At 37.1% G+C, this 72,089-nt stretch overlaps 2 protein-coding genes, 2 long non-coding RNA genes and 2 pseudogenes across 5 annotated transcripts; 4 read left to right on the top strand and 2 right to left on the bottom strand.

The window, feature by feature from the left end:
* Positions 1 to 10,978: 10,978 nt before the first annotated feature.
* LOC113351301 (cytochrome P450 76A2-like) lies at positions 10,979 to 12,018 on the top strand. Its single transcript, XM_026595315.1, has 2 exons — positions 10,979 to 11,299; positions 11,401 to 12,018. Exons 1-2 carry the CDS (start codon positions 10,979 to 10,981, stop codon positions 12,016 to 12,018), a joined length of 939 nt encoding a protein of 312 aa, XP_026451100.1.
* A 9,862-nt stretch (positions 12,019 to 21,880) lies between these two features.
* LOC113354680 lies at positions 21,881 to 21,980 on the bottom strand (annotated as a pseudogene).
* An 8,382-nt stretch (positions 21,981 to 30,362) lies between these two features.
* LOC113347939 lies at positions 30,363 to 33,252 on the top strand. 2 transcript variants are annotated; one of them, XR_003359338.1, is made up of 5 exons: positions 30,363 to 31,008; positions 31,426 to 31,839; positions 32,372 to 32,490; positions 32,617 to 32,749; positions 32,867 to 33,252. It is a non-coding gene; the product is annotated as an uncharacterized LOC113347939 (long non-coding RNA). The 2 variants fall into 2 exon arrangements; XR_003359339.1 differs by lacking the exon at positions 32,617 to 32,749 and having other exon boundaries at positions 32,867 to 33,226.
* Positions 33,253 to 37,452: 4,200 nt separating this feature from the next.
* LOC113347938 lies at positions 37,453 to 39,670 on the bottom strand (annotated as a pseudogene).
* A 6,187-nt stretch (positions 39,671 to 45,857) lies between these two features.
* LOC113353470 lies at positions 45,858 to 48,612 on the top strand. Its single transcript, XM_026597058.1, has 6 exons — positions 45,858 to 46,370; positions 46,480 to 46,583; positions 46,678 to 46,794; positions 47,037 to 47,566; positions 47,666 to 47,870; positions 48,060 to 48,612. The coding sequence occupies exons 3-6, from the start codon at positions 46,732 to 46,734 to the stop codon at positions 48,591 to 48,593; spliced, it is 1,332 nt and encodes a 443-aa protein (XP_026452843.1). The 5' UTR covers positions 45,858 to 46,370; positions 46,480 to 46,583; positions 46,678 to 46,731; the 3' UTR covers positions 48,594 to 48,612.
* A 14,028-nt stretch (positions 48,613 to 62,640) lies between these two features.
* On the top strand, positions 62,641 to 63,553 carry LOC113353469. Its single transcript, XR_003361304.1, has 3 exons — positions 62,641 to 63,119; positions 63,251 to 63,368; positions 63,480 to 63,553. It is a non-coding gene; the product is annotated as an uncharacterized LOC113353469 (long non-coding RNA).
* Positions 63,554 to 72,089: the final 8,536 nt, after the last annotated feature.

Here is a 72,089-nt window from a genome sequence, read left to right as displayed (position 1 = left end):
TTGGGATTAATTTAGAAGTATATACGTGGTCATTTTCAGGCATTGAGTTTTCACTTTGTTGGTTAATTTCTTCAATTGATTGAGATTGACCTTCACCTTAGGTTAAAACTTCTCTACCATCTCCAAAATTTTTTTTTATAAATTGTAAAATCTGATTTTGTTTTGATTTTGAGTTAATATAAGTAAAATTAATAATTAACATTAAACTTGATTATCATCACTAAACTAGGTTATCAATTATGAGGGTTAATTTGTCATTTCCAGTTTTTTTTTATAAGAAACATCTTGAATGATCATGTAATGACCCTTTTTGTCCTATTAGAATGCCACCCTATAACGGGTTACCATTTTAAAGGTGGGGAGATTGTGCCCTCCTCATCAAAGATTTTGCCTGTAAGTATTCAGAGCACACCGGAGAATTTCTTAGCCAGCTTCCATGATGCCTCAAGAATGAGATTGTCTCCCTCAGGCTGAAAAAACTTTTCCCTCAAGGGCCTCAACTGATCTGCTTAGGCTTCTTGCTTAAAAGAATTCTCCATGTTTGTACCATGGCAAGGATATATTGTTCAAATCTCATCGGTGCACCCAAGGTCAACACTTGCAAGGAGCACCTTACACTTAACTACCTTGAGTAGTTAAGTTGTACACAACAGGTTTTTGCTTAGCTATACGGTGAGGCAGCTTGTGTCATGTTTTGAATTATTTCCCGTGAATTATCAAGCAAAACCCAAAAGTTTACAAGTTATTAGCTAAAAAATCTTACATGAAAGGCTTCAGCATCATCATCAACTTGAGCATGCAGCTGCAGGGTTTTGGTCATTGTTGCTTTTGTAAAATACCTTCCCATACTTAACAAACAAATCATGCTGCATTCTTCACTTATGTGCTAGAAGTAAAATAAAAACATCCGAATAACATGTACAAAGAATAATTGAGGCCATTTTCGGATAGGTAAAATTAAGAGTGTGGTCTACTGACTCTACTCCTGTTCTTCTTCTTATATTGAAAGAAAAATATGACAGGGCTGCAGATAAGCTTACCAACAAGAATCTGCTAGCTGGCGATATATACTTGATCAGCTACAAGGATATACGACTTGTTATTTAATTTGAAGTTTCCAAAAATCACTCAAATCAAATCTTGTTCTTATTTCCTTCTAGGTGATATAAATATTATCAGCTAGCTAGCAGATCATCCAGATGATTATTCTTATTTACAGCCCGTCATACTTCTCTTTGAACTTAGTTTAATAATTTTCACTTCCGCCATCAACTTTTGTACCATCTGTAATTGCAACATGGAAAGAACAATATAGATAATTAATACGACGACACTGGAAAAAGGTGATGACTGATGATGGTGAACTTTGCAATCTAAAGAACCACCTCCTGGTTTCTTTAACAGCTGCGCTTCCATAGGTAACTTAATAAATAAGACTCCATAGATTAGATTAAGTAGGTTGATATGGAGCTGAAGTTTATTCAACTAGTTTTCAAGTATATTGAAGAAAATGAAGGTATGACCTTTAATTTATACTAACAAAAACTCATAATCTCTTAAGTAGGTGAGCTCACCTCATCTCAGCACTCATACTCTTGCAATTTACAAATATATATTTATGATGATAAACTGAATCTGTTGTGTTGATGGCATGCCACTCCATTATATGAGAATGTTACTAAAATGAGAATCTGTTTTCTTACTTTTTTTGGTGGTCCCGCCAATAAAATGAGAAAATAGTAAATGAGAAGGAAATATCTTTCTTTCACCTTGATAACAAGTAACAACCATACGTACAGGGAAGTGGAATCTGGTTTTGCTGTGAGTCATGTGATGACGAGCTGTAAAATTTTTGATAAGTGAATAATTTGGAACTCATTAATTCAATGTCATATTGCGATTTGGATACTTTTTCTTAATAATTTGGACACTTCTACTCAACGGGGGAGCTAGAAACTAGATTAAGGGGAAATCAAATTTTATTACGAGAGCAAGAAAGCAAGATTAGGCTTGGAGGAAAATCTAGACTTGAAAGGATAGCAAATACACATCCTTGCTTCTGGTTGTTAAATTGTTATTGCTAAAAAAGGGTTCGAGAATCTATTTCGATAGCTCTGTAACGATCACAATCGCTCAAATCCCACAATTAATTTGTGGACACATGTATACTATCCATATTAGAAGGCAACTTTTTGGGTATTGGTAGAGAACGAATACTTTCTAGGTTATTGAAAAAATCATAAATATTTATGTTATCTTTACACTTTAGTTTAGAATCATTTTTTGCCTTATCCTGTTGTATTTTTTCCCTTTTAACGAAATAACACATATGTGTACAATAATTAATCATGCCTCTAGGGATATCTGTGGTTTTACTATTTTATTTTATGTAATAACTCGTTTATGTATGCTTCAACTCCAGGTAAATTGAAAGGGGTAATCAATAGGGCTTTGTGTTTAGAGCAGCCCCTGAGATTTTCACCTCCAACTAGTCTTCTATGTAATTTTTCGTATAAAGAAAATCATATGCAATTTGGCTGTATTTATCCAAAATTATGCTGAGGGACACGAAGTATCGTTGGGGGTGATGAACCCTTTTTTATATTCCAAAGGGTGAAATGTTCTCCCCATTATGTCATGATGCATGATGAGAATTTGGAAACCCAGACAGCAGCAACTCATTCATCCAGATCACCATCAAGTTCATCAATCACTATAATTGTTACCACATCTCCAATACCGAGACAACCAGATTTACTCTGATTCAGACTCTCAAAGACCGATTTAGATTACCACTACTACTCAAAACACTTTGGATATTGTTTGGTTACTGTTACTGATAGTTGGGTCACAACTATCCTGATTGCATTAGGCAGTCTAAATTTAAAAAACTCCAGTTCATGTTATTCACATGTTCTAATGAACATTGGGTTGGATTTGATCTAGTCACTGCCTTGTGCTTTGACACATATTGGTGTTGTTATCCAAACCAGTTTGGCCCTAGTTGTTTGTTCCTCTCCTTTGCGAGAGAGAGAAGAAGGTCCTCTGAAACTGTTTTTAGGTACGAAGGAAATGATTTGATAAGCAAGAATTGATGGAGATACTATAACTTGAATGATTTTAGTGTAATCTTGAAAATTTTGTGTAAGGTTTTCCATTTCCAAAATCCGTTTTATCAGTATATTTTTTGGAAAAAAAAAAATCTGTTTTCTTACCTTTTTGGTGGTCCCGCCAATAGAATGAGAAAGTAGTAAATGAGGAGGGAGGTGGAATCTGGTTTTAATGTGACAGATCCTAATTATGAGAAAATCGGGGAATGACTGTGCACCAGAAGAACCAAGGATGTTGCTCCCTATGCCATGGGCTAGTTTAGATTGTCCCAGAACTTTGTTTCGATATGCACCAGGATGGTGTTGATTCTGCACGCCGACCGACATCCCAGGTGGGATGGGTTTTACCACTAATTATCCAGTCCTACCACTCCACCACCAAGATAAATTTCTCCCTGCCGTCTCTTCTTAGACCGCGTGTAAGAGAAACAAGAATAGTCATTCTGCTTTCCGCGTGCACTTCGTGTATTGTGTGGAAGTGTAGGGCGCATTTCGTGTAGATCTCTCTAATTTTGTAATTTTGTGGGTTGGCGTATTTTTAAGTTTAATAAATTGTCATAGTGTAAGTCAGCTCAATCCCGAAAGAAAGAAATTGTAGAAGATTTGAAGTTAATCATTTCTTCAAAACAGACGATGACCTCATCTTCGAAGCCAAGTCTTCTGTTCTTAATTGGATAGCGGTGACAGGCCACAGAGTGCACCTAAACTTCTCTCAATCCGTTCTTTCTGATTGGCAGATTATCTTTCTGTAACATTCTTCTTTTTTTGTAACTTTTTTTCTTTGCTATCATCTACCTCTGGTGGACTTGTTTGTATATCCCCTCTTCTTTTAATAAAATTCATTTTCGATCAAAGAAAAAAGACATAATTCTAACGCGTGAGAAGAAAAACAAATAACCTAAGATGATCAGAAGAGAAAAAAAACAAATAACCTAAGATGATCAGAAGAGAGATCTGGTTTTACGTGTCTCGTCTCGGTCTCCAGAGAGGGCTACAACTTTATATATATATATATATATATATATATATATATATATATGGTAAGTTAAGTTAAGCCCAAGTCAGAGCCATAGATTATCTATGCCACTGAAAGTGGTTAATTAACTTGATCTACTATGTATAAGACGCTCCTCGTAAGTGTTGATTTTAGATGCAGTTGATGAGATTTTAGCAATCCTCGCCATTATTCAGACACGGAAAAATCTTTTACTGGTCCAAGGAGAAGCAAGCACAAGCATATCAATTGAGGGCATAGTTTTTCAGCCAAAGGGAGGTGATCTCTCTCATCTTGCTGTTTAGGCATGGAATTAGGCGAATTAAGAATTTTTCGGGACGATAGTGCTTTGAGAACTTTGTCTAGTTTAGATCTTTGGTGAGGAGGGAGGGCACGAGATGCAATGAAACAACTACTTGCTGGGGCTCAGAGCCATCTACGTGCTAATCTTGCGGAAACATATTAGCTAACAAGAAACACTTGACCTCTTGGATTGCTCCATTAACCTTACTATGATCTAGGATAAGAAGAAGAGAAACAGAACCACATAGATGCAATCCATAAACAAAGCAACAAGAAGTAAAGTACTCACGGATTTAACGTGGTTCAACAATATATACAATGTGTGTAATATTGTCTACATCCACCAAACGGCTACGACCTCTTTATTCATTATAGAATCACCACTGAGAATTACACAACTGATTGACTAAATCAATCCATCGAATCACCACAACATGACCGAACACAAGAACTCTCACAAGCACCCTATAAGATCCAAAGTAGCATCTTCACCCATACGAGATAATGTTTACCACATTATCTACCACAACGAGACGATCTTCTCTGCACACCCTGATATATATTATCATGGACACCTTTAGCTCAACACCAATAATCTAATCCAGCACCACCAAGATGATCTTCTCCTCCACAAGATGTCTTACCAACATCTCCATACGAATACTCCATAACGACATATCTTCCAACATCTATAAGTATCCCATAAACACCATAATGATGTACTCCTTCCACCATTAGGTCTCTCACATAACCACCTCAATAGGTGGGATTAATCCCTCACATCTCTACGAGATTTACATTGAGGATTGCATGACTAAAACACTTATCCTAGACCTCCTTACATAGGAGTCACAAACTTGGTTCCAAAGTATTAGCTTCCTTGGTTTAGGAAACGAACTCATACTAGGAAACCATGGTCCATTAGGCAACCCATATTATATATGGAAGTTGACCCAATTTAGGAAACCCACCGTCTCCTTACAATTCTCCACCTCGGATCATGCATTCATGCATGAGACGATCAACTGTTATCCCTCTATCTTGTGAACATCGATTGCACCATCACTGGTTGCCTACATATCCTCAATAGGAATCAAACCTAAAATGTAGTTCATCCAAATTGTTCCATAGAACCTCCATCAGAAGAGAGCAAACCAAACTTGAACGTCACCAACTCAGACTTAACAATCCAACCTACCGGTGATTGCACAAATCTCCACCACGGTGAAAAATCTGACCATCTCAACAACTATCATCATATGATCATCCGTTATGCAACATCTTGAGAAACACCTTACTCCTTTATGTTCACAACTCCACATTGATTGGCACCATTCTAGGTGTATTGCATGCCAACTCAATCAGACCATACACGATCGTTGTCCATATGCTACCAATCTAACTTAGTTACAGTCATTATGCGCCTTTGATCCTTCGCTACCTCTTGAAACTTGCTCCACCATGAGCGCATATCCATCTCGGCCTGCCTTGCTCCACCTAAGTTAATGTTCCATTATTCTGAGACACTAACTCCAAGTTGCGCACCACATCCTTTAGGGCTGACATCCATAACTACTCGATAAGCAAATGAAACTACCACAGTAGCCTCCATGCGTCTTCCTAAGCATTACCTTAGCAGAACCATAGTCTTCATCTTCGTCTCTCAACTCCAGACGAGATGGATATGCGCTCATGGTGGAGCAAGAAACTAACCATGGTGGAGCAAGAAACTACTCGAGTTAACGAGATACTTTATGTTAGTTTGTAACAAACCAACCTTTATGTTAGCTTCCAAGAAACTAACCATCTTGTATGTACCAAAGCATATTGAGCATGACCCTAACTGCGCACCAAATACAACCAATCCACGGATCATTGCCACTGCGTGCCAATCTCGAGCTCATCTCTATGAATCTTGCTTTACAAGCCTATTTCCGATTGGATTATGATTCTACGACCATATTTCCCCAATTGAGTTTTACTCCTTTTAAAAAAGCTCATCATATCTTCAACCATTGCATACATACCAAACACGTGTCCAGCTTCACAGAGACTTCAACAACTGACACACCATCATTTTCTACATCACCTCAGAAACTTCAACGGGCTTTGACAACAATGTCCTTTTACAAGAATAATTGTCAAGATAGTTTTTTATCAATTTCTTAAGCAAGCATGTAGTTTCAACTTCATGACAGTCAAACCACAACACAATAAGACTCGGATAGAACTGTGACCATCGTCAAAGAATTCACTGATACCCTCTTAACAATGCATAAAGTCACACATTCTGTCTTATGCATATCCCTTTACCAATCTTGCTCCAAAAACGTACACCAACGTTCGAAATCTGATAATCCGTCCTCACACAAAGACCCAATCACACCCAGCCATAATATGAAATCTTCGGTAACTTCCTCAAGCTCCAAGAAATTCAAGACGCTGTTGTTTTTATAACTTGACGGAAACTATATCGTTGTTGAACAAAATTTCTCAATATAAATTTCTACCTTCATCTCTACAGGCTCTGTCACTATTGAAATCAATTTCAATAACTATAGCAGATGAGCAAACCCCCAAATATTATCATTGCTATAATGTTGCTCTCTCCAACAGAAAGTCTCACACTTGATCATCGGGAAATCAAATAGCCAATGCATAATAAAAGGTTGATGGAAAAACACGCCGAAATTGTAGCCCACTCGAATTCATGCACCGTGTTTTCTCCAAGTATTATGCACTAGCTCCCGTAGCCACACCACCATACACATTATAGTATTGTATATTTATTCTTTAAACTCTTGAAGTGTCCAAGCGATATCTTTTTAATTCCTCACAATGGGTCTTTACCAAAATAATAACGTATCCGCAACACAAATAGACCAACCTGTTTCTCACATCGGCCTAGCACTTCAACTAGCTCCGATCGACTTCAAATGGTGTATAACAAAAACAACTCTTCGACTGAACTTCATCGACAAGAATCAAAAGATCACAAACTATCTAGCTTCTCCATCGGAAACAGTACGAGAGAAACTCCAGAAAACATTGTTCACCCGACATAATGTCAAACTTCAACACAGATAAACGAACCCTAACAAACTGTGTCGACAAACTTCTTCTTATACAATAATAAGAATCCATATCTCCACCACAAAAAATATCACATCTCATCCAATGATCCATGTCCTGCAACTTATTTGTAGCCACGTGCTTCAAATACTAAGACTGAAATCAAACTCTTCACAACTGGAACATATCAAACCCTGGCCAACTAAAAATACTTCCAAAACGAAACCTACAACGAGATTGTCCCATATCCTTATTGTAACAAACAACTAAGGCAGAACGAGTATGAATCCATCTTCACATTCTTCAACTTCAGGTTAAATACAAGCAGCAGCATAATCCAATTGATGACGATAGATAACCAAATTATTGTTTCATTGGTTTGGAACAATAATGAGACTTGACATGCTTATATTCCATTTTTACTTCCACAAATATACAAATCAATATTTGTATCCCAACTATAATATTCTTGCCTTCTTGTGTCTTGCCAAACAAACACTGATTAATTGAAAACCAATCTACGCAGGTCTTTCAAACAGTTCCAAGAATAGTACGAAGTATAGAGAATAAATAAACTTACTTGAGCCATGCATAGGGTTTACGCTCCAATAAGTATCAATGTCAAATCTCCAATGGAGAGCACCATAAACATCAGGACAACAATTCTTGACCATATCGAATGTAGATCACCTGATATAATCCCATTCCTTTCGAAGTACACTTCACTTTGCTTTGTTCCCAAAACTGATGAAATCAAATCTCATATTAACTTGAAAACATCAAACTCTGCATCTTCAAAACCAGTAACATCAAATCCTCACATACTTGATGAAACCAAAAATTTCTTCTTCAAAAATTTCTTCCAACCATAAAATCCAAAACTTTCTCTTCAAATCTTCTATCCAACCTATAGATCTGATACAAATTGTTGGGGCAATTGGTATCTAACCTAAAATGCTCTGATACCAATTGTTGGGGCAATTGGTATCTAACCTAATGCTCTGATACCAATTGTTTGGGTTCAGAGCCATCTACGTGCTAATCTTGCGGAAACATATTAGCTAACAAGAAACACTTGATCTCTCGGATTGCTCCATGAACCTTACTATGATGTAGGATAAGAAGAAGAGAAAGAGAACCACATAGATGCAATCCATAAACAAAGCAACAAGAAGTAAAGTACTCACGGATTTAACGTGGTTCAACAATATACACAATGTGTGTAATATTGTCTACATCCACCAAACGGCGACGACCTCTTTATTCATTATAGAATCACCACTGAGAATTACACAACTGATTGACTAAATCAATCCATCGACTCACCACAATGTGACCGAACACAAGAACTCTCACAAGCACCCTATAAGATCCAAAGTAGCATCTTCACCCATACGAGATAATGTTTACCACATTATCTACCACAACGAGACGATCTTCTCTGCACACCCTGATATATATTATCATGGACGCCTTTAGCTCAACACCAATAATCTAATCCAGCACCACCAAGATGATCTTCTCCTCAACAAGATGTCTTACCAACATATCCTTACGAATACTCCATAACGACATATCTTCCAACATCAATAAGTATCCCATAAACACCATAATGATGTACTCGTTCCACCATTAGGTCTCTCACATAACCACCTCAATAGGTGGGATGAATCCCTCACATCTCTACCAGATTTACATTGAGGATTGCATGACTAAAACACTTAACCTAGACCTCCTTATATAGGAGTCACAAACTTGGTTCCCAAGTATTAGCCTCATTGGTTTAGGAAACCAACTCATACTAGGAAACCATGGTCCATTAGGCAATCTATATGATATATGAAAGTTGACCCAATTTAGGAAACCCGCCGTTTCCTTACACTACTCGCCACTACGGACAGGTATAAGCTGGATGTCAGTGTGTGGGGAAAACAATCTCATCAAGATATTTAAGAAAGGCAATTGCTGCGGATTCTTCTTCCATGCATCTAAAAGGATCTTCAGGAGTCAGGAGGGCTACAGAACGCAAGTCGAGAACCAGCCTGTTAACATTCATCCAAGCAGTGCTCTTTTTCAGCTTCAACCCGATTGGGTAATATATCACAGTTAGTGATCCCAAATGAGGAGTTGATTTGGATCCGACATTCTTTAAAGCTGCAGTCCCACAAAAATGAGCAAAAGAAAGCGGCGGTGAAGAACTGAGCCATTGTATGATGATATCAAGCGGCAAAATCATGGCATTTGAATAAGCGCTGTACTGCTTGATTTTTTTTTTTTTTTGTTCATTTCTATTTTTATGAACCTTTTAAGAACGGCATTAAGAGCAGAGAGTAGAGTTGAGTATATGATCAGTTCCATTCCGATCTTCAATAACAATAACTTCTTACATCAAATGGGCATTACTAGTTAAGTTTTTTCTCTAGCTGAAATGTCAAAACTGTATATGACTAATGAATGGGGATAAATGGAGAAGAAAGATGTTAGTCTTATGGATGAGATTTTTTCCGAAAGACTTAGGATCGCATTTATAAGCTAGAAGAATTTGGCAGGATTGTTGGGTTTGTTTTAACATGCATTGCATGCATTGTGTTTAGCAGGACTTTTAGGTTTGTTTAATTAACATGCATACATTGTGATCTCATACCACAATACATATGTGCTACGTTACCTAGGCTAGCTAATTTGAAAAGGAATTGTTCATTATGCTATGTTGTAAATTAATTATTAATTTATTATTGCATTAATTTACCGCCGGTTGTGAGATGCAGAACTTAATTTGAAAAGGAACGCGTTAAGATCCGCGCTATATATCTCTGCCTCACAAGCAAAGAATTAGTTAGTTATCCACACTGAAACCAATCCTGCACAATGGAAAATCACAACTCCATAGATGATATGTTTGTCTGGAAAGCCATTTTCCTTGCCGCGGCAGCTCCGCTGTTACTCCTGCTCGTCCATAGCTTTCTAAGCTGGAAAAATAAAACCAACTCAAGGCGGTTACCACCAGTTCCTTCAGGTTGGCCATTGATCGGAAACCTCTTTATCAGAAATCTCTTAAACTTAGGCGACAACTATAAGGCGCCACACAAAATACTGGTAGAGCTTCAAAAGGAATATGGACCAATTTTTATGCTACGTATGGTTGCAATGAATGTGCTAGTTATTGGTTCCGCAGATGCTGCTATGGAGCTATTCAAAAGTCATGATCAAGCTTTAATCAACCGTCATCCAAACCAGGCGCTGCAAGCATCAATTGATGATAACGCGACTCCTTGGTCTCCATACGGACCGATCTGGCGAATGAATAGGCGACTATATGCAACTTTTTTCTCTCGTAAGACGATGAATAACACTTTAGGTAAACGAAGACAATTTGTAGATCAGATGATATAATGGATATCGGTAGAAGAGAAGGAAGGTAAAAGTGTTGAAATAAAACACTTCGCTTTCGTTGCCATTCGCTAATTTATTGGGAAATCTCTTCTTTTCTAAGGATGTAATGGATCTTAAATCTGCAATTGGGAATGAACTCTATCAACATCTCGAAGAGATTGGATTGGCAATTACAAAGCCTAACGTAGCTGATTTCCTTCCATGGTTCCGAAATTTAGACCCACAGAATTTGGCCAGCAGAACAAAGAAGGCAATTCATGCATGTGTAAACATCATTGATGGATTTGTAAAGGAGCGAAGGAGCAAGGGTGTTTTTGGCAATAAAAACGAGGGCCAGGATTATTGGGATTTGTTAATGGACTTCGAAGGCAATGGCAAAGATGAACCAAGGAAACTGTCAGATGGACAAATAAATTGGATCATATCTGTGAGTAAGTTCATAAATTCGGGGAACATCGTACCACTATTGCTCAACCATATATATATATATATATACCGTTGCTAATAAACTTTTCTAATTTTACGTAGGAAATGTTTATCACTGGAATCGACACACTAACCACTTCCGTAGAATGGATAATGACAGAAGTTATCCGCAAACCAGAGGTAATGAGGAAAGCCAAAGATGAGATTTCCCAAGTTGTTGGAAATAATAAAAAGATTGAAGAAAGTGATATTGAAAGTTTACCTTATCTAGGTGCAGTGATTAAAGAAGCACTGAGATTGCATCCACCAGCTCCTTTCCTTATACCACGCACTACTATTGAAGACACAGAATTCATGGTATATATTATACCCAAGGACACAGCTGTGTTAGTTAATGTTTGGGGTATTGGGAGGGATCCAGCATTATGGGATGATCCGTTCTCATTCAATCTTGAACGTTTCTTAGGAAATACTACGGATTACCGCGGGAAACATTTTGGATTACTGCCGTTTGGAGCTGGAAGACGTATATGTCCTGGCATCTCCATGTCCCACCAAATTCTTCACATTGTGGTTGGGTCATTGCTTCAATCTTTCGACTGGACCCTCGAATATGGCGTCACACCTGAATCCATAGACTTGAACGAAAAACTAGAGACGACACTGCAAAAGTCCACTCCTTTAAGAATAATACCGAGAGCATCGGCTCTTGCAACATGACATCAAATACTCGGCAACGTTTGGAATTCATGATAGTCATCCGATTCCCATGCATCCATGAATGTTACAGTTTGGTTTGTTCTGAATCATCTACATACGACTCTCTTTGGGCTAATTTGTTGTACTTCTTCTGTTCACTTAGGGTTATATAAAGCTCGCGCATATTTAATGATGGGATACTTCTTGCGCGGTGCAGTTCACAAGTGCTAGTTCTGCCTGTTGATAATGCCACCATTTTTACAACAGGCTCAGCTTCACTACTACTTTCAGAAGGTCTCATTATCCATTGTTGGATCATTTAAATAATAGAGGTATCATCAATGTTGAGAAGAAATTAAATCAGAATAACACATTTCACAATAATCGATACCATATAATAACCAAAAAAAAATCATCCCCATGACTAACAATATTAAAGTCTCCTACGCAATAATCTGACCTTCTTAGCTATTAAGCCTGCTAAGGAATTACTTTACCTAAGAAAAAAAACAAAAACCAAGTTCATATTACTACTCCCAGTACAATACTAATTATGCATAGAAAATCTTGTGATATAGCCTTGCTCCTGCAGATGACCAACCGTTTGTCAGAGACGAAGTCCACCGGTGCCTTGCAATCCCTGGACAGCTTTCCAGCAAGGAGCAAGCCTTTCTGCTTCCCCATCAATCCTCATCTGAATCTGAAATCTGAAATAAAGCCAATTCTCTATATAATAATAAAGTTTTCTAGAGCGTTCTCATTTACCGGAGCTCCACGTTGATTCTAACTTCTGGTTAATTCTAGCCCCACCGTTTACTTATTTTTTTGATAATAAAATGTTGAATTTAAATTAATATAATATTATTTTTCTAAAAATAAGATAACTAAATCTAGAAAAATCTTCTTGCCTCGGATAACAACGGTTTAATTTCCATTAAAAAAATCATTTATTTTTTTAAAGGAAATTTATCTGATGTGGCACAATGGAAAACGTGGAAAATATTTTATGGTTCCACGAGATCTTTTTTAATTGAAAATGATTTTTTATTTTTTAAATCAATTATCTTTAAAATAACAATGTTGCCAAAAATAGGTTAAATCAAAAATCAACTACACATTCACGACTTCATCTTAAAAATCAAAAATTAGATCAATCATGCATCAATCACATAATTAATGAATTAAAATAAAATGTAAAAAAGGGTTCTCCAATGTCTGATGTCCAGTTACAGTTCTCAAAATCATTATTTTTCTAATTACAGTTCCCTTGTATCAATTAAAACTAAAGAATAAGATTACACTTCTGATGAAATTTAGAAAAAATAAAATAAAATTGGCCGTGGATACTAATCTTTGAACCCGATGTTGTGTCTTTCTTGTAAATAAATTCTACAGTGATCATGTTCAAAAGTAAAAATTACAAAATTGTTAGAATCTGAAGAAAAAAAAATTGAAGCAAGAATTGAAATCTAAAACGAGCTAATACAAAAACGAGCTACAAAAAATTCAAGCAATAACAAAATAATAAACCTCATTTTTCATATTATTTTCTTTAATTTGTTCATACCATAATTAAAAATAAAATATGTCTAAAATAACTAAATAAACTAAATAAAGCCAATTTCTAATTTTGTTATGTCTTGATACCTGATATAAAATAAATATCTTCGACCACTAATTACGGTGATATGAAAATAATACAGCTTTCTAAAATTACAAAAGTTTTATACTCTTATTAGGGTGTAATTTCTTAAACTAAGGATTTTTTTTCCCAAATCGAAACATAGAAAATAATTTCTAATTTTTTTATGCTCGATATTTTTTGGCAAAGATATTACGACAATTAAGGTGAATATCCAAAAGGGATATTTTGAGTTTGGGTCACATAAAAGTGATCAGAGTTGTATTTAGGTCACGGAGAAAATTTAATTAGAATTTGGGTCACAGTACCGTAGTTGACCGGCTTGACAATTAGAATCTAGTTAAATGAGTAAATGACAAACATAATAACAGAGTTTGTTTTATTTACTAACCCACCCATCTACTTCTGTTAGACACGTGGAACCATCAAAATACTTATTTTAGCGAACGGTTGAGATCAAAACACTTAAAGTTTTTACTTCAAACTAAACAAACAGATAAGGTCTCTTTTTCCAGGGTTTTATGTTGCGAATAGGATCTACAAACTGAATCCTAAAATTGATTGCCAATGGTTGATTTGAGTTGATACAAGTATTGCTACTTTTCGTTTTACAATATTCTGTAGCTAAAGCTGGTTTTGAGTTGTCAAATTGCTTGAGGAAGGTGAGTAAACAAAAACCCTAATTTTTATTGTTTAATTTGGGATTTTGGTTGCGAGACAAAATGGTAGTGTTAACTGGGTTTGAATGAATGATGTGATAGAGATCGTCGGTGAACCAATAAACAAAGACAACGATTTGTATGATGATTAAAAATTTGTAAGGAATCAGACTAAGGAATTTATGGTTGATGAGGTTTTTATGAATTGGTCAAAGTGCATTTTCTAAAGTAATCAACGACAAGGTAGTATTTATCTTGGCCATTGATTTGTATGATGATCAAGGATTTCTGTCAAGTGAGATGCAGAAGTTGGCAATGAAGAGGATGTTGATTTAGGTGGTCAAACAAAATAGAATGATATCGTCCTCTTCTTCATTTTTAATTTGGATTTGTAGAGATGGTGCTTCCTGCTGGTTGTACCGGAGGTTGTGGGTTTGAAAATATTACAACCCAACCATTCTTCTTCTGTCGAGGTAGTGGTGGTTGTTTCGGAGGTAGTGGTGGTGATAGTTGTGTTAACGGCAACATAACAGAGTCAAATAAATTAATATTAATTTTAAAAAATAAATTATTTCTTAACAATTAAGACGGTCAACGACGGTCGATGACCCAAACTCTAATTAAAATTTGTGGGTGATCTAAACGCAATTCTGGTCACTTTTATGTGACCTAAAGTCAAAATATCCCTATCCAAAATCATAAATATTACAAAAACATTTAATTGATGTTGTTTCCTAAATAGAGTTTTTTTTTTAATGAAATCTATAGGCTTGATGACTCTCTATATAAGCACCCAAGCAAAGTCCAAAATTCATAGTTTCCATGTTGCTTTTTTTGATTTTTTTTCGGGTTGCTTTTTTTGATTTTGTGATCCATTTTTTCTTCTTGATGGGTTTTTTCTCTTGCGATTTAGGGTTAGTTCTTTGTGTGACCTTTATTTGTTTGTTTTTGTTCCCCAGGTACCCTCGAGTTGTTGTAACCGGGTTAATCTAGCAACACCAAGGTATAAATTCATTACGCTAATATTGTTCCGATATCAAACACTGAAATCATTCGGTTCACTTTTCGATGGTTTTTAATCTTTTTCATTTTTTCTTAGTGATGCAGACGATTAGTGTCAATTGTTTTTGGGTTTAGAGTTTTTGTTATATTCGTCTTTGATTTTCTGACAGATGCATAACTGATTTTTGTGTTTTAAATCTTCCCTTAGAAAAAAGGAGAAAAGGATAACAATTTTAATTTGATTTTCTTCCAGGTTGCTTCTTTTGATTTTGTGATCCTTTTTTCTTATTGATGGGTTTTTTCTCTTGTGATTTAGGGTTGGTTCTTTGTGTGACCTTTCTTTGTTTGTTTTTGTTCCTCAGGTATCCTCGGGTTGTTGTAACCGGGTTCATCTAGCAACATCAAGGTATAAATTCATTATGTTAATATTGTTCCGATATCAAACAATGAAATCTTTCGGTTCACTTTTCGATGTTTTTTAATCTTTTTCATTTTTGCTTAGTGATGCAGACTATTAGTATGAATTGTTTTTGGGTTTGGAGTTTTTGTTATATTCGTTTTTGATTTTCTGACAGATGCACAACTGATTTTTGTGTTTTAAGGCTTTCCTTCGAAAAAAGGAGAAAAAGGTAAAATTTTTGATTTTGATTTTGATTTTGCTTATTTTATTTTTATTTAATATAAAGTGTGTAAAAAGGAAAGGAAACCATCCAGCATGGAATTTTGGAGATCGATGTCACAAATATCCAAACAGTTGTTGCCTGAAAACATTACAACTGCAAATTGTTACACCGCTACTACCTAAAAATATATAGGTGGGAAGCCAGAATTTTGAAGACACTCGCAGTCACCAAGTTAACTAATTTGTGAGTTTATTTTTGACTCAAGGGGAGTATCCGACCCAAGTGCCATTGCCTTAGCTAAAAATCGATCTATAGTCAATGAGGAAAATGGTTTTATTGCTTTTTCTTTATTATTATTTTTTTTTATTTAATAATTTTTTTTTGATACGAAAAATAGTGTATTTTGGCTTATCTAATAAAGTTTATGTATGCTCCAAACGTGTTAAATATCTTGCATAGGATGTTTAATGTATTGGATTGGGATCCAGTAACAAAGGGGTTTGACAAACCACTTTAATAAATTTCATAGACCATTCGATGAAGATAATCCTATGGTCCATTTTATGATGACGTGGAATCTTAGTATTAACTTTTTCCTTCAGCTTAGTTAGCCGAGCCAAATTTCATCTTTTATTTTCGTAAATACGAAGATTTTTCCTATATTTTCTATACATCAAAACCATATCTCAATTAACTTATTCGGAAAATAATTTTTCTGGTAAAATAAGAATTATCGTCTTCTTCAAAAATCGGTGGTAAAAAATTGTTTTAGAAGATCGAAAAAACAGTGAAGAATTTTATCTGTGTTTTCTTCCTTATCAAAAAAAACATGGTTCAAAGTACATCTTTGGTACTAGACGAGAAATCATATTGGTGAAAGAACAAAAAATCTTGCTTCTTAGCAAATGTTCCATGTCCACACTGGATAGGTTAGTGGTTCTTAGCAAATGTTCAGTTGCAGCACAAAACATATGAGCAAATTATGGTAAAACCAACCAGAATTAATTAAAGACTACTTTACTACTTTAAGCAATTAGTCTTATTTTTTTTTAATATTCGAAAAACGAAATTACTAAAACTGATTTGCAAATGCAACTAAAAAGGAGTGTTCGTCTTTTCGAAATACAAAGCTAAGGCACAGAAGTACTGAAGCATGATACTAGATAAGTAGCCAAACAAGAATGAACATTGAGGAAGATAAATATAAAAGAGGAGAACTATACAAGATAGTACTTTTAATATGGAGAAAATATAGGAAAAATCTTGATACTTTCCTTTAAGAAATAAGGAAATCTGGCTCGGCTAACTGAGCCGAAGGAAAAAAAGTAGATATTTTGCCACATCATCTTAAATATAGGCCATGCGATCACCCTTATCGAACGGTCTACGAAATTTGTTAAAGTGGGTTGTTAAACATTTTTGTTACTATTTTGGTCAAGTGGTTTGCAACTCAACGGTAGTACTATTTTTCATTTGTTGTCACCATACCTCGGGCACAATTTTACATTTTTCATAGCGTGAAATATCTGCATATGAGGAACATCGATTGTATTTGCTTTAGTATGTAAGTGGAATACTGAGCTTCGGCATATTGATTCAGATTTAGCCCAAATTCCATTACACAAACTCACTTTCTCAGGTTTGTTATATTTTCTCATCCTGCTCGGCGATCTTTGATGAGGTGGTTTAATTAACCTAATGTATAGTTCATGTTTTCTCAGTACTGGTTGCTATAGGCTGGAATGGATGAAGAACATGCAAGTTGTACAATGGCAGACCAAAAAGAGTCCGTATACGAGAATGGACCATCGTGGACATGAGGTTACTATGCCAAAATCAATATCCCAAGAACTCATGTGGTCTCCCTAAGCAATGTATATGCAGGATCTCGATTATGTACCTGTACGATGTACTGAAACAGAAAGACATCGGTTCAAGGTGATCAACGTGGACCATGCTGGTTTTCAAAATGGCCAATTGTGTACTAAATGGTCAACAGGTGTAGTACTTCGCAGTTTGTTGGAAGATATAACAAGGTATCTTCATAACTAAATTATTTCATTTTAAAATGAAAATGAAAGGATGCTTTGTTTTCTACAACAAAGTTTGAAGTGACCTCAAATAAAGCGGCCAAGGCTTTTACCAACATTGACGTACCTGAGGTCACAGAAATGTATATAAAGTAACAATCTCATGGTGAAGAAAGTCTCAAAGTTTTCTAAATTCTAAGTATGCATTTCTTACTAAGGGAATTCACCCGAAATATATAGCATATAGAGGAGAAAATAGTTTCTGATATTAATAAATATATAGCGTAACGAGGCAAACGAGAGGGTCGATCATCAACAACAATACCCAGCTATATCAACAACAAGAATTTGGGACAAGTCCATCTTTTATTTCGAAAATCGTGCTAGATGATAAAAATGGGATAACTTATACCCACACTGTTAGAACCGTACTTCGCAGCTAAGATTTATAAATAAATGGGTTTTTTCAAAAGAAAAAAAAAATATTGGTGGTGGTGCCCCAAACCCAAGGTCTAAAACTATACATGCCACTCAATTTCATAATCATCTATGAACCAAAAATATATAGGTTGCAGGTTTAATAGAGAGAAAGAAATCGAAATCATCATTTACCAATAACATCTGCCAGGAACATTTATGCTTTCACTGATGGAAAAAGGCCTTCCTAGCTATATGCTGCATTTCGGAGGTAATGACGCACAAAGGTCTCCAACAGCGTAAGGGCCCAATGGAGGAAGTATGTAAGTGATTAGTGATAGACACATTTTTGTGTCCGATTTGTCTCGATTCTATATATTGTTAGGGCTCATTTTTGTATTTATTATGGTGTTTTATTTATTTGTAGGTATTTTTGGTCAAGAAACATTTTTGGAAAAAATTGGTTCGAAAAGTTGTCGGAAAGCACCCATAGGACATTTGCTATTCGGACTCTCACTTTGGATAAGGGGTAACCTAATTACTAAGGGGCATCCCATTTCCAGGCAGTTGCTAATCGCACTCCTACTCTGGATAAGGGGAAACCATCTTCAACATTTCAAAAACCAGGTTTTGGCGGGAAAATAGTGCAGTGAAGAACAGTTTTGGCAATCGTGATTTGGAGAAGTTTGAGGTCAATTAAACCTCTGATTTTCATAGGATAGACTCCTTATAGGTCTAGGAATCTGATATAGGTGTTTAAATCGATTAGACTGGGCTCAATCGACGGATTTTTCTCACAACAGAAAATATGGAAAGTCACGTGTGTGACCTGTTTTAGGGAATTTTAGAGAGATTAAAGCGCTGTAAACCTTCCCAAAGATTTGTATCTATCTAAGGAAGAGTTTAGAATAAAAAGGAAAGCTCAGAAACGCGTAGAAATTCTAAAACAAGAAATTGCCGCAACTTGGCCGTGAAGAGAAGGAAAGAGATTTTGGAAGATTTGGGAGAGATTTAATCGGTATTTTTGATATAAATAGATGTCTTGGGTCATATAGAAGAGGTGTCGAGAGTTTGGGAACCTAAGGAGAGCCAGAGAAGAAGAAATCAGAGTTTTACCAAACTCTGTTTCTGCTACTGTTGCTGAAGAAGAAGAACACGAAGAACATTGACGCACGGGAAACAGTCGTAGAACAGTGTCGTTGTTTAACAGCTGAAGAACATTAAGCTGTGCAGGGCACTCGTATTCTAGGGTCTTAAAATCAGCGACAAAGCAATAGTTTTTCTGTAACAGTTCCATTGTAACAGCTGTTTTGCAACACCAATATATTGTTGCAAACAGTCTGTGTTATTACTTTTCACTCTTTTAATCATCTTTTGAGCAACAAACACATACTTTGAGATCATGATTAATATGAGGAGCTAAACCCCATTGCTGAGGCGATAGAGGAAGCTATTTTTCCAACAAAAAGTGGTATATTCTAATTTTTCTTTTTATTTGCAATAATTATATGATTATTTGCCTTGAACTATTATTGAATATGATTTTTATTTGAGTGATTGTGATCTATTTTGATGGAGTATGCTTAGTTTTAAGACTTTTGATGCTTTATACTTGGTATTTACAATTATTACTTTTGAAAATCTACTTGTTGCAATATTTTAGAATCAAATTAAACAAGAAAATTGCATAAATATAAGTATTGGTTTAATCACTTTGAACTTGGAAAATAGTGGAATCTTAGCCACAGTGTTTCTTTTAGTATTGATATCATCTTTGATTGAGTTTGCTATAATTTTTAGTGAGTTTTCTATTTTAATATTAGAATTTAAGTCTAATTAATATCCTTCACAAGTCTGAGAATCGAACCACTTTTACCACTATCTACAAATCACATCAATTTTTGGCGCGCCGACGCGGACTTGTTTTTAGGGTTTTAGATTTATTTTTTATTTTATTATTTATTTTTATTATTTTTTGTCCTTTTTTATGTTTTTGGGTATTTATCTTGTGTCTACAGGTTCTGGATCATAAAAAAATTGAGCCAAGGAGTTTGGTGATTTCATAAAGACTTGGAGCTAAAGATTAAAGCAAAAAAACAGAAAAGAAGACAATTTTATTTTAGACAATTTTAGTTTAGGGTTTGTTTATTTTATTTAAAAAAAAAACTGTATTAGGGTTTATTATTTTTGTAATTTTTCTTTATTTTTTTACTTTTGGACTTTGGGACATTATTTTTTTTATTACCCTACGGAAGGGTACTTTAAATATAAACTGTTTAGAGAAGGAGGACAATTACGATATTGTCTCTGCACCTTGGGTTCGTACACTAGACATCGGAGTCAGTGGCCCGAGTCGACTACAACCGATTCATCCCCCGTCTGGAACGGGAGGTAAGATTCTAAACACTCGCGAATCCCCTGTCAGCGAGTTACTGGACTCCTTCGTATGCATATATGTTGAGGACTGAATACGACATTTATTTTTCTAGTAAAGGGAAGGCCTGGCCATACAAGATAAGGGTTCGGATTTCATCACCGTTCTCTTCTTGCCCGCTTTAGGAACACGTAACCTACGCGAACCTAAGCCTAAAATTTTGACTAGAACGAGACCGATAGGGTAACGAGCTTAACAGGAAAGTCATTCGAAAAATATTGGTTACTCTTTTAAGCATACTTCGAAGTTCTTGACGGTTTCTGTAAGTTGAATGCGTGACTGCGCCGCCTTGTAATACCGGTGAGGCCTTGGGTATCAAAGCTCCACCGAGCTTCCCTCGCCTCTATTCAACTTACGTTAACTCGGATTGATTCCAGAGGGGTTTGCTTAAATTGTAACGAATTCCCGTTCGAAGGATTAGAAGCTGGTCTAGAAACAATCTAAGTGGAGCCATCATGCTTTTTGTTTGCTAGAAATCAATAGGTTTGATTTGGTTGAGTCGGCCTTGATCTGTGTTTGCTTACCCTTCCAATTTAGAAAATTCTATTGTATGCCTGAACGTAAAAGAGACGCACTAGGTAGATTTGTTAAAGAGAAACCTAGTAGTTCGAAGCGTCTCGATTACCTTAATCTAGAAAGTCCGGCTTTTGAAGAGTCTGTTTTTGAACGTTCTTTGACTGAGGAGAGAATCCATGTTGCTCCGATAGCGCCAGAAATGGCAACTTTGAAAGCTTTGTTGAATCCAACTAGGACTACCCGTCCTTCGTGTATTAAGTTAGCTGAAACGGAGGCACCCTATGAACTGAAACCTGGGACCTTACAGATGCTCCCAATCTTTTTAGGGAAAGAAAATGAAAACCCTTATTACCATGTTAGGGATTTTGAGGAAATTTGTAGTACTCTAAGAATTAGAGGCTTAGATGATTGCTTTGAAACTTAGGTTATTCCCATTTTCCCTGAAAGATAAGGCCAAGTCGTGGTGTATAGTTTGGACTCCGAGTCAATTGAGACATATGAACAACTTACATCTGCCTTTTTCAATAAGTTTTTCCCTAGGCACAAAACATCGTCTATTAGGACGCAAATATGCACATTTTCACAACAAGAGGGAGAATCTTTATATAGGTATTTGGAAAGGTTCAATGATTTATTATCCCAGTGTCCTCATCATGGTTTAGAAAAGGTTAGGCTAGTTCAGATCCTTTATGAGGGTTTAGATTATTCCACAACGACCATGGTTGAGTCTCTATGCACTGGTGGATTTGAAAACCAAACTGTTGATGCGGCGATGGAATTTTTTAATGAAATCGCCGAAAAAACCCAGCAATGGGAAAATAGTAGGGCACCCCAGAAAACAATTCTTTTAAGTAGAGGAAACGTTAATAGGGTAGAAGGAGGCTATGAATCAGATGCCAAAATTGCTGCTATAGCAAAAAGGTTAGAAGCCTTAGAAGTGGGCCAGACTAGTGGTAGAGTGGAGCCTTTTTGGGAAGGCCAGAATATTGAAGAGCGGCAATGCTCTTTATAATAACACTAGATTTGATAACCGTCAAAAGATTGACCCATATTCAGAAACCTATAATCCTGGTTGGAGAAACCATCCGAACCTTTCGTGGTCTAAGGGCCAAAGTCAAGGTCAGTTTAGTAATTCTAATGCTCCCCCAGGTTTTGGCTATACTAAGAATCCTTCAGGACTAGCTCAGTTTCAGAATCAGTCAGATAAGAAAATCCTAAGTTTAGAGGAATCTCTCGCCTTGTTAACTCAGCAAACTGCAAAATTCCAGTTATCCGTAGAACAGAGTCTACAAGCTAGTAACAGGATAGGACAAGAAAATAGTCAGGCTATTTCCGAGTTAAAAACCCAGGTTGGTCTGATAAGTGATTCTTTGAGAGAAAAAGGTAAGTTTCCTAGTCAAACACAACCCAACCCTAGAGGAGTTCATGAATTAGGTGCAAAACCATCGAATCAATTGAATGTTGTTAGAACCCTTAGAAGTGGTAGAGTTGTAGACAATAAGGTAACCATGCCCGATAGTGAACATACTGTAGTTCACCCCTCAGGATCTCACCTCTCAGACCAGTAGCTGAAGAGACTGATAAAGTTTCTGATGATGTGAATTCGGTTCCTGAAAGGTCTGATTTTAGGCCTAGAGCCCCATTTCCTCAGCTATTAGTACCAACAAAGAAGGAATCGAACTTTAATGACATAGTGGAGGTTTTTAAGCAAGTTACCATAAACCTTCCCTTATTAGATGCAATTAGGAAAATTCTGCTTATGCCAAGTTCCTTAAGGATATGTGTACGCGAAAGCGAAAACTTAGCGTCCATAAGAAAGCCTTTTTAGCTAGTCACGTAAGTTCAATCATTCAGAACACCACAACTCCAAAGTACAAAGACCCAGGTTCTCCTACCATTGCTTGCACAATAGGTAACTTCCGGTAGAAAAAGTTTACTTGACTTAGGAGCCAGTGTGAACTTACTGCCATTCCATGTATACTTACAGCTAGGACTTGGTGAAATGAAACCTACTCAGATGACACTGCAGTTAGCTGATAGGTCTGTTAAAATCCCTCGAGGTGTTATCGAGGATGTTCTTATTGAGGTCGACAAGTTTATTTATCCAGTGGATTTCGTGGTCCTAGATACCCAACCTGTCCCTGACCCAGAGAACCAGATACCTGTGATTTTAGGTCGCCCATTTTTAGCTACGTCTAATGCGATCATTAACTGTCGAAATGGTGTGATGAGTTTATCTTTTGGTAATATGACTATGGAGATGAACATTTTTAATGTCAGTAAGCAACCTCATGAGCTAGATGACACATGTGTTGAGGAGGTGAACATGATAGAAGCCTTAGTTCAGGAGTCATTACCAAACATCTTGTCTGAAGACCCATTAGAAAGTTGTCTATCCCATTTTGGTTTAGATTTTGACGACGATAGCACTATTGAACAGGTGAATGCTCTATTAGATTCTACCCCTGTGTTAGACACTGATAGATGAAAAGCTAGGTTCGAACCGTTACCAGTTTCTGAGACTACCCTAATTCCTTCTTTAGAAGAGCCCCCAAAGTTGGACCTTAAACCACTACCCGATACTCTAAAGTATGTGTTTTTAGGCCCATCTGAGACTTTACCTGTGATTGTAGCTTCCAATTTGGATAGTGATCAGGAAAGTAGGCTAGTAAATGTACTTCAAGACAATAAGGAAGCTTTAGGGTGGACTATAGCAGACATTAAGGGTATAAGTCCTACTGTGTGTATGCATCAGATTCATTTAGAGGAAGACTCCAAACCTTCTAGGGAGATGCAACGTCGACTGAACCCTAACATGAAAGAGGTAGTTCGAAAAGAGGTGCTTAAGTTGTTAGATGCGGGTATTATTTACCCAATTTCAGACAGTAAGTGGGTCAGCCCTGTTCAGGTTGTCCCCAAGAAATCAGGTATCACTGTAGTCCAGAATGATAATAATGAATTAATCCCAACCCGAGTGACCACGGGATGGCGTGTGTGTATTGACTATAGGAAATTGAACAAGGTCACAAGGAAGGATCACTTTCCCCTTCCTTTTATCGACCAAATGCTAGAGCGATTAGCTGGACATAGTCACTATTGCTTCTTAGATGGCTACTCCGGTTATAATCAGATCGTTATTCCCCAGAAGACCAAGAGAAAACCACTTTTACCTGTCCCTTTGGTACCTTTGCGTATAGACGCATGCCTTTCGGGCTATGTAATGCCCCTGCAACTTTTCAGCGTTGTATGATGAGCATATTTTCTGATATGGTAGAACGGTTCTTAGAGGTCTTTATGGATGATTTTTCAGTGTTTGGTTCATCTTTCGATGAGTGCTTGCATCATTTGACATTAGTGTTGACTAGGTGTAAGGAAAAAAATTTAGTGCTTAATTGGGAAAAATGCCATTTCATGGTTAAATCAGGAATTTTGTTAGGGCACATCGTCTCTTCAAAGGGTATAGAGGTAGACAAAGCCAAAGTTGACCTTATTAAGACTTTACAGGTCCCAAAAACCGTAAAAGATATTAGGTCATTCCTAGGGCATGCAGGTTTTTATCGTCGATTCATTAAGGATTTTAGCTTGATTTCTAGACCTCTTTGCAATTTGCTTGCAAAAGATGTTAAGTTTGTCTTTGATGATGCTTGTTTAGAGGCTTTTGAGAAGCTTAAAACTTTACTCACTACTGCCCCGATAGTCTAGGCACCTAACTGGAACCTACCCTTTGAGATTATGTGTGATTCTTCATATTATGCTATAGGCGTCGTTTTAGGACAACGAGAAAACAAATTACTTCATGTGATTTATTATGATAGCAAAACTCTGAATGATGCCCAAATGAACTACACAACTACCGAGAAGGAACTTTTAGCCATTGTATTTTCCTTGGATAAGTTTAGGTCCTACCTATTAGGTTCTAAGATTATAATCTATACAGATCATGCTGCTTTGAAATACCTTTTATCTAAGAAGGATACCAAACCTAGATTGATTAGATGGATCCTATTGTTACAGAAATTTTCCCCAGACATTAGGGATAGCTTTCCTGATGAACAATTGTTCTCTGTTTCCCAATCACCTTGGTATGCAAATATAGTGAATTATCTTGTTACTGGTCGAACCCCTCAACATTGGGGTAAGCAAGATCGTTCTAGGTTTTTAGCCGAGGTTAAGCATTTATTTTGGGACGATCCTTATCTGTTTAAGTATTTTCCGGACCAGATTATTAGGAGATGTGTATCTGAGAGTGACCAGTCTAGTATCATCTCCTTTTTTCATGAACATGCATGTGGGGGTCATTTTAGTGATAAGAAGACTGCTGCTAAGATTTTGCAGTGTGGATTTTACTGGCCTTCGTTGTTTAAAGATTCCCATAGTCATTGTGTTTCTTGTGAGCGTTGCCAGAAGTTATGAACCATTTTCCGTAGAAATATGATGCCTTTGAACCCTATTTTAGTGATTGGGGCCTTTGATGATTGGAGAATTGATTTTATGGGTCCATTTCCTATTTCATTTGGTTATGTTTACATACTTGTCGTTGTAGACTATGTGTCTAAGTGGGTTGAGGCGGTTCCGTGTAAAACGAATGACCACAGGGTCGTAGTCCAGTTTTTGAAAGAGAATATAGTTACACGTTTTGGTACGCCGCGAGCTATAATTAGTGATGGAGGTTCACACTTTTGTAATAGACCGTTTGCTCTTTTAATGAAACAACACGGTACTACCCATAAAGTAGCAACCTCATATCACCCTCAGACTAGTGGTCAGGTAGAGGTTTCCAATAGGGAAATTAAACGTATTCTAGAGAAAACAGTTAATCCAAATAGGAAAGACTGGTCGTCGAGGCTTACTGATGCCTTATGGGCTTATCGTACTGCGTTTAAGACACCCATTGGAATGTCACCTTATCGTTTAGTGTTTGGCAAGGCATGTCACCTGCCCGTTGAGTTAGAGCATCGAGCCTATTGGGCTATTAAGAACTTAAATTTTTCACTTGACAAAGCAGGAGCTCAAAGAAATCTCCAGCTCAATGAGTTGGACGAGATTCGTAGAGATGCATACGATAGTGCTAAGGAGTATAAGAAAAAAAATGAAACTTGTGCATGATAGGAATATTTTACGAAAGTCATTTTATCCAGGTCAAAAAGTTCTTCTGTATGACACTCGTTTGCATCTATTCCCCGGGAAGTTGCGCTCTCGGTGGACCGATCCTTTTGTGGTCCGTACTGTTTTTCCTCATGGCCATGTTGAGATTGAGCCACCAGATGGTAGTAGTTCTTCGAAGGTTAACGGTCAGCGATTGAATCCCTTTTTAGAGACTTTTCCTACGGGTGATGTTGAGGAGGTCCCTCTGGAGGACCCTGTTCACCTTGATTGACCATCGAGGCGATTTTGTATGTTGTATAATATTGTAGGTTTTTGGTTACACTTCACCCAGGTACTATCTTTCCGACTTCTCTCTTTACTATTTCCTCATGTTACTTATATTTTTGGTACTATTCTTTGATTAAAAACATTGAGGACAATGTTAGATTTAAGTTTGGGGGTGGGGTAGAACTTATTGTTACCTTTTCGTTGCAATAAATAAACTCCAGAGCCTAGAAATTTATCCCTATTAAGGATGGCACTAACCAATCTAAGTGGATGGAAGCATTTTGGTTGTAGGAGTTAAGGAACCAATCTGACTAGATGGCAACATCTAAAGAGTCTATTCATAAAAGCATAGAGCTCAGGTGTTAGAAATAACATGATAGTCTCACTATATCCCGTTGAGTCCTTTTCACTTCTGTTTTTATTTTGTTTTTAAACTATGTTTCTCTAAGTGATTAGGTGGGGCTCACGATTCAAGTTGTTACCAATGCTATGATGAATTAGAGTGATTGAGATACAAAAAAAAAAAAAAAAAAAGATACAAGACCGTCAGACCAACTGGAATAAATTCAATAAAGTCGACCACTGGAACCCTTGTATATGCCAGTTGTGCTGACCTAGTGTTAGGATTATCGACCACTGGTACCCTTGTATATGCCAGTGTGTTAATATTAGTCAGACCGGTATCTCAGTCCATTAAGATAGGTTCATTTTGGCGGAGGCCTTCAGACAGATATGAGAAACACCGTTCACCTAGTAAACATCAAAACCATCTATGTTTTTCTATATCCATCTTCTTGATCTATCCATGTGATTAGTTTTGACTCCGGATATTGATGTCCATAGTGCGACTATCTGAGTAGAGCTCTGTCACTTCATATGAATTTTAGTATGCTTGAGTGAAAAATCGTGTACAACAATTGGAATTTCGCATCAGGGTACTTCCTCCTGTAGTCAATAAGTATACCAACCAAGGAGATTCTTTAGTGCCTTCCAAGGTTCTGTGTAGATAGCTAGGGTCTGGAGTATAAAGGTTTTGCGGGTATACCTCTGGTAAGCCCTCCGGAGACAACACTCCGCCACTAGGGACACCTAGGGGTTTAAAGGCTTATTGCATACGCTAAATGCAATCGACGATGCATGCGACAGTGAGTTAGGATTTTATTTCTATTTTATTTTTGCTCGAGGACTAGCAAATAATAGGTTTGGGGGGATTTGATAGACACATTTTTGTGTCCGATTTGTCTCGATTCTATATATTGTTAGGGATCATTTTTGTACTTATTATGGTGTTTTATTTATTTGTCGGTATTTTTGGTCAAGAAACATTTTTGGAAAAAATTGGTTCGAAAAGTTGTCGGAAAGCACCCATAGGACATTTGCTATTCGGACTCTCACTTTGGATAAGGGGTAACCTAATTACTAAGGGGCATCCCATTTCCAGGCAGTTGCTAATCGCACTCCTACTCTGGATAAGGGGAAACCATCTTCAACATTTCAAAAACCAGGTTTTGGCGGGAAAATAGTGCAGTGAAGAACAGTTTTGGAAATCGTGATTTGGAGCAGTTTGAGGTCGATTAAACCTCTGATTTTCATAGGATAGACTCCTTATGGGTCTAGGAATCTGATATGGGTGTTTAAATCGATTAGACTAAGCTTAATCGACGGATTTTTCTCACAACAGAAAATATGGAAAGTCACGTGTGTGACCTATTTTAGGGAATTTTAGAGAGATTAAAGCGATGTAAACCTTCCCAAAGATTTGTATCTATTTAAGGAAGAGTTTAGAATAAAAAGGAAAGCTCAGAAACGCGTAGAAATTCTAAAACAAGAAATTTCTGCAACTTGGCCGTGAAGAGAAGGAAAGAGATTTTGGAAGATTTAGGAGAGATTTAATCGGTATTTTTGATATAAATAGATGTCTTGGGTCATATAGAAGAGGTGTCGAGAGTTTGGGAACCTAAGGAGAGCCAGAGAAGAAGAAATCAGAGCTTTACCAAACTCTGTGTCTACTGCTGCTGCTGCTGAAGAAGAAGAAGAACGCGAAGAACATTGACGCACGGAAAACAGTCGGAGAACAATGTCGTTGTTTAACAGCTGAAGAACATTAAGCTGTGCAGGGCACTCGTATTCTAGGGTCTTAAAATCAGCGACAAAGCAACCGTTTTTCTATAACAGTTCCATTGTAACAGTTGTTTTGCAACACCAATACACTGTTGCAAACAGTCTGTGTTATTACTTTTCACTCTTTTAATCATCTTTTGAGAAACAAACACATATTTTGAGATCATAATTAATATGAGGAGCTAAACTCCATTGCTGAGGCGATAGAAGAAGCTATTTTTCCAACAAAAAGTGGTATATTCTATTTTATCTTTTTATTTGCAATAATTATATGATTATTTGCCTTGAACTATTATTGAATATGATTTTTATTTGAGTGATTATGATCTATTTTGATGGAGTATGCTTAGTTTTAAGACTTTTGATGCTTCATACTTGGTATTTTACGATTATTACTTTTGAAAATCTACTTGTTGCAATATTTTAGAATCAAATTAAATAAGAAAATTGCATAAATATAAGTATTGGTTTAATCACTTTGAACTTGGAAAATAGTGGAATCTTAGCCTCAGTGTTTCTTTTAGTATTGATATCATCTTTGATTGAGTTTGCTATAATTTTTAGTGAGTTTTCTATTTTAATATTATAATTTAAGTCTAATTAATATCCTTCACAAGTCTGAGAATCGAACCAGTTTTACCACTATCTACAAATCACCTCAATTAGGGAGGATAACCTAAAGACAAATTTCACTAAAAAGACATTCAAATCTGGTTCTAAATAAAGAGGTTGAAGACATTGCATCCCAGAAGATGGAAATTAACCACATAAGTCAAGAGGTTGGAAAAATAGAGTTACAAATATTAAATGGAAACAAAATTTAATATATATCCACTAAGGCAGTATTTATATCATATACATTCAACTAAAGTAGTACAATGGACTTGACCTTTCGATGAAGGTAGATCACCCAAGCATGCTGCTTTTAGAATTTTTGCGGGTTGTGAGCCGAAAAATAAATAAAATTCATAGGAATTAGGACAATACTAAGTATTATTGATTCCAAAACTTTTATCAGACAAAAAGCGTAAACTGTCATAGCGGGATTATGAAAAAGAAAAGACAAAGGAAATGAGCAATCCAAAATACTACCCATTTAAGCAAGATCGCACATTTATGGATCTTCAAACAAATGGGTTCAAGACAAACATATATAGGAAAAGAAATGGTAAATTATCTTGGTCTTCTGAAACAGATACTTTTGTTGTTGTTTTTTGCGCACTATGGATAGTAATGTCCCTGTATAGGGTAATGATATTACACATATCGGATCCAAGGTTTAAATGATTATGTCAATCTAGCGATATGATTTCACTACAAAACTAAGTCCTATTAGTGAGGGTTTTCTTCTAGGGGCGTCACAAATAGTGACTATTTGTGAGGGTGTTTTGACCAACCGTAGGAAATAGTTGGGTTAGTCAAATAAGCTTTTTTATTTTTGGTCAGTTCTAGAATTCCGACTGAGTAAATGACTCGTCACCAAATTTTTTTAATAATTTTTTTATTCACTTCTCAACCTTATCTTCTCTAAAAAAGGATCTGGTTTTCATTTCTTTTTCACCTGCCTTCTGTTTTCTCCGCTGAAGGACTGAGAGGTTTGGTCTCGTCCCTCTTTTATATGTTATCCTCTTTTCTTTGAATCTTCCTTCTTCTTCTTCTTCTTCTTCTTCTTCTTCTTCTCTTTCTTTCTGTTTCTTTTCTTCTTCTCATTCTGTTCGTTTTGCGGATGATTTGTGAAACGAAGTTTGTATTTGAATCTCTGAGAATTGATTGTTGGTGGTGCTGTCGATGTTGATTGATTATAAGAAGAAGAAAAAGAGATGTCGAGGCTGCTGTGAATTGAATTTAGGATTTTTGGAGTTAGGGTTTGTCTAGAATTGAGAGGTGATTTGGGTTGCTGCTTGATGAAGAATATAAGGGTTGTAATTGAATTGGATGTTTGAAGTTGATTCAGTGGAGATTCGTTGATGAGATATTATTAGGGTTTCAGTAGAGTTGCAGAAGAGAATTCGAAGATGAAATTGATACTCTAGAAGATCAATTGAAGATGGGTTTTGTGTGTTGAACTTAAAGGAGAAGATTTAATATCTAATTTTCGATTCAGAGAGAAGAATAAGGGTTCATGTGTTCTTCCCCAAATTGAGAAGAATTCAGTGGAGATTGTGATGGGTTGCTCGAGTAGAATCATTTAGGGGTAATTTTTCACCTTAGTTAACTTTGTAATGTTATCTACCTTTATTATTGAGTTTATGTTCATATGCAACTTCAAAACCAACCCACACTTCGGATTCTCTCTGTTATTTTCATTTAAAAAGTTATTTTGAGCAAATTGTTGATATTGTTTGATAGACTTTGTTCTTAATGATTCATATTCCTTTGATTCAGCGAAAAGTGTGTTGCATGCCTCTCATTTCCTGTATTAATGCTTGGTTTTGTGAAATTTCAATTTGGTATTCTTTTCAAATAAATCAGAGTTCTTGAGAAATTGATGAGATGGGTTTGTAGTAAACATCATGAATTTCTTTTCTATGGGTTTGATTTGCATAAACTCAGTTTGTTCTGCTGGTGTGCACGTTGTTCTCTTCTGAATGCTCCTTGTTTGGTATTGCAGGTATGGACAAGATCGCCGGTAGGGCTTTTAGTTATAGTCGGATGCACAGAACTGGTACTAATTGTCAAAGACTTAAACTTGACATTCTTCAAGTACCTCCAAGTACAGGCTTTTTGCTCATAGGATGGGTTCTGACTTCTGAGCATCTAGGAAAGATGCTATCAAAGTTAAAATTTCTTCTTATTTTGGATTAGAAGGAATATAGTTATCACTTATTGTTCTTTTTATGTTGCTCGACTCTTATTAAAATTTTGTTTAGTCATTTATGACCTTTGGTTATTTCGTACCAAAATTGATGCATAATGATTGCTTTTGCAGCACTTAGAAACTGTATTCAAGTTTCGTATCCCAGGCTCAAATATGACTTAAACTCAAGCAGTTGAAGTACTATGGACCAACACCGCTCAGACTCAGGTAAATCACAAGAGTCCTTGTTATCATTTTAGGTGTTATTAGTTTCTCTAATTCTTATTACAAGTCGTTTTAAGTTTTAAAGTTATTATTTGACTTTCAGTGGGTCTGCGAAACATACAACAGAAATAGTAGTGAAGTAGTAAGGTGCCGTAAGATTTACTTTTTAAGTTTGAGGACTAACTGTGCGGAGAAAAACCGTGATTGTTCACCGCTCTTCTCGTATGATAGTAACTTCGTATAATCTGTCTTTCTCCGGTGCGCTTTAGCTATCCCGATTTCACTAGATTTTAATTTTTGTGATCGTCGTTTTATCTTCATCATGATATGGCACCCAAATACTCATCATAGTTTTGTCTTTAACGAGTTAGCAGCGAGATACATCGCACATGAAGCCATTTCAGTAATTTAAAGTAATAGGTACCTGTAGGTTTGCTGTAGAGCCATTGGTGCTTTTTCCTCTGTTTTGTTGGTGTTGGTGCATGGTGGTTTTCCTATAGACTGACTCACTATCGTTGTTGTTTCTCTTTTTCAGGTGGTTCGGATTTGAAGCAAGTAGAGAAAGTAACACGTCGGTCTTCGGTTTGTGAGGTGGCTTCATCGAAGAAAGCTGAATTAAAAGCCAAGATAGCTCGTCATGCAGAGAAAAGACAGGTACAAATACCTTGTTCTGTAATCTATAAGGTTCATTCTTTTCAACCATTCACATAATTTCCCACCAGTTGTTACTTTTTAAAAATCGGAACTGCATTGCATTTTGGTTATTGACTTATCTTACAGGTGCATTTTGGTTATTGATTTATCTCAAAGAAGTTATCTTTGTTCACGAACTCTGCTTCACTTCCAAGTCTCCTGCCAAGCGTACTTATATTTCTCTCCTTCCATAAAAGATAAAACTCTGCAGATAACATGTGTGCGTGCATCCTTGGATTCGTATTGATAAACTTCTCTCTGTTCTTCTTTTTCATTAGATTTCAATGACATGAAGATAATTTAATAGGTGCTAACATGCTACTTTTTTGCATTGCAGCCTGGTATAACAAGTATCTGGACAGGTCCTGATGAGGAAGGGAGAAGCAGAGTCGCAGGATGATAAATGAATGTCATCATGGAACTTGGACAAGAACCACTAGATGCACAAATGATCCATTTTTTGTTCTTATTTTTGTTTTCATGCCATCAGGTGTGTTCTTATCATGTCCCAAACTTTCCACGGGCATTTTTGGATGTTGATAATTTTAGTTACCAGGTTTTTTAACTATCTGGGTGTTGTTCTGTTGCCCAGAATCATGTTTTTTAAATAGTTAAACATCTTACTGTCGGATGTGTAAGTTTCTATGGTGTGACAATGTAAAAATTTGTTATGAAAAGTACAAGTTTTCAGTGTGAATGATGCTGAGTTTTGGAAAGCTTTTTAATTTTTGTGTGAATGGCTTAAGGTTTCTGAAAATTTTGAGAATCTAAAATCCGGCGCCGGAGTACAATAACCGTTTGTGACGCGGCAAGAAAACAATTTATGACGGTTTGACAAGACGTCACAAATAAAAGAAACTATCTTCTGACGGTTGACCACACGTCACAAATGCTCTCAAACCGTCACAAATAACATTTGTGACTCCCAGTAGTGACGACGGATTGTAGCTCGTCACAAATGGGGTTTTGTGACGGTGTTTTCTCTATTTATGACGGTTTTCTTATATTTGTGACAATTTGGAAACTGTCACTAAAGGACCTCTGTTTTGTAGTGAATGTCCTTACGAAGACCCAAAATAAATATGCTAATATGGTGTGCTTCGGACATCCCATACACAAAATTCAATAATAAAATCTTGAACTGTACCTGTTTGTGATAGTTTGGACAAAGTGTTGCAAGCATCGATGTTCTTGCGGTTACCGAATCAAGCACGCAGGGAACGAGAGAAATGCTGCCATGTTGATTCTCCTAACGATTCTCTGGTCCATTTATACCAAGAATTCGTATCCTTATCCAGATGTGCTGCAGCGGATGGTACCTTTTAAATATCAGTTACGTCGTGGACAGAGAAATATTTCTCAGCTTTGAAAATCCAACCTTCAGGATCATCGCCATCAAATTTTGGAAATTTCAAAGTAATAGAGCCTCCTCTGATGATCGCACCACCATTACCTTGATTAAGGCGACCATTGGTTTCATTCAGAACATGGTGTCCACGCCCCTATTGAATAAGGATCTCTAGAAGGCGATTCGTAGCAGCATGGCCATTCTCCAACTGAGTGAGTAGGGTGGTTTGCATGGTAGTTTGGGATTCCTGTAAGGTCTCAAACTTTGTAGTTATAACTGCACGATCTGCTCACATCTCCTCAATAACTGTTTACAAAGAAGTACTCAAAGTTTCCAGACGATCATCCAAGTTTACATTATCGTGAAACCAAACAGAAAACTTGCGATTCCAGGAAGAAGGAGGACCTAAACCTAGCTGATACCAGATGTTAGGAACCTGCACCTAAACACAAGATCCTAATACTACTAACAGATAATATTGATTCTTTGATTGGGAATCAACCACCTCAGTTTAGCAAAGCTATAAACCTAAAACAAACTATGAATAGATAGAGATAATAACTTGAGTCCTAAGCTAATAACAAAATAAGGAAAGACATACTTAATTCCTAAAATAAATATACTTGCAAAATACTACTGAATTTCAATTCAAATTAGTGTCGGTATTCCAACATAATGCCGGCTGTAATGCTCGAACTCCAAATTCAATAAATCATCATCTTCTTCTTTATTTTTTGGGAAAATAATCGTTTGGTCTTTTTTAGGTGGGTCCATGTCTGTTTAGTCCTTTGGGAAAACACATTTACTGTTTGGTTTTAAAAATATTAAATGGATAAAAGTACCCTTCCGTGTTAATTTATACTTATTTTTTTGTAGTAGTTCATTTGTCAAAATGAACTCCTGTTAATTTCTTATTTTTTCAGAAATCACATAAAAAACCCAAAGTTCATTACAAAAATGAACTCCATATAAAAACCTAAAAAAATAGAGTTCATTCCAGAAATGAACTCCGTATAAAAACCTAAGAAAACCAGAGTTCATTCCATAAATAAACTCCATATAAAAACCTAAGAAAACAGAGTTCATTTCAGAAATGAACTCCATATAAAATTCTAAGAAAACAGAGTTCATTCCAGAAATGAACTCCATATAAAACCTAAGAAAACCAGAGTTCATTCCAGAAATGAACTCCATATAAAAAAACCTAAAAAATCAGAGTTCATTCCAGAAATGAACTCCATATAAAAACCTAAAAAAACAGAGTTCATTCTTTACATGAACAAACACAAAAATATCCATAGAAATCAGAGTTCATTTGTAAAAATGAACAGCAGTAGCATCATCTTCGTTGTCTTCAAACAGCAGCAGCAGCAGATCCATGAAATCGTCGTCATCGTTTTCTTCTTCTTCATCATCAACAACAACATCAAAAACAACAAAAGATCCATGGAATCGTCATCATCGTCATCATTTTCTTCTTCTTAATCATCATCAAAAGCATCAGCAGATCCATGAAAAAATCGTCGTCATCGTTTTCTTCTTCATCATCATCAACAACAAACATCAAAAACAGCAGCAAAATCGTCGTCATCGTTTTCTTCTTGTTTCTCCGTCGTCTTTATCATCTTGTTGCTTGTTTCACATCAACAGTTGACGAAAAACGAAAATAAAAGATGGAGACGATGAACTTCAACAGTAGCAGCATCGTTTCTTGTTTCACATCATCTCTGCAAAATTAAACCCTAGAAAATCTTCATCTTTTCTATGTAGCAACAAGAAAAGAAGAAACCAGAGAAAAAATAGATCTGAAAAAGAGAAAAAAAAAGAGGTGAGAGAAAGTAAATCTGAAAATGATTTCTTTTCTCTTACTTTTTGACTATATATATGGTCCTTATCCAAAAGAGTATTTCTGCCACTACAAGATGACAATTACATCATCCATGACATCATCCTAGGACCAAACCATAATTTTTAAGACCAAACTATAATTTATATTTTCAAAAAAGACCAAACAGACAGTTGACTGAGTCAATTAGACTAGACTTTCTCGAATATATTATTCATAGGACCTAATGGTATTTCCTACTTATTTCTTATGGTTGTTATACACAAGCGTCCAACTTTATGCGAGGAATATAGACGACAATTGCTATGGAGTGCTAACTTATGTCTATATACCCTCTCCATGCTATTCCGCCTTCTCTTTATCCTTTTCTCTTGATCATCGTTTTCGATTTATCACTATCAAATTTATCATCCAACTTTTGCATTTTTTCATGAAATTACTCTTAATATTTGGGGATATTCATGGGTGATTTAGTGATTACCAAATTTTTTGACTAAGGAGTTTTACAAATTACTTCATAATTTTTTTTATTTTGCTTTTTTAATAATATTCCTAATTTGTAGTGGTATATGTCGATCGTGGGTTCTTTTTTTTCTTTGTAATGTTTCGAAAGAAGTAATGAGAAAAATCCGAGTCTTTAGTTAGTGGCCATGTTACCTTTGATTTCATATATATATATATATTCCGTAGATTCCCAAGACGATCAATGTTTGAATAATGTGCAGTGTCCGTGGAAACTGGGATCTCTAGCAGCTGGTAAAGTTGGAACTAATTAAAGTGCACCCGTATCCTCTTTTTTAACATTCAATTAACTGCCAACCCACAATATTGAATATGTGGTACCAGCTCAATATCCCTTCGGCGTAAGGGCAAACAGTAAAAACTTCGGACTCTTTTTGAGTTCCATTCCTAGTTAGTAATTCGGGATTCGGCAAACGTATGGAACGGCAAACGTACGATTATTATACGGTTTTGTAAAATCCAGATTCGGTCCAAAATTCGGTTAACGGGACGTGATTCGTCAGTAATTCGGAACGGCATACGTACGTGTATAATTCGATTTATAAATGTGAGTTCGGCTCTGAAAATTCGGTATCTATATATAACAAATAATTTGTATTTATAAGGTCATAGACCAATTTTTATGCATATGTGTGAGTTATTTAAAGAAAAAATAAACTTAATATGATGATATTAATAATATATACAACATTAGTTATCCAAGAGGACGTCGTATGGTGGTTTAGATGCTTGGTTAGTGAGTTTGAGATCTCTCTCACCTTCACCTTCAAATCTCTTCAGTCGTTTTTGTTTCATAAAAATTACAACACGTCTAATATTCGGTCGTGTATGCTCGGAAGGCAGTAAAGCCCAAAAAGTGGAGTCCTTGAAAAGTAAAAGCTAAAGAATTTATGGCGAATTAAGCGGACGTATCATTCGGAATACGTAAAATTCGTGAACGGTTCGCGAATAATCCGGGAATGCCACATAATACGCGACTTGGGTTTGGAGTTGCAAACGTACGCGAATAAGACGGTAAAATTCGTGATACGGAAAAATTCGCGAATGATTCGCGAATCATTCGCGAACTTACTAACTAGGGTTCCATTACTAAATTTGCATTTGTTTTCCTTGTCACGGTTGGAGTGTCCCGAACGTCCTCATTTTTGCAGCAGGCAACATCAGGAAAAAAAAAATTCAAAAAAATCTGCAGTTTCAATTTCTTGACCTAACCTCGTTTATCATTTCATGGTATTCATAATACACATTTACATTTCTCTTTCGAATTAACACATTGAAACTAGTAAGAAAAAGCAGTCTCATCGTAACTATAGCTATTAAACAATAACAAATCAATATCAAAAAATTTAACAACCTTCATCTCATCATTTCATGTATTCAATCCGCAGTCCATCAACAGTTGTATTGACGCCAGTCCCGCCTCTCGGTACTAACGTGACCCAAATGGTCTCATCGCCGTCCGCCTCGAGGTCTTCCAATAGCTCAGTAATACCCACCTTAAAGATTGTCTTTCTCTTCACCACCAAATCTCCTTTGTTCAACACTATCCTAACTCCTCTCTTCATGTTCACAAACGTTCCTGCAAACTCTCTTGATTCGGGACCAATCATCGTCTCATCAACCGCATTTACATAAACGTCGAATTTCACGTACGCGTCCTTACCGATGTCAATTCCATAAACAACTATAATCTCTTCTTCTTGCTCTTTCTCAATCTTACTTCTCTGCGTCTTTGGTCTACGAAGCTTCACTCTTATTGTGGTGTCGAGCCTCTTACCGTTCAACCCAACAACAGCTTGATTAGAGATATCCAAGAACGGGTTCTGATTCTCTCGCATTTTCAAGACCTGACGAGCGATCTTTGGTGGCACGGAAGGTTTGGGTCTCGCGTTGAGCCATACATTCTCGACGTTTTCGTAGGCGTATCTAAGCTTAGAACTGTCAAGAACGTCTCTGATTTTGATTCTAACAAGCTGCGACTTCTCATTGTGGAAGTAGAAAGTAGAATCTAACCATTCCGGATCTTCAATCGCTGGCTTGTTGCGGCCCCGAAGCTCATTCCATACGTTCCAAAGGCGATCGATGTTTGAATGATGTGCATAGAAAATTGGATCTCTTGCAGCTGAATAAAACGCTCCCAAATCTTCTCTTTCAGGATTCAAGTTACTGCCAACCCAAGTATGCAATGCATTATGTGGTGCAAGTTCTATAGTTCCTGGTCCATCACAAAACCCATTCTCGCCGGCTTTATAAGGACAACCCATGAATAGTTCAGTCTTTTTAGCGCCAGACACCATTTGATTGTACATGAAAGCGACGTTCGTTGAAATCTGATCTTCAGGTCCTAATCCTCTTTCGAAGTAATCGTAATTAATATCAGCAACTTGAGGTGGAAGGTGAGAACTGTCCACCGTCCGGCGAATCCCAGTTCCAGAAAGGTAATGCGAAACTCTCGTCTCCGATCAAACTTCCAAGAATTCTTTCGTGAAAGTAAATCATCATTCTGTGCCATGGGAAAAACATCCAGGACCTGTGAATTTTGAGTAGAGAGTTGGAGTTTTGTTGATTGTAAGCACCGGTGCAGTATATGCAATGCATATTAGCTTGACGCATGTAGCTGCGTGGATCGTCGTAAGGTAATGATTTCATGATGGCTATGGCTCTGTTATACTTGGCGATGTAATCTGCATCAACCATGTGAGCTGGTTTCCTGACTCTAATTGGCTCTGAAATGTCTGGAAATTGGAAATCAATTATAGGTTCTAATGATTCACGTTTTGGTGGACAACAATAAACCGGTCGATCGGCATCGGAAAGTGACTTATGACATGTCGTGAGGTTTGGAGTTAAAATGACATGTTTGGGTTTAACCTCTTCATTTATAGCACTTGCGTCTTCCACTGTAAGCCATGTTCCGTCAAAAAATCCAAGAACTGTTGCCTTCAGATCACTGAAACATAAAAAATAAAAAAAATTAATTTAACTTCTGAATTAAATTAAACAGCTAAAAAATAGAAAATTAAAACCATAGATCTAAACGAGAAAATTCAATGAAACTTGTAAATTTAAGAGATTTAGTAACACTTTTTTAAAGGGAGCATGAAAAATGTTTGAATGGTGAAAGCTAAACAAGATAATATATTTACCTTATAAAAGAAATGGCTTGAACTTGTTGATCTGAATCTTGAACAAACAAATCTGAAGAAGATAGTCCAACTAAGATTAAAGCCAACAAAACCAAAGAGACCCATCTCTTTGCTTCCATGGCTACTTCCTTACCCTCCCTGCTCTCTATCTATTTATCTAGTAGTGGAGTTTCTGATGATTACTACCTTACTTTGCTACAGAAATTTAGGCAGGCAGCACTGAGAGTTTGAAGAATGTAGCACCGAAATTTTCTTAGAGGGAAAGAGATAGAGAGACTTGGAAATGTTGAGATTAAATGGAGCAATAGGGTGTATATATATATATATATATAGTATACAGAAACCTTTACAGGGAGACTTTCAAGCACGTTTGTTTATTACATTGACATTGAAAAGATTCAAAAATGAAGAACACAATCCCAGCTACATGTTAGAGAAAAACTTACCAACTTCATAAATTTATGTAACTACTGAATTCCTATTGCCACAATTATTATTTTTTGAAATTGCCAAACAATGGTCCCACTTTTTTTTTTTTTTTTTTGACAGATATGACAAATCTTTTCAACTTTTGGTTGACGTGTGATCATAATGTATCAAAGCTAGCAAATAATCAGTTATAATAATAGTTTAATTACAAAATTTTATATGACAGGTGAATGGAGTAATTTAGTGTCACTTGGCATTTCGGTGTTTCAAAATCTCTATATATTTAAAGAGAAAAAAAAAAGAATCTAATAGTGCTTATAGGGCACAAGCCTACGACTGATTTTTTTTCAGCACAACCAGACCCATAATACGAACGCTGTTAATGGGGTTGTCAATTTGCTTGGGAGTGTACCAACCCAAATTACGAAGGCTGCTAATGGGGGTGTCAATTTACTTGGATGTGTACCAACCCAAAAACAAATGGTTGTTTTGTCCTATATAATGTGATACGCCCCAAAAAAATCGGTGCCCCTATTAGCAATCTTGCATAATACAACCATGTGAAAGTATCTGCTAGACTACCAAAATAGTTGGCAAGTTACTCGGTAGTCGGCAATAGAATCGATCTCCTCGTTAATAATTGAGGGATGTGCTGTCTCCCTTCCAAAGACATGTGTTACACGAACTGCTTCTATTTTGGTTGTCTACTACAACAGTACACGACTAATTCACGTCTCGAGAATAAAAATCTCGCATCTCGGGATATCAGATCCTCTATAACGTGTAGAGTCAATATTTCTAATACATGTGTTACACATGCGCTTTTCTGTGTTAGAACACGTGCATCCAACTCAAAACCAATTGGCAATGAGTGGAGAGGCCCAAAAAATTATAAACCGCAGGATTTAGATTGCCCAGACAATGTGGGACTAATAATCTCAACACGCCCCCTCACGTGTAGCCTCGTTGGGTCTAATACGTGGACAATTAAATCGGGTGACGCGGAGTAAAGGCGCGATCAAATGACTCGTCGCAAATAACCTGCTCTGATACCATGTTAGAATACGTGCATCCAACTCAAAACCAATTGGCAATTTATGGAGAGGTCCAAAGGATTATAAACCGCAGGATTTAGATTGCCCAGACAATGTGGGACTAATAATCTCAACATCCTGTCTGGTGGCTGGCATAGCTCGGCTTTGTCATCCACGGATTCTTGTATTAATGTTTTGTTTCTTACTTGTTGGCAGTGTAATTCAACCAGACTGAGTGCGCTTGTCGAAACTCGTCGTCGCATTCTAAAATATAGTATGTTGGGGGAAAATAGTGGACGTCATCGTCATAACTCCTGCTTCGTACACTTGGTTGGTTATACACATGTGATGACAAGTTTTAACCTTTAGAGGTGTGCAGACAACGTGGAAGCGGTTAATGATGGAACTATTTGGGACCCTCCAGCAATTTATGCCGGATGATTTTTCCCTGTTGACAATCGGCACACGCCGTATAGTATGGCAAAAAAAAATGACGCAAAAAGGGTAACCTATATTATGTATTGAACAAAAAAGAAAATTGGCAATATGGTCTAGTGTCGTACTTGCAAATGCTCCAAGCGAATTTTTGTGTAATTATGATCAGGCAATATGGTAGTCCAATGATTTTTATCACCCATTCGTATTTCAGACTTATAAGTTTGCACCTATACAAATAGCCAGCCTCACTGAGTTATGTAACGAAAGGCTTAGTTAGATTTTCTCTTTTCCTTCACTTGCATCTATAAAGAGGGGTTAATGCCATGATTATGCAACACAAAACCTAGGGAGTATTTTCGAATCAGATGAACACATAGACAATTCCAAGCCAACAAACTCTCTTTCATTAGCTTAAGGGGAAGATTGCAAAATCAGTCCAACAAATGGACAAACTTATTCACTCTAAGCTTACAACAAAACACTCTCTGCTGCAATGTGGTTCCTCTACACTTAAAGACTTGCATTTACAAAGGTTTTCTGTCCTATTTATAATGCCAAGAACCAAGTCAATCCGTGTGCAACTCATTTGCACGACCTATGAACACCCATATGTCCACAGGCAGTTCACCTAACCGCCACCCTTCCTTTTTAACTGCTAACTTTAGTGTTGGCTTGCAAAATTGAGCCACACTTGTCTTGGACGGTTAGGATATGCCAAACTCGGTTATAAATACCCTTTGTAACCGTCTCTACTTTATCTAGCCCTGGCATGCGTGTGATGCACACACACTTCATAGATGACAGCTTTGGCCAATCAACCAGCAAACATCATGCTACAGTCAACTTGGCATAAGCCAATGTGCAACCATCTTGGCGCTACATTCATGTCAGCCATGCACTTAACTCTTTTGATGCCAACTACAGCGAATTAGTTGGAAAAGCACAACCAAAATTTCATACGGTGGTGAATGAGTTTCCAAATTATATGCTTATAAAAAAATGTACAGCCCACTGTCAATCTCAATTTTCAAACTTTTATGAAACAACAATTTTCTAACCTTTCCAAAGGCACCATGCGCATAAGATAATTCTCTAAATCTCTGATCCATACACTTGTCTAGACACAACTACTAAAGGTCCGGCCCAGTTTATATTTTATTATGGGAAATTTGCTGTTTGGTCCTAAGCCCATATATTTAGTTATAATAGGGTCCAACCGGGTTTTAGACTTATCACTAGGTCCATAATATTTTGAAAAGAGCAAAATGATGAGCTTACCCTAGTAGTTACCACGTGTGAAGAATGCACCCACTATCTATTCCCGTACAAAACCGCTGAAACGGTCAGAAAAATCATTCGTTTGTCTTTCCCGTACCACCAACTTCTTACGGTTTTCAAAGAGAAAAAAATTTCTCTTTACAGAGAGAATTCAGAGAATCAAAAACCAAATTCATTTAGAGATTTTTGAGACAACAGATCTCAAAAATCATTCAGAGATTTTTGCTAGTTTGAAAAACCCTAAACCTAAATTTCTCTTCTTTTCCGATAATGGTTAAAACAAGAAAAATCACAAGAACAATCCAAGAAGAAGAAACAATAATGGATGATAGCACTGCTCCTAGAACATCAGAAGACGATTCAAGAATTTCAAGACGAAAATCAAAGAGAAAAAAGAGTAAAAAGGTTGAAACACCGAAATCGAAGAAAAAAGGTACTGATTCAGAAAACCTATCAGAGTTTACATGCAACTTCTACTTTGTGTTTCTAGCACTTAGAATTGGCAGTACATAACTATAAAACTGTAGAATAAGAATCAAAAGTGATATGCAATTTGTTTCATTTTATTTCTGATACATAGAGCCAGCAGTACATATATCAAATACTGAGGTTTTTTCTTAATTAGGTTGTTTTTTGGCAGTACATAAGTCCAGTAGTGAATGGGTAACATTGTTTATGTGTCTATTTACCACTGTTTGTGTTTCTGGCACATAATTGGCAGTACATTACTAAAAAACTGAGACATTGTAGTGTTTATGTACTCTAAATTCATCTGTTTCTTTGTTTATGTGATAATGATCTTTGGATATGAAGTACATAAGGACAATAGTGATTGATTGTGTTTCTGAGATGATGAATGTGTAGTCCATAAATGTTGTACTGAAATAAAACCAATTAAATTTTGCAGGTAAGGTTGTGCCAAAATCTGTTAGGAAGTTGTATAGGTCTGGTTTCACAGCATTACATAGCCTGGTTTCCAGAATGAAGGCGAGTAAATATACTTTGAGTGAATCCACATTGGAAAAGATAGCCGAATCTTCTTATGGACAGATGTTTTTGATGTTCTGGCACACTAAGTACTCAGAAAGTCATTGGGAAAAGTTGGAAGCTGCAGTGAAAAAGTACTTGAAGTGTTACAAAAGGGGTCGAGTCAAGAATGAGCTCACATTTGAGTTTGTTAGAAGAGGTGAAACACACATTATCACGTCGACACCAGAAAAAATGGGTGTAATGTTTGGAATTCCAAGAATGGCAGGAAGAAGAACTGATGACACCTTTTTGATGGTAGGTGGTGGATGGAGGCAGAAACCATTCTACATTAGACACTTTGGTGATAGCAACACGGTTACAAGACCAATGCTACAAGATGCCATCTTGAAACTGCTCAAGCGTACTGGTATCAAGAATTGTAAATCTGAAGGTGGCGAAGACAGTGATGATGACAATGATGAACAAGTAACCGATAGTGAAGATGATGAAGATATGGAGTACAGGATACCAAGAGTAGAAACTGAACAAACAATTGAAGATATGGTTAAGCTATTATGCCTGTTTATGTGTATTACTTTGTTTTTTACAACAAAAGATGCTCATAAACTCAAAGAAAAGTACTTTGGTTTAGTTGATGATCTTGAGAAGTCAAAGAATGTATCTTGGCCTGACCTGATACATAGTTTCTTAGAGAAGAAAATCAATCAGAACTACAACACTCCCGAGGACATCACTGGTTGTGTCGTCTATTTGTTGGTATCGATCATCTAGTACAAGCTTTTTTTTTCCAAGTACATATTTACTCTACTGTCATTTAAGTTTCTGTATTTGATTCTATTGATGTTATTTTTGTCATAGTTGTTGTATGCGGAGCATACTCACTTGGTGAAACCAGTGACGTTACCAGATGATCGATACCTTCCAAGAGCGGCAAGGTGGAACATCAAAGAAATATCTGTTGAGTTTCTAAAGGATATGGAGGCTTCGCAATACACAGTAAGTCCCTAAGAAAAACAATACATATTACTAGGATAAGTTTTATTTCATTATGCTTCTTGTAGTTTTGGTTTAGGAAACAATGATGCACCAGTACATATCTAAAAAACTGATTAAAGTTGATGAATTTAAGTATAATTATTTGTGTTTTCATAAATAATTATACTTAAATGATTTGTTTTAGGTAGGACACTATCAGAAAAGCAGTTTTCTGATTGACCAAAATGATTGTGTGTGTGTCATATGCACTATTTATTTGAGTACATATATGTTATACTGATACAAAAACTGGTTATATGTGTGCGTTATATGTACTTTTCCAGTTCTCTAAAGAATTTAAGGATGAATATACTATGTATGAAAAAGAAATGTTGAATGAAATTGCTCAAAGGCTTCCAGTTGAAGAAGTGCCATTGACAGTAGATTGGCAAGAAAAATTCGAGGATTTGGAAGTAAAGAATGAAGATTTGAGGCTGACAATTGCAGAAAAATGGTGTGAATTACAGAGCAGGAAAGAGGACGGCCTCCCCATTGATGTGAGTATCCTAGAAGAGCTTTTGAATGATATATCACAGAGCTTACCCACCTCCACAACCAAACTCGGGAGAGAAGAATCTAGCAGTAGCTCTGAAGAAGGGCATGATGATTTGGATGACACCGTTCCATCAGCAACTACTCCTTTGGTAACAGAGGATGAACAGGAAATTCCAGATGATACCCAAGAAAAGTCGAATGAACAGGGAAATGCTACTCCAACAATGCCTGTTATGGGGGGCTCTGAAGAAAATCTCACACAGTTCGATATTGAAGTTTCACAGTTTAAAATTTGGGCTAGATCTGATTTGGAGCGAAAGGTGAAAGAGCTGCAAGAGGAAAAGATGCCAGAACCATCACAGGTAAGTTATATTCTTTCTAGTATTAGTTTAGTTTGTAAAAAACTAAAACTTGTCAGTACATATCTACTATACTGAAAAAACATACAAGTACATATCTGCAATACTGATTAAAAACATATCACCTTATGTTGAATAACAGACTGAAAAGGCTGAACTCCAACAAACAGCAGCGACACAAGTTCTGGGTAATATTGAAGTGGAAATTGGTTCTCTTAGAGATAGACAGGTGAGCGAATTGAACGTTACACTAGTTACCAATTTTATACTTTGTCATCCTATAAAATAATACGGTTTGGCATTGCATTTATGTAGGGTGCATCGCTTGAAGAAATGTTGCCGAATATGCAGTTTATGCCTTTGGTTTGTGAGCTGCCGAGTCTCAAAGAACTGCATACCGTGCCGATGGAGAAACTGATTGACCTGGCCATCCATGGGAAGGGTATTTATACCGATGAGTACTCAAAATATCTACAAGCTGAAATTATGGGAGATCCTTATCCATCCTTAGGAATTCTTAGTCTGGAGTACCCGTCGACTGGTAGTTTACCAAGCTTGGAAAAAATGGAATCTTCTCAAATCTTCGACAAATTTTATGCTAAAGATCTGGATCCTCCATCACAAGTTTCAAGACCAACTTTTGACTTGGGTTTAGGACCAAGTGATCAAAATGGAGAAGAGGTGCAGCAGCCTGCAATTGATCTAGGTGCACCTGATCCACCTCAAATCCATCTTGCAGCTGCGCCTGCGCATAATGAAGCTCCAGCTGCTAGAGGAGCATCAGATCAAGCTCAAACGGATCCCTCGGATGAGCAAGCTCAAATCGATACTGCACCTACACTTAATGAAGCCTCTGCAATTGTTTTAGCTGCAGCTGAAAAAGCTCGTTTGAAAGCTGATCTTCAGCAACCTGAACAAGAAGTATGAACATGTTCTAAACCTAGTACATATATCCTTCTGATACATATAACCAGCAGTACGTATCAATTTTTGGTCAAATAGCTCGTAGTCTGATTTGTTTCAAATGCAGGGAATAAGGAAACCTTGGGATCCCATTCCATTCAATGAAGTAGAAAGGAAGAAGAAAATGAAGAATGACAGAAAGCAACAGCCTACTAAAAATTAGAGAGTCTTGTAAGTACCTAAATCTACTTCTGTTTAATGAATTTATGTTTTGTTTTTAATGATGCTTTTAGCATATGTACTAATGCTGCCGATTCTCAAACAGAAGTATCCAGTTTTAGATGCTGAAAAGGCAGAGGAAGCTCGACTGAAGAAGAATATGAGCGCCGAAAAAGCTAAAGCATATGCTGAGACTCTCCAACTTCTTTCTGAGCTACAGAAGGTAATTATAATTACCAAAAAAGTGAAAAGTAACAAATTTATCAATACTTAATGGACCACTTATGTTACATATGTTCAATAACATGGGAAAAACCAACAGTACATATGTTATGTACTCAGTGAAACTAAAAGTACATAACTTCTGTACTGAAAAGAATCCAAGAATACATATGTTCTATTCTGTTCATTTTTTTTTTGCTTTTTTAGTCTCTCATTTTTTTTTACGTTTATGGTATATTGAAGGATAACGAACCTGGAGTTAGTCAAACATCAGAGGAAGATGACGTAACACTTGCCAAGAGACTCGAAGATAGGCTGGCTACAAAGAGTAATGAAGTCAAACCAATAGCGAAGTCGACCACGTCAGTCATGGACAAGGAGAAGAAAAAGCCGACTATCTCAGCCAAGGAGAAGAAACTTACTCCAAAAATCACATACACCCCTCAGAAGCCAGTAACTCGGAGCCACCCGCAGAAAAGAGTTGATCCTGAGTTTGCTAGTGGCAAAGGACTGTCGGGACATAAAAGGCGAAAAACAAAGTCCAGAACTGAAAACCCAGTTGGAAAAGATTGCCCAACAGAGAAAGTTCAGAAAAAGGATAGCGAGAATGTGAGAAAGAGAAAAGCTAAAGGTGATCCAAATCTGCAAGAACTTACTAAAAAAGTGAAGAATGCACGCAAGTTGTTGAGCCTAAGGAAATCTCCGTTCTATAAGGATTTGAGTTCACAACAAAGAGCGCTTCTCTCTCCTTTTTTTGACAAAGCTACCTCAATGTGAGTCTCTCTTGGATATGTCCCTTTCATTTTAACAAAACTTTATGTACTTCGTTTAGAATCAAACTTATAATTGATTTGGATTATTTGAATTTGCAGCAACAGTGCTTGGAAAGCTCCTGCTGTGATTGGTCATCACATATTATCTGCAGAGACCTTTGAAGATCTGCTACATAACAGGGCTTTAGAGGGAGATCTTATAAATTACTGGCAATACCAACTGAAAAAAGCATATCATAATGAGCAACCAGTGAATGGACAGAGAAAGTACATTCCAGTACTCCACATTGATCCAACAGGCTGGGTATGTTTTCCAATTTATCTTGATAAACAACATGCATCATGTCTTTGTAAAGGGCATAGCATATCTGCGAAACTAAAACGAAACAATTTTTTTTTGATGTTGTAACAAATATTATGCTTTCATATATGTGTTTTACACTATAATTTTCAGTACATATTTACTACACTGATAAATTTAATTCTTTTTCAGTTTTATTTAAGTGACCCAGTACATCAAGTAGCAGCAAACACTGCTGTATTCTTACCCATCAGGAATATGGAGGAAGGAACCAGGAAGATTATTATTCCAATGTCACACCAAAACGTGCATTGGACGCTTCTTGTGTATGAATGCGAGAAAGGCGAATTCTTCCACTACAACACTTGGGAAGCTGTATCCAAAAATGAGTGTCTCGATAATGCTAATCTTATGGCAGAATACTGCTTGTTAGCAATTAATGAACGCTTGTCGAGCCTGCGCCTTCCACTTGTAAGCAGAGTAAAGATGATTAGTTACCCAACACCTCAACAGGGAGACTATCCAGATTGTGCAATATATATCATGCACATCATGAAGAAAGTTGCAAAGGAGGAAGTAATTGATGGAGTGCGAATGAGCTTGGGAGACCCAGAAGAACTAAAGGACAAAATACATAAGAAGAGGATCTCTTTAGCATGCAAAATACTCTCAGCAACATCTCCTCCTGAGGAGAGCTGGAATATTCATGCTCCAAAAGGTTTTTAAGACAGTGCTTATATGAATTAGGAATGCATAGTAGAAGTTATCATAGAGAACATATTCAGAGTTTGCTAGTTTGTTTTAGACAATATCAAAGTTTAGTAATTATTCTTATTTATTTTGATAACAATTGTTCTCGAAACTATGGTGTTTGTGTTTAATCTATGTACAGTTGTTTGGCTTTATAAAAATGTTGACATGTTGGATGGTAAAAGTCCATAGTATGAAGTGTTTTGGTGTGTATTATGTAACATAGACCAGCTATTAGAGTCAATTGAAGAATATGACTCTCTAAATTTGTTAATCATGATGGGAGAGAACATGAATCTCAGAGCTGGTCTCTTTGTTTGGTGTGTCTTAATTGAACAGAAAGTACATAATAGTTGTGCTCAGAAAGTCTTGAACAAACTTGGAAATCAACCTGAAAACCAATAATATTGAAAGTGGATAATGCAGTACAAAGTACCATTAAAAGAGTCTTAAATGAGCACAAAGTACCTTGTCCCAGAAAGATATCAAACAGTACATAATTTCAGCACTCTAAAAAAAGCGAACAAAAGTATTTAAAATGATGCGCAAAACAGAATCTGCATTGTGACCAATAGAACTAATAAGGGAGAACTGAAAATCTAAAACTCATGGGTATGAAGGAATGACAGTGCACGTTGCCTTGTTGTGGTGAGTTTTCTTCTTACAGTTGGAACAACGGACGGACTTCCTAGCTTTCTCCCATGCATTCTTGATACGATTTCCCTTTGGCCTACCTGGTGGAACTCGTGGATGGGGTGGAAAAATAGTATCCTCTGGCAGATACTGCTCTGGCCTGTTGTAGTTGGGGATTGGTCTGATAGCAATTGAATACAGCTGCTGAAAATTTGTAACTTTGAAGTAGTCTTCGATATAATCTACGTATCGATCACCCTTGGCAGATATAGCTGCTGTAGCATGAGAGCATGGAAAACCATAAACACGCCATCTTTGGCAGGTGCAAGTCTTGTTCAGCAGATCAACAGTGTGAGACCTGCAGATGCGTAAAAAGCTTTTCAGCACAAATAACTTAAAAGCAGTACATATATGCAGCACTGCAAACAAATACAAAAAAACAAAACATATGATTCACTCCTACATGTATGCTATAGTACAGTAAAAGTTGTTTTATGGGATAAAGCTAACCTAGGCGAATGAATCTCATACTCATACGCAGATGACTGAGTAACATTCCAAACTCGACCAATTTGAATATGTTCTTTAAGTAACGCCTCGTAGGTAGGAGTGAGCTTCTCTGGGTCCATCAAAAGACTCATTTCGCGACGTTCATTCATCAACTCCATAACGCGTAACCTATGAATGGAACAAAAAACACCTGTAATAAATTTTGAACAAAAAAAAATGAACCAAAAACAAAGAAAACACCAACAAAAAACACACACACAAACCTGATCATGTCAACGAGGGCGCAGGCAGGCAACCTCTTGTCTTTCCGAATCCAATTATTGAAGGACTCAGCAACGCTTGATGTAGTCTGACCAAATCTACAGCCAGTGAAGAACGCGCTGGACCAATGTTCCCTAGGCATATTGCGGCAATACTCAGCAACCCCAGGCCTTCCCATTAACTCCATTTCCATTAGTGCTTCTTCATATCTTGCTGGTGTGAGAGCATAAGTTGCTTTTTTGAAACAAGCCATAACTTCTTTGTACTTCTCGTCCGATTTCCTGATTGGTAAGTTTCCTTGCAAGTGGTAGTAACAATAGCCATGATGGGAAGTAGGAAAGTGTTTAGGAATAGCCCTCAACAATCCTTCATGACGATCAGACATAAAGGTGATAGGACGGTCATCAACAATGTTGCTAAGATTGCACATAAACCAATCCCAATTGTCAACATCCTCTCCTGGGACCAATGCAAAGGCTAGCGGATAAAAACCTGGAAAAACAAACAGTACATATATATACTGTCACTAAATATGTTGCTATATTCATAGACGTAACATATATTATGTACTGGAAAATAGACTAAGAATTTCCAGTACATAATAGACATATTGTACTCAAAAAAAGGTCTTATGCTTACATATATGAATTAATGTGTGTTAGACACAATAACTTTTCAGTACATAAATGGTATACTCAAAAAGTTCCAACGATTAAAAGCAGTGAATAACTTGTAAACAATAACAATTAAAACGTAACAAAGAGCACTTGCCTTGATTCCCATTCAGACAAGTAGCAGCCATAAGGGTACCTCTAAATCTCCCGGTCAGAAAAGTTGCATCAACAAAAATCATTGGTCGACAAAGTCTATAACCTTCAATACAAGCGCCTATTGCGATGAATAACCTTTCAAATGTCTGAGTTGCATCGTTAAACTGAAAATCCTCATAAGAGCCAGGATTTGTTTCTTTCAATGAATTCACCCACCAAACCAGATCAGAGTAAGACTTTACATCATTCCCAAAAATTTCATGGTGTGACCGTTCCAAACCATGATATGCATGGTGATATTTGATATTAACACCAGCACCAACTTTTATATAATCTTCAATTTCGCGAGGCTTGATAAGTGGGTTGTGCATCACACGATCATGAATAAGGTTGTGTACCAGCTTCTTCGATACTTTAGGACTTCTCAACTTCACACCAGCTCCACAAGTGTGCCTCCCAACATACTTTTTTATCCTAAAAACATCGCAAGTAGAATCAATAGCAACTGCATGGATCATCCAAGTGCATGGGACTTTACTGCATTTCATTGTGAACCTTTCACGATCATTCTTCACCTTTGTTACGCGATACCCAGTCTTCAAACAATACTTTTGACAGGCCAACCGAACAGCATCAACACCACCACGAAAAAGCTTGTTAGGATCATCAAAAACATTCTCCCACCCATCGGACAGAAGAGGTTTAACAATTTCTTTTCCATCAGTTTCATAACTATCTCTATCTGCCCTAATCAGTTCTGAATTGTTGTCGACGTCGCTGAATGTAGAGGAACTACATCCACCAGCAGAAAGAAAATCCACATGCAGCTCAAAGAACGCCGATTTCTTTGAAAAATGCAAGGCAGCGAGACCATGAAGTTGAAAGTCAGCAATCACAGGCACTTTGACACCATTCTCAACATAAGTGATGATAATCTCAGAAGGGTTCAAGGTTCTCCAGTTTTCACAAATAAGAAATTTCAGGTCATCAATACTAGACTTAAAAGTAACGAGGTGAGCAAAATGATGATGCTTATAGTAAATGTATGCATAGCAGTAGGTATTTGGATTGGAACACTCTGCATCAGACATGTTTTGAACCTGCAAATGTGACAAAGATGTAACAGTATTAAAATACAGTATTTCACATACGTACTGATGGGTCAAACTAAAAAAAGTGAGAGATCTATGCAAGAAACAGAATCTAAGAGCAGAAACAATGAGTATGTCATATATGTACTGCTGGATAATACGATCTGAAAGTGAGAACAAACCTGATTTTGAAAAGAAAACAGAAAGATAATCAAATCGAAAGCTAAAATAAGCTAAAAACTTAACAATCTAACCAAATAACTGAATAAATACGAACAAGATTCATAAAAAACAAACAGAACACAACCAATCTCCATGATCCAAAATTCAAATCTTAAACATGATTCAAAAACTGTAGCAGAAACAATGAGTATGTCATATATGTACTGCTGGATAATACGATCTGAAAGTGAAAACAAACCTGATTTTGAAAAGAAAACAGAAAGATAATCAAATCGAAAGCTAAAATAAGCTAAAAACTTAACAATCTAACCAAATAACTGAATAAATACGAACAAGATTCATAAAAAACAAACAGAACACAACCAATCTCCATGATCCAAAATTCAAATCTTAAACATGATTCAAAAACTGTAGCAGAAACAATGAGTATGTCATATATGTACTGCTGGATAATACGATCTGAAAGTGAAAACAAACTGATTTTGAAAAGAAAAGATAATCAAATCGAAAGCTAAAATAAGCTAAAAACTTAACAATCTAACCAAATAACTGAATAAATACGAACAAGATTCATAAAAAACAAACAGAACACAACCAATCTCCATGATCCAAAATTCAAATCTTAAACATGATTCAAAAACTGTAGCAGAAACAATGAGTATGTCATATATGTACTGCTGGATAATACGATCTGAAAGTGAAACAAAACCTGATTTTGAAAAAAAAGAAGAAATCAAATCGAAAGCTAAAATAAGCTAAAAACTTAACAATCTAACCAAATAACTTAATAAATACGAACAAGATTCATAAAAAACAAACAGAACACAACCAATCTCCATGATCCAAAATTCAAATCTTAAACATGATTCAAAAACTGTAGCAGAAACAATGAGTATGTCATATATGTACTGCTGGATAATACGATCTGAAAGTGAAAACAAACTGATTTTGAAAAGAAAACAGAAAGATAATCAAATCGAAAGCTAAAATAAGCTAAAAACTTAACAATCTAACCAAATAACTGAATAAACGAACAAGATCATAAAAAAAACAGAACACAACCATCTCCATGAAACTGTAGCAGAAAGAAGAAAATAGAAAAGATTAAGCAACATACCTGTTAAAATCACTAAAGAAATCTTCAAAAACCCTAGTCCAAAAGCGACAAGAAGAAATAGAGCAGAAACCGGATGTGAATTCGCTGTTTTTTTTTTAGAAACTTTGAAATAGGCTGCTTAAATATATGTAGGATTGGAAGGGTAGTTTAGGTATTTGAAAATTTCACATGATTTGTCTCGCACGTGTACAGGACCTGGGATTAAAAAATTGGGTCCATTTTTATGTTTTCTTTTTATTATGGACCACTACTTACTGGGCTTTAGTGGGTGGACCTGCCACTAACTAGTATCACTATAATAGTACCTATTGGTAATTCCTAGTTTTATTATTAAAGGTAGGGAAGGTTAATCTTGCACCAAAAGATGACTATGTAACCAATTTGGACACTAACATAAAACAAAAAATGACACATATATACCTCCGCAATGAACTCACCCAAATGGGATTTCCAACAATTTTCATAAATTACATCATGTTATGTGTCACAACTGTGACATACTCAATAAACATAAATGGTACACCACATGGTTATACCAATCCAACTAGAAGAATTAGATAAGGGGACCCTCTATCTTTTTACATCTACATAATTTGTGCGGAGATCTTATCTATGAATTTGGGGAACCTTCAATGTCAAAATTTGGTTCAAGGTCTTAACATTTCAAAAAAAAACACCACCCAGTATTCATTTAATGTACGCTGATGACCTTCTAATCACTTACAAAGCCTCTGCTCAGAGTAATATCCATCTCAAGAACCTGCTTCAGTCTTATGGAACTTCGGCAGTCCAGGTAATCAATACTTCTAAATCAGTAATCATTCATCACCCGAAATTGGATCCGACAAAGGTTAGTAATATTCAACAGTTCTTTGATATGTCGGCAACATCAAAACCTTCAATCTATCTAGGAGTCCAATTCAAACAAGGAAGAGCATCTATCCACATCATTGCGCCACTCCTACAAAGATTATCCCAAAAAGCTATAGGATGGACGACAAAATTCCTAAACCAAGATGGAAGATTAGTACTCATTAAAACCTCCCTAATTCCCACCTCAAATCACCTTATGCAAACTCTAAACCTACCTGTCAATGTCCCCAAACAAATATAGCGTATAACGAGGAACTTTTTCTGGGGACATGATTCGTCAGTTAAAAGCTTCGTACTGTAGGTTGGGACAAGGTAACAAAACCAATATTTGAAGGAGGATTAGACATAAGTAAAAGTAGTGATCATAACAAGGCTCTTCTCATGAAAAGAATCTGGAATTTGCATGAACACCTAACGTCATCTGTGGAAGTTTGTTCAGTGAAAAATATCTCGATCCACAACCAATTCTACAAGGCATCAATAATATACCATCTTCTTCCAGCGCTCAATGGAGAAAACTAGCATCTATCTTCCCTACCATGCAACAACTGATATTTCATCGTATTGGAAATGAGCTATCAATACCAATAGAAGCCAACTGGATTCCACATACCTCAAACCTAGATCCAATCCAATGTTACCCATTTCAAATGGTAGTTGATATCATAGATCCAATCCCTCGTAACTGGAACCAGGAAAAAATAAATACACTCCCTAATCTTGTAGCCCAAAAAATTATAAACATCCACCTACCCCAAGATAGCACCCAAGACAAAACTATTTGGCCACATTCAAAATCGGGAAAATACACTACTTCATCAGGATGCAAATGTCTAACCCATGGTCAACCAAATCATACCTCCCTCCCACCCACCAAATTCTTGTGGACCTTACCGTGTCCACCAAAAATTCAGCTTTTCTTGTGGAAAACAATCAATGAAGGGTTACCAACCTTCTCTATCCTCCATCACGTCCATTTTACCAACTCAGACATTTTCCCAAAATGTAATTTAGCTCCGGAATCAGCAACTCACCAACTAATTCACTGTCCAACGACAATTACATCTTGGAACACTTTATTCTCTCAAACACCAAACACAATAAATCCCAACAATGCACTCTCTTTTGCTTTAACACCTCATACAACCATCTCCCAAATCCTTCAACAATCAGCACCAACATCAGTCCTTTAATATTTTTGTTTTCTATTTTGGATATTATGGTTAGTTAGGAATGATCTAATATACCAATAAAAGCAAACATCAGCAACAGAAATCCTTGCGTGGGCTCAAAAACAACAAAAAAAATATTCGGAGGCGCAACAATCCTTACCGCCAGTTCTACCGGGAGATTCTCTAATACTAAACCACTCAAGAAACACCAAAAGAATCTCAATAATACCGGTAGGATGGTCCACCCGAACATGAACTGGATTAAGATCAACACTGATGGAGCGGCCAGGGGTCTTCCCGGTTTCGCGGATGTAGGTTTCATTTGTAGGGACTCCAATGCACGAACAATAATGGATCTATCTCAACCTTTGGAATTACAACTGCTTTAATTGTAGAAACTTGGGCTATGCTTTTGGCATCGATAACAGCTACAGAAAGGCAATGGCTAAAAGTTCTCTTTGAGATAGACTCAGAGAACCTTTTGCACTTCATCAAATTTCCTTATCCTCCCCCTGGCATATCTCCGGTATGATTGAAGAAATAAAGAATATGATGCAACGAATTCCGCAGACTACTATACGACACAATTACAGAGAAGGGAATCAAGCAGCAGATGGTTTTTCCAATAATGCAGCAGATGGAAGTCAAGTGAGGAACTTTTCAACCAAAATTTGGGACCAGGAAATCCCAGATTTTATTAGTTAATTTGATTTTCATGACTCCGTGGGTACTACATACCCGCGTCAAACTGTAACTTAATTTTTCGTTTAATAAATTACATGCTTCAAAAGAAAAAAAACTACTCCGGAAAACGTTACACTATAAATGTAAAGGTCTTAAGTTCCGTTTTCTTTGATACACTCCAAATTAATATATTATCAACTTAATCAAATTTATAGTTGGGTGATGAAGTTGCAATGGGGCATCTCATTTGAGATTGTAATCGTAGATATATTCGTACGTTGTGCATACATAGACGAAGGAAGCAAATAACTAACCCTTCTGACGAGTCCATTCTCTTAGTTAAGTGTGTTGTTGTCACTGCTTAAAACTTGAAGTATTCCTTGGTTTAAATATAAGACGAAATAATGGTTATTTCATAATAAATCGGTGAAATGGCCATACAAACGGATGCTTGTTCACGAGATGATAACGAGTAATTCCGAAGGGTTAAAAAGGCCATTGTGACCGCATCAAACCCTCTAACATGACTGTATGAATTCGTTAGAACACGAAAGTGTACCGATTTATTGTTTTCCATAATCACACGATTCAATGGTTTCAAGTCTCAGTGGAGAAACGAAAAGACACTACAAAAGAATAATGTCGATGCATGACACTACGTGTCACACCTTCACACCCTAGATATTTTCTGCGAAAGTGTAACCCGACATCACAGTGGTTCTGCGAATAAAACTTCGCCCACATGCACTTCAGCCTTATAAGTTTGCACAAATGCAAACAGCCAACTCTACAGTTTACCAGAGGAAGTCTTTAGCCTTCTTTCTCTTTACTTAAACTTCTCAAATGCATCCCATAATGCATTCAATTCATGCCATACTTTACTAACAACAATCAGCCAACCAAAAACACTTAGAACATGACACAATTATCTCATTTTGATATACAAAACTTTCCCACTTAGGGACTTGCACAGACTTGTTCACCTTGAACCAAGCCTTAACCTTACAAAAACACTCTCAATTTGATTCTCACACTCTCCTATGTAAGCCTGCCGAATTTTCCATGCCTTAGGACTATTTATACATCATCTATACTTGGCCAAAACCGTGCACAACTGTTGTACACGCCAGGGATAGCCATATGTCCCATGGAGCAGTTGCATAACCGCCATTAACTGTGCTAACTGGCCAGTTCCATTCCAACTCGCGCCAATCATCCAAAACCTGTTCCAAAGCAGTTGTCAACCTTCTCCCACGATTATAAACTCCCTTTATAACCATTCTCACTTTGTCTCGCGTGTTTGGCATACTTGTGAAGCTTGTAACCAACTTCTAACTGTCATTTGAGTTGTATTGCGCCACTGTTTGCGCACTACTGGACTTAGCCTTGATTCCATGCTCAGCCATCTTGGCACTGCCATTTTCTTTCTCTAATCTGATGCACATACCATTCTTATGCTTCTATTATCAGTGCCACTTCCTTAAGCTCACACTAGTTACTCATGGTGCCATATGCTTCACTTCGACAATTTGCATGACAATAGTAATGCCACTCTTGCATTATTAAATTGTTTGCACTTGTCCAAGATTTGGCCCTGCCTGGAAATCATGCATAGACTAATCCTTAGTCTATTCGCCATGCTTGCATTATCCTTGAGTTTGGGATAACTTAATTCCAAGAACATGCCAACTCACATGTTGCATGTTGCATCTTTGGCTTTTCTTGCCTTTCCCTCAATGAAGCTTCATTGTGTGGGACAACTAGATTCATTACTTATCCAAATGCCTTTAGAATGTAGTGCTGCTCTTGCACTTCATTAGCCCTGCAGGGTTATGCCATTCTTGGCACTTGACAATCTATACAGTATACCGCTATTATGGCTTTGGTATTGCACCATTGTGGCTATACTGACTTGGACTGCAACTCTGTCCCCCACCCAATCCCTTCAACGTCCTCGTTGAATGCGACCCAGTATGAACACCATACTTGTCTTAAGCTTAGCCGCATGCACTTTCAAAACCTCTTCTAAAATTCAGCACTCTGCTGGCCTTTGCAATCGCCTTCGCCAACTTACATACTTTAGCCTCAACACCACTTAGCTTTACTGCTTTGCCATTGATCTCATCTACTTGAGTCACATATTAACGGTGTGCATTAGCTTCAGCTGGTACCCAAATCATGCATCAATACCCAAATGCAACCTGAAATTCTTCTTCATCCAACACTCTTTTGTCCTGAATTTCGCATGAATCATTTATGCTTAAGTGTACGCACAGAATGATTCTTCTCAACTTGATCACCATGATCATTTCCATAGTATTTCACCTCCCTACTTTGCCTTTTGCATCTAACTCAACATGACAAGGACTTATAAACGACTTGGCTTCGTTTTCAATCAATTTTGCTGGCAACCTGCCTTTGGACTGTTGTCCTTCATGCCTCTCCGTTAAGAATGTCACAAAGTGCCTAGGGGTTTCTCACGCACATAATACCCAAATCTTCCACTTCATGCCTTGCCAAATTATGTTCATGCCAACAAAATCCAAGAACTCATTTCTCTAAATTTGGCTACTAAGTATATACTCTTTATATTCATGCCATGTTGCATATCCTAACTGAACTTGCAATTTTACTTTGCTTAACCCGCCAAAGCAAAACTATTGATTTGCACATCCCATCTCCGCAATTGTGTCTAACTATCATTTGGACATAACGTAGATAACCTTTTAGCTATCCATATGCATCACCTTCATAGCCAATATGTCTCCAACTATTTCTTTGAACTGCATTGCATGTTGCCTGAAAAAAGTGTGCATCTTTGTCTAGGCCATGAGTTCTACCCAACTCATGCTTGTTGATGAAATGATTTTATCTTGCTGCATTGCTTGCACTGTCGCTGCCCATCTTCCATCTTGCCATATTTCAAATCCCAAACAGCAATATCACTTTCGCATCAACTAGGACCCTTGTCTTATGCTTTGCTTATATAGCTTTCAATTTGTGTTGCCATTGCATACGTTAGGCTAAATATGCTACTTGAAGTATCTCCCCATGAACTAGTTTTACATCGTAAATAAAGAGTCAAGACTTTACAAACGAAATTACCATTATTCATTACTGCTATTACATAACAAGACCATGTACTATTAAATGATTTGATCCATTGATCACTTTTGGAAAGCTAAAACTTCAATAACAAAAAAACTTTCTTACACCAAAGCAAAGTATATACAAACTTGAAGACTCAAATAAAAGTCTGTACAACCAAACTCTACACATAGAGTTTGCAACAACCAACAAACTAAAGTTATGCCAAAAAAGATCAGAAAAATGCCACATTTTATGCACTAGGTGTTTCCAATGGAGACAACAACACACCTTCTTGTTTTTAGATTAGTTTATACCTTTGTCGAAGTGTGCCACAACTTCGCTGCGTGGCCTCTTCCTTGAGCCTTCACTTCGTCCTTCACGAGTCTTGCTATAATGACTCTGTTAGAGCATAGCTTGGTTGAACCCACCAAGCGTTGATATGTCAATTTTGGTTGTCATATTTTAGTGAATCAAAACTCATGTTAAGAGTCGCTTGATTATGTACTAGATTTAACTTCGTATAGGTTAGCTTGAAAGTATTAGGATATGAGACATTACAAGTATTGCGAAGACTTGAAGATGTGAAGAAGCAAGGAGCTAGAACGACAAAAATCATCCTTCTACTTGAGGTTAGTGATATTTGACTTGAACTGTTTCATTCCCTAACGTATCTCTCAAGTCGTGCATACTGGAAAAAAAACTGCGAAGCATATTTGAACTCTAGATAGACATAGTATTAAGGAATACAATACGAGGTTTATTGCTTAACCATTAAACTTTGTAGATAAGACATCTCCATAATCATTTGAATGCTATTGTGATTATGTATGGGTATGAGGTCAGGATTTCATCCTAGAAAACAATGTTTTACATGTGTTCTGAGGAAGTAAGTTCATAAACTTGTTTGTGAACCGAAAAGGAAATTGCCAGGCGTTATTGGTTTTGTTATTCATTGCATATCTTATGAACAACCAATATGTGTGATTGAGTATAACCGTTCATGACTTGTTTGTGTTCTTGGTAGAACTATTCACAAAGGCCTGACTTATGTATTGCTTTTATTAGTGAAACCGATCTTAAGTAATCGCCTGAGATGGTATGATCGGGTTTGTGTTTTGTCTGACCAAATTTGGGAAAGGGGAACCGATCCTAGTAAGAGGTGCAGTACATCACAAAGGGGAACCGATCCTTGTATGAGGTGCAACAAGGTTTATAGAAGAAAGGGGAACCGATCTTATGAACATGTGCAACACGTTTTTAGGCAAAGGGGAACCGATCCTATGGACATGTGCAACACATATAAGTTAGTGTTTGAGGGTGAAAACGATTTCTGCTGATTTTGGTAATTTCGGGTGTGTGGGTGAGAAATGAGTTTAAACCCTAAACAATGTACTGCAAGGGAGTACTTTAGATTCGAGAGATCAATCTGTACAAATCCGGCCTAAACCAAGAAATGGCCGTTCCAGACTTGCTTCAGTCACAAAGTGAAGGAGAAGGGTTGGTTTTGGGGAGGGAAGCGAAGAGAGTGTTGAGACCAGAATAGTTGATTCTTGAAGAGTAGTTGTTTCACGACTTGTATCAGAAAGTGGGAAACTAACATATGGAAAGCTAGCAAATATTTTCCGAGTGTTGTATCCTCCTGACCTGAACTTGTTCACTACACCATATTCAAGGATTAACAACTCAGATTTGCAACAGCTGCTAAGCTGTTGCGAATTTTCAGTTGCTAATTTTAGTTGCAAAAAAAGACGCAACTGTTTGTTTCAGTTGCGAATCACAACAGTTTGATATTCCACATATGCCACTCGTGTGTGTGGCTGGGCACAGTTTAAGTTGACTCAGTATTCAGCCTATTCAGCTTGAAAACTGACTCGGCTGTATCTTATCTTATCGACTAGACCTCTCATTCAGTCATTCTCTATCTTATTCTCCTCTATTTCTTTCTTTACATATCAGTTTCAAAGGAAACCTACACTGTTCATCACTATCCTGCATCTGTTTAATGGAAAACTAATATCTAACCCTAATCCTAGATTTACTTCAAACAGATTTGATATTCCTACTATAGAAATTGAAAGTTAGGGTTCGAGGTGATGTCGTGAGATGAATCGGGGTTTTGCTGCAAGAATCAAAAGTTGTGAGTTGAAAGTTAGGATTTGAGATTGAAAGAAAAATAGGGTTCTAGGTGATGTCGAGAGATGAATCGGGGTTTTTTTCTGCAAGATTCAAAAGCTGTGAGTTGAAAGTTAGGGTTTGAGATTGAAAGTTAGGGTGGATAACATTGAAACTGAAAGTTAGGGCTTGAGGTTATGTTCTGAGATGAATCAGGGTTTTCCTTCAAGGGTCGAGATTTATTAGGATACAAGATATGAGAATATTAAGAAATTTACAGATCTATTATATTTGTATTAGATAAATTTAGGAGATGTATTTGGATATTTCTGTGAATCAAGGTTTGGGCTTGATTTTTTTTCTTTTTTCCTTTCGTGACTACCATTGTTTGAATTTACAAATTTTGATTCGATAAAATTCAAGAAAGAAGAGACCAAAAACTTAAAGATACAGTGTATTATTTTTTTTTAAGGAGGTAACCTAAGTGTTTGGGTAGTATCAAAGGGGGTTTTAAACAAAAAATAAGTTGTATTGCATCCTCCCTGTATAGTGAAGCTTAAAGCTTTCATATGAAATCAAGTGGGTATTTGTAGACTCTAAATTTGATATCTTTGATATGGGTGATGTTGTGATTTACCTTCTTTTGGAGTGCAGTTGATGGAGTGTTATGATTAAGCGAGAAAAAGCGTACAAACAGTTGACACAACTTGTCCAAGGGTGTCTAAGCTTCTTTGCTAAAAGCAGTCTGAATGGTTATTTAATATGACTTGTTTCTTTGTTATTTGATAGTCTTTTTCCAAGTTTTGAAACTATTCCAGGTATGGAACACTATGGGAAAACTGGACTTTCTTTTTTCATGCATGAAATAGTTATTGTTAGAATCTAGTAGTTGTTTCAGACATCCCATGCAATCAATTCGATAGAAATTGATAGATAATTGTGTTTAGATAGTAGCCTGATATACTTGTCACTCCCTGATCTTCACTATGTGTTTCATCTTCTGTTCATTTGCAAGCAACTTTAAATTTATTCACTGCTACTACTTTTATGGCATCCATGATAGAGGTTTCGTGCATAGGAAGGGTATGAAGTGGGCTACATGGGAATTGGGATGTAATTGCATTTATGGTAGATGGTTTTGGTCATGTATGGTTTTGGATTCTCTAGTTAATATGTTTTGTCTCTCGATATTGTAACAGCATGGTGAGTTGGTTGTGAAAAAACTATCTAGTGGAGGGTCTTGTCATTGCAGTTGTAACTTCAAGTACTTCAACCCCAGATATGGTAAACTAACTCCTATCTTCATGGTAAACTTATCCTATTTTTAAAAATACCTTCACTGTAAGTTAGCAAACTGCGATAAGGTTATGATTTTCGTTTTTTTTTTCCCGAGATGGCATAAAAAATGGTTGGTGTTATGCACCTGAATTACCTCGTCCTACCATAAGATGTTTCACTGAATTTCTATGGTTTATGTTCTCATGAAGGTTTACTTGCACAAGTATGGCTTTAGTATAAGGATTAGGTATTCAGTCTCCCATGTTGGGTATCTTTATATTTGTAGGTTCACTTGGTGACCTTCAAAGAACACAGGATCGTTGATTTCTTGTTGCAGGAAATTTTGCAGACACTAATGAAGCATTCTCTTTTCCTCTATGTAGACATTTTCCAGAAGTTTTGTCGGCTCAACGATCCGACAAGGTTTGCTTATTCTTCCTTTATAAAAATGAATTAATGTATCAGTTGTGTCGGCAATCATGTAATGTCAAATATTTTGTTGTCCATATATAATCTTTTAATTTGAGGAACTGATCAATCTAATCTTCAACCTAAACATGGTTCTAATGAAGCTCTCAATTGCTCTACTGATGAGAGATGGTCAATAATGGGAAATGATGGGATAAATGATGTCACCAACCTTGTCAACTCATCTTCCGAAAAAATTATGGGGGTTAATAACTCTTTCATCAACGGGTTTTCAGTTGTGAGTAATGTAGTACTACGTGGTAAGACATCCATGCCTTTTCTTGTTAGGATACTGGCCCTAGTGGTTTTATTTTCCTTTTAATTGTTAGTATTTCATTTCTACTATGTTAGAGGGGTCCTTTACACTTTTTGATTTCATTTTGGTTTGCAGAATGTACCTGCTGCTGTGCTTCTCATATTTCTTCGAGAGCATAGGCAGATAATAGCATTGATGCTTACCCACCTTCTGGGGTCAAAGATGCTCCTTAAGCTTAGGGGATCGTTTAGCGGTCTAAATTTGCATCTTTTACATTATTTTGATTTGATTGTCTAAAGCTGCTAAATTCAGTCATTGCTACGAAGTTTGTAATTTCTGTGTTATGTGTGTTTTAATTGTGCAGGATGACTTTATGTTGTGTAAGAAGTTGGGTGAAAGTACTTTTGGAATAATTTATAGAGAAACCTGAGCTCAAGGTAATTATCACACTCTAATTGTCTTGGATTAACTTACCTTTGATTATTTTTTGCAATATGTCAATTGGGTTTTAGAATGCTATTATCAGATGGTATTTATCTTGGGTCGATAGTTTTTAGGAAATTCTAGAGTAACATGAGGTTACTTTGATTGACAATTTTGTATCGTGATTGACATTTTAGGAATCTGAAGTAAGATATTGAAGTAGCTCAGAAACTTTACTTTAGCTAATTTTCTAGATTTGTCATTAGAGTAACAATGTATAAATTGCATAAACACAATCAGTTTGAGGTTGTACTGGATGGAATCACGAAAGGAAATGAAACTATTAGGAAATGGATAGACTTCTGGACAGTTTAAGATTTGGCTTTTACTATGAGAGTACTCATCAGTTATAATTTTGAAAAAGGTTTGAGTTACAGAAGTGCACTTATAACACAAAGGATAGAAGTCAGTGTCTTTAACTGAAGTGATTACAGTATTATAACCTTGAACAAGACTTGAATAAAGAATACCGACAATTGAATTTGATATCTTTGTAAGTGTTGTTCTCGGACTTGAACATGATGAACTAAATTGCATGTTAGAGAGGGAGAATTTGTAGTATACTGATGTGTATGTATGATGGAAATAGAGGAACTGCTTCTAAGCACTCATTTGACGGTCAATTTATATTTGGGAATTGGAGTTTTGGACTCTTATTTATTGATTAGTTCCCTATCTGACACATCTGATCTAATCAGGTTTTCATGTTTTTCCAAAGTTCTTAAAATTTCTATATTGGTTACATGCTTACCAGTGTCAGAAGAGTATATATGTTTGTCAACTTGCTCATATGATTAATTTTTCATTTAACTCTTAGTGCAGGACATTGCTTCAATGATGCAAATGTGTAATTGTAATCTCGAAAGCTAATCTGATGCATGGTTGATGTCAACCTCTTTTAAGAGTAAGAGCTTTAGAACTTTCTTAATTTCTGAATTCAAAGAGTCTAAGCATACAAGTTAAACATAATAAAACAGACAACTTTGATGAAGCGGTTAAACTTCCTCTAACCTTGAACTCACTCAGTCACTCTCAATTAGATGAAAGAGTTATGATAAATATGATGTATAAAAGATGATTTTGACTGAACAATCTTAGGTGCTCAGATTTCTTCTTAGAATTAATCCGAGCATTTTTGGTTGGGCTAGTAAGAGATGATCTGAGTATACACTACACGAAACCAGAATAGTCGAAATAAAATCAACGGAGATTGGAGATAAATGTATTACCAAACCACTTTCATTATATTTCTGACCAATTCGAGTCATGTTTACTTTTAGTTTCTTTTATTCTTGCAAACATCTGATGAAGAACTGTAGAATTTCATGTTGCAGATGGGATTTTATGGCTCAAGTACTCAACTTTATACTTTTCTTGTGTTCATTAATGGTTATTTTTATTTGTTAAGCATTGTTTTTTTTTTGTTTAATACTCCTAATTTCTATGTGTTCCTCCAGGCTATCTTGCCATAATGTTGAGCACTAGAGAAGTTCGCTCCTCATATCCAACAAGCATGTGTTGACAGTGTTACAGGGTTGTTCTCCAGTTACTTAATGTGATGGTGTGACTGCTCTTGCAGGTTAGCATAGAGAGCAAAGGGAAGGGCGTATCAATTTATGGTGTTCCTCTTTCTTTCAAGGCAGGCAAAATTTATTTTGGTGAGCTAGATACGAACGGCAGCACAGCTTTTACCAGCTAATCCACTAGGTAAATTTGGATGTTCGCATCCATAGTTCTCTAAATGTTACTTATAAATTCTCATGCTTGCCTTAGTTTATTCCCAAGCCATAGTAGAGTTATATCATAGATCAAGTTTTCTTGAAACTTTCAGGGCGGCGTGATTCCTTGTGATTTTATTGGGGTTGTTAAGAGTTAGCAACCTATGTACCTGATAGATACTACCCTAACATAAGTTTCCTTAATTTGCTTTCAGTTGCATTTATGTCTTAGCAACTTTCGCGCCAGATCTTTGTCATATGTAAAAGTGATGAAAAACGTAAAATGGTTGTGCAAGTGACAAGCTTGTTCAAAAAACTGTTAAGTGTTGGCTATGTTCTCTTGTTTAGTTATTCATAGAATTTTAATTTGCAAGTTCTCACTTGTTATGTACCAATTTTAATGTGTACGTTCTCACTCTAAAAGAACTGTAATTAATGATTGTATGTTGCTAATTTTTCAGAATGCAGGTAGCTTGATTTTGATTTCGAAACTGGAGAAACTTGATTTTTTTACAGGGGAACTGGTGGTTTTGACCAGGTCAAAATATGGTTTTTGACAGGTCAAAACCACTATTTTTTCGATGTTGCAAAAATTTCGCAACTGCAGCAAGCTGTTGCGAAGTTCCAGTTTCGTAACAGCTGCAAACTGTTGTGACCGTTTAATTTCGCAATAGTTTAAAACAGTTGCGAATTTTTGACGTTGCAACAATTTTTAATTGTTGCGACCGAAAATTTTCTACGGCAATGAAGCCGTTGCGAAAAACTGCAACATCGACTATCCTAACAGAGCTGAACTGTTGCGACCCCACTTTGCAACTGCCAGTTACCGTTGCTGATCACTAAATTTGGTGTAGTGGTTGTTCGGTGGAAATAGGTAAGACCTATTTATACAAGTCGAAGTGAAACGTACTCTGGTCTCGTAATAAATGTAAAACGGGTGAGTAAATGGGAGGAGGTGGTAACCGGTAACGCCTGGAATTGATGTTCCATAAAAAAAAGCGTTTCACCATTACTCCCTGTATTTACTAACCGCCTCATCCTTATGATAATGTCTTATAACGGGCGTAGTGTACGCCGTACGCTGTAAACCGCCAAACCAATACCCAATTAGCATCCCCCAGTTTGTGACATGTGTTGATGTCTCGAGTGCTTTCGTGGAAAACATATAGCATGTTGTTGTTCGGCAAGTTGAGCTTGGGAGACTTGCCGGCTCGGTGGTGACCTTCGACGGTCGAGATTTTGCATCTTGAGAGGAAGGGTAGCCGTTGATTATTGCAACCCTTCGTTTGGTATCCAGTGGCATGAAAGCATGGCCGGTACGGCTTTAATATAGCCTAGTTTAGGCGCGGCCAAAAGTTAGGGTCTTGGCTTTGTTTGGGCGCGACCAAACTAGGGCTTGGCGTCGGGCCAAAGGTTGCCATGCGTTAGCTGGTAACCTTGGACGGCTAAGATCTGCATCTTAGATGGAAAAGTGGCCGTTGATCTTCACAAGCCTTTATTTTGATAGCCGCATAGGGAAGTCCGGCATAGTATGGAGCGGCAAGGTGGTTGGAATGCCATTGTCACATGAGGCATGGATGGCATGCTTTGGGCGTGGCCAAAACAAAGGTTTTGGCGTTGGGCCAAAGGTTACCATGCGTTGGTTGGCGACCTTGGACGGCTAAGATTTTCATCTTAGATGGAAGGATGGTCGTTGATCGTCGCCAGCCTTTGTTTTGGTAACCGCATAGGGAAGGCATGCATGGTATGGCGCGACAAGGTGGCTGGCATGCCATTGGCACATGTGGCATGGCCGGCATGCCTTGGCGCGGTTTGGGCATGACCAAAACTATGGTTTTGGGCCAAAGGTTACCATGCGTTGGTTGGCGACCTTGGACGGCTAAGACATGCATCTTAGATGGAAGGATGGCCGTTAATCGTCGCAAGGCTTTGTTTTGGTAACCGCATAGGGAACACCAGAATGGTATGGCGCGGCAAGGTGGCCGGCAGTGCCATTGTCACATGTGGCATGGCCGTCATGCCTTGGCGCGGTTTGGGCGTGACCAAAACTAGAGTTTTGGTGTTGGGCCAAAGGTTACCATGTGTTGGTTGGTGACCTTGGACAGCTGAGATTTTCATCTAAGATGGAGGGTGGCCGTTGATTGTCGCAAGCCTTCGTTTTGGCAGCCGTGAAGGGAAGGATGGCTTGGCATGGCTTAGGCACGACAAGGTGGATGGCGCGGCATGCCATTGGCACATGTGGCATGGTCGGCATGCCTTGGCGTGGTTTAGGCGCGGCCAAACTAGGGTTTTGGCGTTGGGCCAAAGGTTACCATGCGTTGGTTGGTGACCTTGGACGGCTGAGATTTGCATCTAATATGGAAGGGTGGTCGTTCAATGTCGCACGCCTTCGTTTTGGCATTCGTGAAGGGAAAGCCGGCATGGCATAGCTTAGGCGCGGCAAGGTGGATGGAGCGGCATGCCATTGTCACATGTGGCATAGTCGGCATGCCTTGGCGTGGTTTAGGCGCGGCCAAACTATGGTTTTGGCGTTGGGCCAAAGGTTACCATGCGTTGTTTGGCGACCTTGGACGGCTAAGATTTCCATCTAAGATGGAAGGGTGGCCGTTGATCATTGCACGCCTTCGTTTTGTTAGGCGCATAGGGAAGGCCGGCATGGTATGGCACGACAAGGTGGTTGGCATTCCATTGGCACATGTGGCATGGCATGCCTTGGCGCGGTTTGGCGTGGTCAAAACTAGGGTTTGGGCCAAAGGTTACCATGCGTTGTTTGGCGACCTTGGACGGCTAAGATTTGCATCTAAGATGGAAGGTTGGTCGTTGATCATCGCACGCCTTCGTTTTGGTAGCCGCATAGGGAAAGACGACATGGTATGGTGCGGCAAGGTGGCTAGCATGCCATTGGCACATGTGGTGCGGCTGGCATGGTTGGCATGCCTTGGCGCGGAGGTGAGGCTGGCATGGTTGGCATGCCTTGGCGCGGAGGTGCGTCTGGCATTGCATGCCTTGGCGCGGAGGTGCGTCTGGCATGGGATGCCATTGGCGCAGTGGTGCGGATGGCATGGTTGGCATGCCTTGGCGCGGAGATGTGGCTGGCATGGTATGCCATTGGCACAGTGGTGTGGCTGTCATGGTTGGCATACCTTGGCGCGATGACGTGGCTGGCATGGTCTGCCATTGGCACAGTGGTGCGGTTGGCATGGTTGGCATGCCTTGGCGCGGTAGCATGAGAATCAGGGTTTGGCATAGATGATGTCAGTCAGTGTTAAGGGTTCTGCCGTGGAACATGACCCATGTAAAAAAAAGGGTACCCCGGTAATTCTTACGTAGGCATGCTGATTGATTCAATAAATGTGCTAATGGTCATAGTGACGTCATGTCAGATGTACAGTTTTACGATTTTGACCCTAAGTTGAAAACCACCATCAACAGTTAGATACCATATATATATGGGGAACCGATCCTAGTACCTAGTCAACCGAATTTTGGAAATCTAGTGTGACTATGCATGGTACTCACACGGAGGTAGAACCTAAACTTGTTTTGGTAGAACCGTTAAACCCATGATTGTGATTGAATGTTATTTGATCAATTGCATAGTTCTTGAAAGTCAGATGAACCAATTCTAAAATTTTTTGGAAGTGTGGTAAATCGGTTTCAAGGTGGTAAGTGTGAAAGAGAACTTTCAAAGTAAGGATGTCGACATACACTGAACACGTGCTGTGAATGTTTATTTCTTTAATTGTTCTAAGTTATTCCTTAATAGCTAAGGGAAGAGAATCCTAGGATCAAAACATAAATAAGTTAAGAATCTTTTAGTTAAGGAACTCAAAGACCCTCAAAGTGAGATGCTATTACTTCGCAATTGCACTGGAGTTTATAGATTATATTTTGCATTGCGTACTACCAATCATGCAGCCCTACAGTCAGCCACTGCCTTTTTGATGATAACTAACTTAAGTACTTGAGACTTCTCACCACTGGTGATGGTGCGGGGTTTGGTCCTCTATAGTGGCGATTAGCTACCTTGCCTATCAAAGATGGTGGAATTGGCATTTACACCATGGCCGACACCAGCGCCTATTGTTACCTTGCTTCTTAGTGTCAGACTACTTCGGTACAAAAGGTGATTCTTGGTAATTCATTCTTAACTGACAAAGGCTCTGCTTATCAGTTTGCACTTCAGAATTTTGTTCAGGTATGTGGCTTTCCTTCTACATACTTTTTCGATGATACTGCCCCCCTTCCATGTACTCCCTGGCAGTCACTTATTTTGATGCAGTTAAGATGCAAATTCAAGACCAATTTTCTATATCCGCAAGAGATTCCATTCTGTGGAACTGCAATCGTGTCAAGCATGCAAAAGATTATTTATTCGATGTACCCATCAGTGGGATTAATCAGTGCCTTAGACCTAGAAATTTTAGAGATGTACTTTGATATCGTCTTGGTATCCCATTGTTTGTTGAGAATGTCTTATGCCCATGTTGTAACAAGTCCATGGACATCTTTGGTGATCACGCGCTTCATTGTGCTAAGGATATAGGCCCCAAGTTTCGGCATGATATTGTTCGTGATGTAGTCATCGACATTTGCTACAAAGCTAGTGTGCCTGCACGTAAGGAAGTTTCTTTGGATTTTCTGACGAATGATGACAAGGAGCTGAAACCTGCTGATATTCTTGTGCTCAACTGGTAAAATGGTAAGGATGTTTGTATGGATGTCACAGGTGTCTCTCCCTTCACAGGTGATGGAATTCACTCTTTCGTCCCCGAAAAAGCTATATCTAATGCGGTCTCACGTAAACACTCTAAATACTCGAACAAGTGTGTTTCACATGGCCATGGCTTGAGTGTTTTAGCTTTCTCTACTCTAGGAGAGTTGGGTGAGGATACTTTGTGTTTTTTCAAGCGTCTGAAGAATTGTTTAGTTAATAACGACGCTAGTAGTGGTTTTGGTAGCTTTATTTTTCGTAGATTAGGCATTGCTATTCAAAAAGGTGTTGGATCCCAGCTTGTTGTTAGGTTACCAACCAAAAGCTTTGTATAATCCATGACTTGTATTATATATTAATTAGTTTGTTAGCTTCTTAAAGCTATAAGAACTAGTAATGTGCGTTTACTAATTAGAGATTTTCTGAGAGATTTCGATCATTATTTTTGGACAGAGAATTTCCAGGAATTATGAAAACCGAATTTGTGCTTTAATGAATATCTTGAGAATATTTTCGGTTTTGGAAATTCCTTGGTGTCCAAACTTCCTTGTATATAAATACTTGAAGTTTGCATTTCTAGCAAACTAATCCTTCATAACAACAAGCTTCCTCTTTGTTGTGTTGTTACTGGTATAGCCGCCTATTCGGAGAGGAGAGAGTAACCTAATTAGGCGAAATCTCTTACGGCCGCTCATTTTAAAGTCTTCTTTGGGATTGAGAATCTCTAGCGTGTACCGTTGGTGGGAATATATATAATTGCGGTTTATCTTTTGTTTTCATTGATTTAATTGACTAATGGTGGTTGAACTTTGATTGCACCTAGTTTGTTTATGCTAGAGAATCTTCTCTTCTGATATAAGATTCACTTAAACTAGTTCAGAGTTTCAACAGGGATCTTTAGACTGTTGCTAGTTCTAAAGACGATCTTGTGATAATCCATTGTTAACATACTCCGATCTGTGCGTGATTGATCACAAGATATTCAAGTGATTTTGTGCAGGTTATTATTGAAGATCTAAGAATATTTGAAGACGAATAAGATATTGAAGATTTCTAATTTGTGGGTTCATAATCTTTGGTGTGCACAATACTTGTTTCGGTAAAACAGGATCCAATTAATAATCGGTTTATCCTTGTGATAGATTGGATTGATTAATTGAGTAGATCGGCATCAACACAATTCTTTGGATTAATAGTGTTGTTGGCTTAATCTTAAACGATTACTTCGGTAATTGAACATAAGATATATCTAAGGACCTGACGAAGGAGTTTATGTTAAGAAAACAGAAGAGCCTTTGTCCGACTCATATCATTTGGTTGAAGAGAGTTGATACCAAACAGATTTGTTGTTCCTTTACTATTTGGAATACGAACCAAAGGATTTTTTCCAACTACGTGACTTATTTATAAGTAGGAGAAGTGGGAATACAGACGGAACTAGGTGAACTATAGGTTTAGTTGCTTGGTCTCAACTATACGAAGTTAGGTGTAATTTTGTGTAGCGGCTTAATGATGGTTATTTTCAATGATGTTGTAGTAAGATGGTTCGTTCAAGACTTGTGAAAGCAGATTTTCTTAGACTTAAATTTTATAAATGATGATAATAAACTCAAATAAAAAGGTGATATGAATATTGTGGGGAGATTGGGGCTAGGATTCCACCATTGGTCGATATTAGTGATTTAATAAAACAATAATTTCACAACTCAACATTCAAATTGATTCTAATAGTATTTCCTAGACATGTAGATTTTTAAAAGAATAGATGTTAATCCAAGCATAGAATATCAAAACTCTAACGCAAGCATATTCTATCAAGAATAAATACACCTAACTAATCAAAATCATATAATCCATTTTTAGTTCAATGCAAAAATCATAATAGAATTGCCATAATTAATTTAAAATAAAGATATATCACTTTTACCGAAACAACAGCTTCCTCCATCGCCCCAAGGATTGGGTTTAGCTCTTCATCATGGAAACACGCTCAAAATTCATTTTTTTTGCTCAAAGGTGGTGTACAAATGATGAAATGGGAGAGAAATCAATTAAAACC

Source organism: Papaver somniferum, chromosome 2 (assembly GCF_003573695.1).
Source record: "Papaver somniferum cultivar HN1 chromosome 2, ASM357369v1, whole genome shotgun sequence".
In the NCBI taxonomy this organism is placed as follows: domain Eukaryota; kingdom Viridiplantae; phylum Streptophyta; class Magnoliopsida; order Ranunculales; family Papaveraceae; genus Papaver; species Papaver somniferum.
The sequence above is the reverse complement of the archived record's forward strand: the minus strand, read 5'-3'. Positions and strand labels throughout refer to the sequence as shown.

Coding starts and splice junctions, on each gene's coding strand:
- LOC113351301 (XM_026595315.1), top strand. CDS start 10,979: ATGGATCTTAAATCTGCAATTGGGAATGAACTCTATCAACATCTCGAA. Junction 11,300..11,400: donor AAATAAATTGGATCATATCT/GTGAGTAAGTTC, acceptor AATTTTACGTAG/GAAATGTTTATCACTGGAAT.
- LOC113353470 (XM_026597058.1), top strand. CDS start 46,732: ATGAGCGCCGAAAAAGCTAAAGCATATGCTGAGACTCTCCAACTTCTT. Junction 47,567..47,665: donor TTTGACAAAGCTACCTCAAT/GTGAGTCTCTCT, acceptor TTGAATTTGCAG/CAACAGTGCTTGGAAAGCTC. Junction 47,871..48,059: donor ACATTGATCCAACAGGCTGG/GTATGTTTTCCA, acceptor ATTCTTTTTCAG/TTTTATTTAAGTGACCCAGT.